At 41.7% G+C, this 72,089-nt stretch overlaps 1 protein-coding gene across 1 annotated transcript; it reads right to left on the bottom strand.

The window, feature by feature from the left end:
* Positions 1–13,304: 13,304 nt before the first annotated feature.
* On the bottom strand, positions 13,305–66,997 carry ADGRE2 (adhesion G protein-coupled receptor E2). The gene is given in 21 exon segments (XM_065917564.1): positions 13,305–14,601; positions 21,370–21,477; positions 21,573–21,741; positions 22,629–22,720; positions 22,994–23,060; positions 43,677–43,912; positions 44,187–44,384; positions 45,993–46,172; positions 46,728–46,936; positions 47,119–47,226; positions 56,691–56,868; positions 57,273–57,350; positions 57,464–57,507; positions 57,594–57,740; positions 58,224–58,263; positions 58,265–58,368; positions 59,242–59,373; positions 62,517–62,672; positions 63,213–63,332; positions 63,642–63,695; positions 66,864–66,997. Coding segments are annotated over 21 exon segments (2,487 nt in total). The 5' UTR covers positions 66,895–66,997; the 3' UTR covers positions 13,305–14,565.
* Positions 66,998–72,089: the final 5,092 nt, after the last annotated feature.

The raw sequence follows: 72,089 nt of genomic DNA, 5'->3' as shown, positions 1-72,089 counted from the left end.
GGAAGGACTGATGTTGAAGCTGAAACTCCAATATTTTGGCCACCTCATGTGAAGAGTTGACTCGTTGAAAAAACCCTAATGCTGGGAGGGATTGGAGGCAGGAGGAGAAGGGGAGGACAGAGAATGAGATGGTTGGATGGCATCACTGACACTATGGACATGGGTTTGGGTAGACTTCGGGAGTTGGTGATGGACAGGGAGGCCTGGCGTGCTGTGGTTCATGGGGTCACAAAGAGGCGGACATGACTGATCGACTGAACTGATTATAATAATCAAATAATATTATATATTAATATAATACAATAATAATGATTCCAAGTATTTTGAGGAAGAGGTGGAGATTTCCAGGAATTGGGCCACTGTCCCGTTTTTGATCTTTTGACAGTGCCTTGAAACTGTCGTGGTGTCCCTGGGTGTGTCATTTAGCTTGCTGGTTGAGGATCAAGGTGTAGTTGAAGTTGACTTGTCTGCCAACTAGGACTCATTTGATTCTAATTGGTTTATGTTGTGTCCTTGGGCTATGTCATTCTTTCAAATGTTGTGCCCTGCCCCTTCCCTCCTGTTTCATGAGAAGTCAGAATAGTGCCTACTTTGGGGAGTTTTCAACTGGGAAGATGTTGAGAGGACTTTCTATGGGACTGGAAATGTTTTACATCTTGATTATATGGGTTTACACACATATAAAAATTTATTGAGCTGTGAGCTTAGGTGCATTTCATGCACATGAGTTTTATACCCCCCACCCCCATATGATGTGGGACCTATTTGCCCAGTTTGGGATTTTTTTTTTCTTGCTTTTTTCCCCTTGACTTGTTTTTGCAATATCTGGAGAAATGAAAGAATAAATGGGAAAATAGGATTTTACTTTAATTAATTTCTCAGAGAGAAGACAATGACACTTTGGTTAAAGGGAGGACTTGGAAGTTCTAGGTGATTTTTAATTTTTCCACCCATGGGATTATTGCTTTGGGTTAAATTCCATGAATCTATTACCTTTCCCTCCCCACATGTGTTAAGAAGAATGAGAAAGAAAGATAAGTAGTAAATCTATTGACTTTTTGTGTGCGATTGGATAATTTGAGGTACAATAGTGTAGAATGGAGGAGGACTTCCTTGAGATGTCAACTTCAATTTCCTTTTTTTTTTTTTAATCTCAGGTGCCCAGTGAGTGTGTAGGTGTTCAGTACATGCTGTTTAAGTTTTTTCCTGATTGTGAGGAAATATTTGTCACTCATGTATACACCATTCTTATTAGTTTGCTGTGGGAAATGCATTATCTGACCAGTAGCCACTTTTCTTGGTCAACTTCTGCATATAAAACATTGGCCTATGAGAAATTGTGTATTTCTTGCCATGTAAGTAAACATGGGTTCTCAGGTGGCTCAGTGGTAAAGAATCCTCCTGCAATGCAGGAGCTGCAGGAGCCATAGTTTCAATCCCTGGGTCAGGAAGATATCCTGGAGGAGGGCATGGAAACCCACTCCAGTATTTGCGCCTGGAAAATCCCATGGATGGAGTAGCCTAGAGGGCTATAGTCCATGGGGTCGCAAAGAGTCAGACACGACTGAGCGACCTCATTAATGTGAGCCCTAAGGGAACATAGGAAGGAGAAGGATACTTCCAATCTATCAGCCACCAGACTATAGCCACTCCCTATGGTGAGCTCTGAGAAAAGGAAGCTCAGGATGTGAAAATACAGGATACTGGCCCCGGATAGTAGAGATGCATAGGGAAGAAATGATTTCAGTGAGCTCAGACTCTTGCATCTTCCCAAAGAAAAGCACTAAATTCCTTAATTTGGGATATCTGGTTTTACTTAATTAACAATAATCTTTTGATGTTCAGACTACCTGTCCATTGTTGTAAAACTTAAATATAACTTGGCTCTTCCCTTCACCTTTTTGGAGCAGTTATCTTAGGGCTACTTGAAATGCTGCTTCCTGGTCTTGAAGTCCTAAAAACTCCCACTGAATAAAACATAACTCTCAATTTTTAGCTTTTGAATATTTTTAAAACCAACACCTACCTGCTATGGAGACTGTAAAAGAAGTAGAAAGCTTTTAGATGTTCATATATAATACAGTAAAAAAAATCCATGATGTGAACTAATATGTAAAATCACATATATGATAGCAGAACTCATTTCATACTCTGGGAGTCACATTTTAGGAAAGGGCATAATGAGAAAATGAAAAGGGAATTGCTTGAGAAGCTTATAATTTCAATATTGAAAGGGAAAATTTGGAATAGATTGTTGGATCCAAGGGCTTCCTTGGTGGCTCAGCAGTAAAGAATCTACCTGCCCATGCAGGAGACATGAGTTCCATCCTTGGGTTGGGAAGATCTCCTGGAGAAGGAAATGACAACCCACTCCAGTATTCTTGTCTGGGAAATCCCATGGACAGAGGAGCTTGGTGGGCTACAGTCCATAGGATGTCAAAACGTCAGACATGACTTAGCAACAAAACAACAACAAATTGGAATACAAATCCGCTCATGATTGATTTCACTTGTAGTGGAAAAGCTGATTTCAAACCATTATACATAATACATAGTAATAGTATAATGAGTATATTAATGCTGCTGCTGCTGCTGCTAAGTCGCTTCAGTCGTGTCCAACTCTGTGCAACCCCATAGACAGCAGCCCACCAGGCTCCCCCGTCCCTTGGATTCTCCAGGCAAGAACACTGGAGTGGGTTGCCATTTCCTTCTCCAATGCATGAAAGTGAAAAGTGAAAGTGAAGTCTCTCAGTCGTGTCCAACTCTTTGCGACCCCATGGACTGCAGCCTACCAGGCTCCTCTGTCCATGGGATTTTCCAGGCAAGAGTACTGGAGTGGGTTGCCATGCTGCTAACACTTATTGAGCACATACTATTGTGATAGTTACTTTAGTAAGTAGTTTATGAGTCTCACTCGTTTAATCCACACACCAGTCTTGTGGGGCAAGTGCTGTTGTTATTCCAATTTTATGGATGAGAAAACTGAGGCAAAGGAAAGCTCTGTAACTTGCCTAAGGACACATACTAAGTGCTGGAGCCATATTAAAACCCAAGCAGGTTGGTTTGACAGGGAAGCTTGGCGTGCTGCAGTCCATGGGGTCGCAAAGTGTAGGACACGACTTAGCGACTGAAAACAGGTTGACTCCAGAGCCTGTATCCTAGATTCAGATCCAGCTTGTAGTTTCCTGCTGCTTGTATAACATTATCACAAACTTGATGGCTTTGAAAAACAGAAATTTATCTTCACATTTCCATACCAGAATCAAGATATTGGCAGGGTTATACTGCCTCTGAAAGCTCTAGGGGAGAATCCTTTATCACCTCTTCCAGCTTCTGGTGGCCCCAGATGTTACTTGGCTTATGGCACTCCTCTCTCTGCCTCTGTCTTCACATGGCCTGTCTCCTCTTTCTGGGTCTCAGTGTGTTCTCTCCTCTTCCTATAAGGACACTAGTCATTGGATTCAGGGCCCACCTCGTTCATCCAGGATGACTGCTTCTCAAGATCCTTAAGTAATCACACATGCAAAGGCCCTATTTTCAAATAAGATCTCATTCTGATATGAATTTTCAGAGGAAACTACTGTTATCCACTGAGTTGCATCCCCTTTAAATGCTTATGTTGAACACTTGTGTGCTTGTGTTCTAAGTTGCTGTAGTCGTGTCCAACTCTTTGTGACCTTATGGACTTAGCCCACCAGGCTCTTCTGTCCATGGGATTATGCAAAGAATACTGAAGTGGGTTGCCATGCCCTCCTCCAGGGGAGCTTCCCAAGTTAGGGACTGAATCCTTGTCTCTTACGTCTCCTGCATTGGCAGTCAGGTTCTTTACCACTAGCGCCACCTAGGAAGCCCATGTTGAAGTCTGGTGTGCTAAGTTGCTTTAGATGATCTGATTCTTTGCGACCCAATGGCCTGTAGACTGCCAAGCTTCTCTGTCCATGAGGATTCTCTAGGCAATGATACTGGAGTGGGTTGCAAGACTATAGTGCCTTTAAAGAAGTAATTAAGGTCAAGTGGGGCTTCCCTGGTGGCTCAGTGGTAAAGAAACGGCCTGCCAATGCAGGAGACACAGGTTTGATGCCTGGATTGGGAAGATACCTTGGAGAAGGAAATGGTAACCCACTCCAGTATTCTTGCCTGGGAAATCCCATGGTTAGAGGAGGCTGGAAGGCTATAGTCCACGGAGTCACAAAAGAGTTGGATATGACTTTCAGCACTAAACAACAACAAAAGGTAAAAGGAGATCATATGGGTGGGACGCCTAATAGTACTAGTGTCCGTATAAGAAGAGAAAGAGATACCAGGAGTGTACGTGTGTGTGCCTGGAGGAAGGGAAGAATGAAAGCATGACAAGAAGGTGGCCATTCGCAAGCCAAAGCGAGAGCACTCAATCAGAAAACATCCCTGCCCCTGCTTGCACCTTAATCCTGAACTTCCAGACTATGAGAAAATAAATTTCTGTTTTGACCACACGCTTGTCTCTGCTGTTTTGTTATAGCAGTCTTATCTGACTAATACACTATTCAGCTCACTTCACAGGTGATCTTCAGTTAGGGGGACTCACAGACTGAGTTAGTCACATGGTCACTCCACTCATTCTCTTCTTGTCACTGTATCCCACCGGGAACTCACCCCATCAGGGCAACCTCAGGGCCTTTGCACAGGCAGCTGAATTTGAGGAGGACTTTTAGATCTGGCAAGATTTTTCCTTACTCAAGAGCTACATTTAGGCTTTGGTTAGAAAGGAAACTTTCTTGTTGTTATTGTTCAATGCAAAGTATATTTTTATCATGGATGTGCAGACAGATACCTCACTGCACATGGGGTCCTGGGCACCGCTATGGTCATCAGTTAAAAAAATAATAAAAGTCAGATTCACTTTGCTGTATACTGAAACTAACATAACACTGTAAGTCAACTATTGTTGTTTATCCACTTAGTCATGCCTGACTATTTCATGATCCCTTGCACTGTAGCCCACCTGGCTCTTTCTAGTCATGGGATTTCCTAGGCAAGAATACTGGCTGCTGCTAAGTCGCTTCAGTCGTGTCCGATTCTATGTGACCCCATAGATGGCAGCCCACCAGGCTTCTCTGTCCCTGGGATTCTCCAGGCAAGAATACTGGAGTGAGTCGCTATTTCCTTCTCAAGAGTATCTTCCTGACACAGGGATCAAACCCACATCTCCTAAACTGGCAAGTGGGTTTTTTTTTTTTAACCTCTGAGCCACCAGGGAAACACAATCAACTATACCCCAATAAAAATTATAAAAGATAAAAACCAAACTTGCCAAATATACCCAAGGGGAAATGTGGGGAGAAGTAATAAATTAGGAGATTTAGATTGACATACACACTACTGTATTTAAAATAGATAGCTAATAAGGACATACACAGGATAGCACAGGAATTCCACTCAATATTCTGTAATAACCTATATGGGAAAAGAATCTGAAAAAGAATGGAGATATATCTTTATCTATATATACACACAACAGAATAACTGATTCACTTTGCTTTACACCTGAAACTAACACAGCATTATAAATCTATTCAATCTATAAGTCTATATAATTTTTACTTCATAAAAATGCAAAACATTTAATACACTTTTAAAGGTTACAGTCCATTTACAGTTATTACAAAATATTAGCTATATTACCCATTTGTACAATACATAGAAAGGATCATTTCTTAGATGGAGTTGGAGGCTCCTTGAGGCAGGAGCAGTGTAAGATAAGCCCTGGCCTTCCAACATTCAGGTGTCAGAGGAGCTCTGTCTGGTGTGGAAGGGAAGATAAGGCTGAGAAGATAATGTCAAGCCTCATCAAGGAGAATTCTCTCATGGGGTGTATTAGTTTTCAATGACTTTATCACAAATTATCCCCCAAACTTACCAGCTTAAGCCAACACAAATTTATTATATGACTTTCTCTGTGTCGGGGATCTGGTAAGCTGGCTTAGCTGGGTTGGAAAAAAAGGTGAAAACAGTGACAGATTTTATTTTCTTGGGCTCCAAAGTCACTGTAGATGGTGACTGCAACCATGAAATTAAAAGACGTTTGCTCCTTGGAGGAAAAGCTATGACAAAACTAGACATGTCAATGTATGACAAAAACCACTACAATATTGTAAAGTAAGTAGCCTCCAACTAATAAAAATAAATGGAAAAAAATACCTAAAAAAACCACAACAAACTAGACAGTGAATTAAAAGGCAGAGACATCAATTTGCCAACAAAGGTCTGTATAGTTAAAGCTATAGTTTTTCCACGAGTCATGTCCAGATGTAAGAGTTTGACCATAAAGAAGGTTGAATGCCAGAGAATTGATGTTTTTGAATTGTGGTGCTGGAGAGACTCTTGAGTCCTTTGGACTGCAAGGAGAGCAAGCCAGCCAATCCTAAAGGAGATCAGTCCTGAATAATCATTGGAAGGACTGAAGCTGAAGCTGAAGCTCCAATACTTCGGCCATCTGATGCGAAGAGCTGACTCACTGGACAAGACCCTGATGATGGGAAAGACTGAAGGCAGGAGAAGAAGGGGGCGAGAGAGAATAAGATGGTTAGATAATACCACCGACTCAATGGACATGAGTTTGAGCAGACTCTGGAGATAGTGAGGGAAGGGAAGCCAGGCGTGCTGCAGTCCATGGGGTCATAAAGAGCAGAATGCGACTTAGTGACTGAACAACAAATATATGTGTGTGTGTGTATATATATATATATGTATGTATATATATATATAATATATATAAATAAACATCTATATTATATATATAATATCTATATTTTAGAAAACCTATAAATTTTTGCTTAGTTAAAAAATATGACATTTTGGCTTCATACTTTGACTAAATATGAATAGAACGCTAGTTTTCTAACTTATATTAACCCAAAACTTTGCATAGCTCCATTTGTTCTGGCATCTAGTATTACTGCTAAAAATCTAGGAAGCTTATTATTTTAGTGATTTTTTAAAAAGAAATTTGATGAAGCTTGCAATTTCTGATCCACTTCTGAGAATATAAAGAGATGCTATGCTGTTAAAAAAAAACCCAGGAAATTAACATGGGAAACAGTGTTATTGACAGATTTTGAACAAATTTCACAGTATTTTTTGCTAGTGTTGCATCCATTATTTGTTTTCATACCTTATTCAAGATTTTCATATTGTATTGTGATGCGCTGAGTAACCTCAGCTAATTGCAACAAATTCTGATATATTCTCTTTTCATTTTTATTCTGTTATAAATATTTTCTAATTTTCCTTGTTATGGCTTCTTAGATACACCTATCATTTAAAAGTGGACATTTAATATCCAAATGCATGTGGTTTTTTAAGTACCTGTGATATTATTTTCTCATTTACTTTCTTCTCTGCAATCATCCTCTGTGCTTTTTCAGTCTTTTAACTTTATTGAGGGTTTCAATGGCTAAATCAAATCTCTTGGTAAATGTCACATAGCACTTGAAAATATGTGCATCATTTTCAAATATCTTTTGATATTGATTTCTAACATTATTCCAGTGATAAAAGAAGAGACTCTGTATGATTTTAATACCTTTGGACCATGAAACTTTTACCCTTGTTTTATGTTCCTGGAAATGTTTCATTGTCTACTGGCTTATAGTCTATAGGAACTTGAATAGAATTTGTATCTTGCTGTTGTGTGAAAACTGTATAAATCTTAATTATGTTGAACTGGCTCATACTGCTAAAAATTTTAATTTATCTACTTAAAAAATAATTGTAATATATAGTGGAATTATATGTAAGTTTGTTCTGTATTTTCCAAATCTCCTGTAAATGTGTTATCATCATTTCATAATTTCAAAAATTGAAGAAATGAAAAAGAGTGGCAAAAAGGGCATTTTCTCTTTTTAGGTCTCTCATTAATTGCTTAATATATTTTGGTGCCCATATAATAAGTTTGTAAATATTAATATTAATAACTATCATGTCTTCTTGATGAATTGCCCTCTTTATCATTATATACTGTCTGCATTTATGTCTTGTTACTTTTTTGGCTTGAAGCATATTTTGTGTGATATAAGTATGGCTACACACACATTTTTTTGGCTATCATTTGCTTGAAGTATCATCTCCTATACCTTGACTTTGAGCCTATGTTGTCCTTTAGGACTGAGGTGAGTCTCCTGCAGGCAGCATATAGTTGGGTCTTGTTTTTAATCCATCTAGCCACTCTCTGTTTTTGGATGAATTCAGTCCATTTACATTTAGGATGATTATTGGTAGAGAAAAGTAGTGCCATTTTATCTTTTGCTTTCTGGTTGTTCTATATATTCACTGTTCCTTTTTCCAAGTATTTCTGTCTGCCAATTTTGGTTTGGTGATTTTCTTAGATGTTTTTCTCAGTTTCCTCTTTTTTAATGTTTTGCTTCTCTGACTTAGATGTATGTTTTGTGCTTGCCATGAGGTTTGTATACAGTGTCTCAGATTAAATAGTCCTTTTTTCTGTTGATAACATCTTATCTACACTTACCTACATGGATTCCATCTTTTTTATTTTGTGTTCTTGTTGTCCCAAGTCATCTGAATTTATATTGTGAATTTGTTACCAAGTTGAGATAACCATAGTTATTTTCTGCTTTATTTCCCCCTTTAGTCTTTTTGCTCTATTAAATTGTTATAAACCTATTCTGATAAAGAGTTGCAATTTCCTGACTCTGTGCTTATCACCTTGCTCAATTTCCAGTGCTGTCTAGTGCATACTTCACCTTGTTTATTGAGTTACTAAGCTCCAAAATTTCTGTTTGGTTCTTTTTAGAGGTTCAATCTCTTTTGAAGTATTCCTTTTTTTCATTAATTTTATTTCCGAGCTCATTAAACTACCTTTCTGAATTTTCTCAAAGCTGGTTGAGTTTCTTCATGGCAGCTGTTTGAATTCTCTGTCAGTTCAGTCTCTATACTCTGTGACGTTAAGCTTGGTTTCTAGAGGATTATCATTTTCTTTCTGTGATAGCTTTCTTCTGGTTCTTCATAGTGTTTGATGAGTTGTACTTCTGCACACCTTCAAATATCTCCATCAAATATTGAAGAAGTATGGAACACCTTTCTGCTTGTTTCTAATGATTCAATGCATCAGACATTAAAGACCTCTCTTTTGTTTCCAGTAGGTGGCGATATAACATTTTGTTTGTTTATTTCTTCTATCTGAGCTGCTGCTGCTGCTGCTGCTAAGTGACTTCTGTCGTGTCTGACTCTGTGCGACCCCATAGATGGCAGCCCACCAGGCTCCCCCGTTCCTGGGGTTCTCCAGGCAAGAACATTGAAGTGGGTTGCCATTTCCTTTTCCAATGCATGAGAGTGAGAAATGAAAGTGAAGTCGCTCAGTCGTGTCTGACTCTTCGTGACCCCCTGGACTGCAGCCTACCAGGCTCCTCCGTCCATGGGATTTTCCAGGCAAGAGTACTGGAGTGGGGTACCATTGCCTTCTCTGAGTTACTTCTACTAGTCTGTTTTTAATTTTATTTTTTAATTGGAGGATAAGTGCTTTACAATATTGTGTTAGTTTCTGCCATACATCAACATGAATCAGCCATAGGTATACACACAGCTCCTCCGTCTTGAACTTGCTCCCACCTCGCACGCCATGCAGTATCTCTAGGTTGTCACAGAGCACTGGGTTTGAGCTTCCAGCATCATAGAGCAGATTCCCACTGGCCATCCATTTTACATATGGTAAAGTATATGTTTTGGGGCTTCCCAGGTGGCACTAGTGGTAAAGAACCTGCCTGCCAACACAGGGGACACAAGAGACGTGGTTTTGATTCCTGGATTGGGAAAGTCCCCTGGAGGAGGGCATCATAACCCACTCCAGTATGTTTGCCTGGAGAATCCCCATAAACAGAGGAGCCTTGGGGGGGGGGGGGTCTACAGTCCACAGGGTCACACATAGTTAAACATAATTGAATCGATTTAGTATGAACACATGCAAAGTCTTTGTTTCAATGCTACCCTCCCAACTTGTCCCACCCTCTCCTTCTCCAACTGTGTCCACACAGTTGGGTGTTTTCTTTTTTTATATTGAGTTCTATGAGCTGTTTGTTATTTTGCAAATTAACTCCTTGTTTGTTGCATCATTTGCAAATATCTTCTCCCACTCTGTAGGTTGTCTTTTCGTTTCGTTTATAGTTTCCTTTTGGAGAAGGCAATGGCAACCCACTCCAGTACTCTTGCCTGGAAAATCCCATGGACAGAGCAGCCTGGTTGGCTGCAGTCCCTGGGGTCGCTAAGAGTCGGACACGACTGAAGCGACTTAGCAGCAGCAGCATAGTTTCCTTTGCTGTGCAAAACTTTTTGATTTTAATTAGGTCTCATTTGTTTGTTTTTATTTCCATTACTCTAGGAGATGAACCCCAAAAGATACCGCTGTGATTTCTGTCAAAGGGTGCTGTGCCTTTGTTTTCCTCTAAGAGTTTTATAGTACCCAGTCTTACATTTAGGTCTTTAATCTATTTTGATTTTCTTTTTTTGAATGGTGTTTAAAACTGTTCTAATGTCAATCTTTTATATGTAGCTGTCCAGTTCTCCTAGCACCACTATTGAAGACACTGTCGTTTCCCCATTGTACATTTTCCCTTCCTTTGTCATAGATTAGGTGGCCATAGGTGCATGAATTTATCTCTGGGATTTCTATCCTATTCCATTGATCTGTGTTTCTGTTTTTTGTGTCAGTACAATGCAGTTTTGATAATTATAGCTAGTAGTGTAGTATGAAATTAGAGAGCTTGATTCCTTTGGCTCTGTTTTTCTTTCTCAAGGTTGCTTTTGCAATTCCATACACATTAAAAATTTTTTGTTCTAGTTTTGTGGAAAAGGCCATACAAGAAAAACTCACAATTAACATCATACTGAACAGTGAAAAGCTGAAAGCATTTTCTCTGATGAAAAATTTAAATGAATTCCTCCTGATCATCTGTGACAGCTAGATCATTGCTTTCTGTGCTTTGCGTATGTGTATCAGTGTTCCTTCCTGATGGTCTCTCTGTGGATGATACTGTCTTTTCTTAGAGTTTAGGTTACTTTGTTGTATATTAGCTCTCTCTGAGTCTAAGAAAATGAATGACTTTGTAGTTTATTAGGATATTTCTTATGAGTTTTCTGTTACTGGTTGCCATTTTCTATTTCCTAAGCAGAACGGACACCACTGAGCGACTAAACTGAACTGAACTGAAGCAGAAGTGGAAATGCCCTTTATTCCTTGTATTATAATAATGTTATTTTTAATTTTTAGATTTTATATCATCACCATGTAGAAATAAAATTCCATATATTTATAAGATATCTATATACAAAGTTAGCTTTGTAAACCTAAAAATTCATTAGTATATATATTTTAGGAATCAATATTTAATTATGCATTTATTTTTTATGATTTTATTTATAAGTTTAAACAGAGAGAATTTTGTGTAATGACACACTAAAGTCTTATATATACTCTACCTTGAGACCACAGTTATTCACATAATGCCATATGAAAAATCTTTCACAATGTATTTACACATACATATATTTTCCTGCTAATACATGATTTTCAGGGAACATACTGTAACACTTTTTTCTTTACTATATCTCCATCAAATATTGCAGAATTTATAGAATATGCTCTACATAATTATAATACTATTATATACAAAAAATAATTTCATAATAACTTTAAATATCTCATGCATATACAATTTATCCCAATTGTTTCCAAAATATTTTTATAGCATATATCCAAATCGGAGTCCTACTGAAAGGCTGTTGCTGAGCCGTGAAAGACACCAGGATTCTTGGCTTCCGGAGGAGAGGAATTCAATCCGAGGCCAGTGACAAGGCTTGATCGCTCAGAGCTTTTGTGTAATAAAGTTTTATTAAAGTATAAAAGAGATAGAGAAAGCTTCTGACATAGACATCAGAAGGGGGCAGAAAGAGTGCCCCCTGCTAGCCTTTAGCAGCATGCTATATACCTATCAGCAATCTGTTAATTAGAGAAAGGAGATGTCTCAAAACTCAGAGTGGCACCAAGCCCCTCACCCACAATGTGCATTTTGAGATAACATTAGCACCAGGTGAGTCGTCCTGGGCCATAAAACGATTGACATGAATCGTGAAGAAAGGTTTTCAAGTAAATATATGGATTCATTAATATAGATTAGGAGAACAATATATGAGTAAAACATACAGGTTTGTTGAGCCCTCATTTGTTCTGAGTCTTAAGTGAACCGAGTTGAAGAAAGACAGAGTCTATGGTAAATATATAGTTCACTAACATAGCTTAAGACAAACATTTCTATAAGAAAAACGCTTTGGTTAGCTCAAGGTTTGAGAAAAGTTAAGCTCAGGTGGAGACAGGTGTCATCATGGTAACACAGAATTTAAGAAAAAAGTCTTTTTAAATTTGTATAGAGAAGGGGAAAATATCTAGCCCTTGTTTGTTTCCTCCTGCCACTTAAGAAAGAGATAAAAAATGTCTGACACTTGCAGTCTATTTCCTCCCTTTGGAGACCCCTGGCCTTCTTGCCTGTTACCCTCTCACTACTAAAGTTGACGGTGAATTTGATGGCCATGTCACTTTTGTCACTTATCTAGATGGCCTTATGCACCTTTTACAATGATACTGACACTAGAAAACTTTCCTATGTTCTGTATTTGCCTGTACGGTTATTTAACGTCTGTGCCTTTCCCCTGTGTTTTATGTGTACTGAAAGTCTGGTCTCAAAGAACAGGTACCAGAAAGATTTTTCTAGAAAGGGCCAGATGGTAAAAATGTTTGGCTTTGTGATCTTGCAGACTGTTTTACAAGCACTCCACTTCACACTGTAGCCCGAAAGCAACTATGGACAAGAAACCAGTGAATAATGTGGTTATGAACCAGTAAGAGTTTATTTGCAAAGACAGGCAGCTTCCTGGATTTGCCTGCAGGTTATACTTTGCTAAGCCTTGGTCTAAAGGTTAGATTAGATATAGGTTAAATTGATTGGGCTTCCCTGATGGCTTAGTGGGTAAAGAATCTGCCAGCAATGCAGGAGACACAGGTAGATGAGGGTTCGATCTCTCAATCAGAAAGATCCCCTGGAAGAGATCAATACTAGAGGCAACCCACTCTTGTATTCTTGCCTGGAGAATGCCATGGACAGAGGAGCCTGGCGGGCTGGAAACGACTGAAGCGACAGTACACACACACACGCACACACTTAAGATATGGACACAATCCTTTATTTAGCATGAATGGGATGCTTTCAGTTCATGTCTCATCAGGAAATATGTAACATCAGACTGATATTATTGATGCTAAGATTGCTCATTAAGTTCATTTGGTGCCTATTTGATCTAACATTATAAAAATACACTTTGGTCCTTGTAATAAACCAATAATCACTTAAGAGAATTCTTTAGCATTGTGAGATTGGCCATTCTTTCAACAAGATTTCCCCCAGTGCTTTTAGTGGCGATTTACTGGATACTGAAAAATTGTCATTATCTACTTCTGTCATATCTTCTACACTTATTTTCAAATAGGTTAAGTATCACTATGTGCTCATGGATATTTTAAATTTAACACGTTATGATCATTTAAAGTCATTTTCCATTTGGTTTAAATTGATACAAATCTGGTCAGTGGATGTCCATGGGACATTTCTATGTCCCTCTGGACTTGGATCTTTCCAAGATCACATTCTGAGAATGAAATAGTTTGTTATACATGTAAGTAAAACTTAAAAAATGTGCAGTAGCAATATACTCTTTCTAACCCAGCATATCTTACAATTGTAAGGATGTAGAGATTCTATTTATTCACAGGGTTCTGATTTTACTCTTAACAAGCCTTTTCTTTAACATGTAAGCTCTGTGAAATTAGAAACTAGATCTCTTAATTTAGTGCAGTCCATGCTGTGTACCAAGCTTCTATGGTGGCTCAGATGGTAAAGAATCTGCCTGCAGTGCAGGAGACCAGACTTCAGTCCATGGTTCAGGAAGATTCCCTGAAGAAAGGAATGGCTATCCACTCCAGTATTCTTGCCTGGAGAATTCCATGGACAGAAGAGCCTGGTGGGCTATGGACTATGGGGTTACAGGAGTTGGACACTACTGAGTGACTTACAGACACTCACACATATGATGAGTAGTAAAATATATTTTTCTAATGCCTAAGTTAGTAATCTTTAGATGGAGGGTGAAGAAGTTGAAGCATGTATGTATTGAAACCAACTGTCCCGTTGCTTGTAATTCAAGTGTTTTAAGGACAAAATCCAGGAAAAATTTGGAACATCATAGCAATTGTTTACCCTCCATGTAGGTGTTTGAACCTTACTTTCCTGGCTTACGGTATTTTAAGACAGTTTTCTGAAGCTCGTTTTCCTTATCATATACCTTCAAATATCTTCATATACCTACAAACTTGAGGAACTTTGTAGAAAAAGGTTGAAGCAGGAGATTTAATCTAAGGCAACTGAGGAATTGCATCAGAGCCCTTTGACTATGCAGAGAGTGAGGTGAGCATACCACATGGAGTAGAAAAGCAAAGTTCTCCAGCAATCTAAATATCAAGAATTCCCATCATACTTCCTTACACAATGGTTCTGTGAAGAGTTCCTGTAACAAACATGAAAACATATTTTAAAAGCTTTCCCAAAGATGACGGCTCAGAATTTTCCTTGCCGACCAGGATACAAGATCATCAGATTTAGCCGTGAATTTAAGTCTCCTGAGAAGGAATATGTAAAAATGACACTTTGTTAGAAAATGCAAAACTTTTACACTGAAAACTAAAGAAGATTCTTAAAAGAAGTCAAAGAATACCCAAAGAAATGGATAAACATGCCACATTCATGGATCAGAAGACAACATTGTTAATATGGTAGCATTCCACCAAATTGACCTATAGACTCAATTCAATCCTTATCAACATCTCAGTAACCTTATGATGTTGAATAAATATCCCCAGTTTCAATCAACTGATATTACTTTGGATGTTTTTTGCACATGGCTTTGTGCTGACCCTGTGCATTAAAAATAACATGGGCAAGATTTCTGATTTCACAAAGCTTACCATCTAGTGGGAAGATAAATACAAATGGTCAATTATATTTGTGAAATGAGAGGTCCCTCTGCCCTGGTCCCTCCAATGATGTCCCTATCTTTTTCCTGTCCATGAAATGACCTAGAGCATTCTCTGTCCAGATGATTCTCTCTGTGTAAATGAAAAGAAAGCAATGGACCTCCCTGGCCTCTTAGAAAATGTGATAAGTAGATAATGAACCAGATTTCACCAGGTACAGTAGTGTGGATGAGGGTAGCGGGAAGCGCATGAATAAAGATATGGGCATGAATTGGCATGCTGGGTCCTGGGTCAGGTATGACATTTATCAGTAAAATGTCGAATAAATAACAAGCCCTCCAGATGATTTTTATGCACTGTAAAACGTGAGAGTCTTAGTTTCACCAGTAGAATAAAGAGTGTGCCCCAATCCATAAAGAAAGATGTTCCCTTCCACTAATAATAAAAAGGAAATAAAGATACAAATCTTTCCCTAGATATACTATTTACCTCTCAGATGGGTAAAAGTACAAAACTTGATAGGAACCTTGTGGTGAGACTGTAGGGAAACATGTGGCCTGGTCTTTCTCAGAAGTCCCATCTCCCTACATATACCAACCGTGAAGTTATAGAATATAATAACAGTTAAATGTCCTAGAAAACAAAAAACACAAAAAACAACAACAACTCTCTGTTTCTAAACGTATGTCTCAATTCCTCTGCTCAGAATTTGGGAAATATTTTCTTCATGGAGTCATAAAATAGGGCAGTTTGAAAATGGATAAAAGTCTAGAAATGTTATCTGCTGTTAATCACCTGAGATGTAAAGGAAAAAACACTGAAGTCCTTTTGGACAATCCTTGCCACCCCCAATATGAGTTATTTATTCCTCGGTCTATAGAAAGCTCAGGGAAAATTCTGGTGTTTGGGATGGGCAACTTCACATGATTATCTCTACTCAAGAAGGTTTCAAATATTGTGCTCCAGGAAATTATACACAATGGAACACAGATAAATTATTTTGTTTTTCTTGAACAAGATGACAGGAAGCCATAAAAGAGATTCCAGGATGAAAGAAAGACATTCTTAACTTTTAAGTACAAGAGACAGTAAATTTTAGGAGACAGTAGAAGATGAAATTACATGAAGCCATGGATTTATTTGGTCCTTTGCCCATAGATAGTAGAAATAGCTGATCAGATTACTTGAAGTTTAGAATCCTTCAATGGCTATCTGATGCCATTATTGTGTTTCTGTATAGAGAAAGTATATTTTGTTTCTTCACCATGTCTATCATCTCTGCAGGAAGTAGGGGACAGTGGCAAATATTTATTCAAATATATATAATATGAAGAAGATTTCAGTGTTTCTACTAAAAATCATGAAATTAAAAGATGCTTACTCCTTGGAAGGAAAGTTATGACCAACCTAGACAGCATATTAAAAAGCAGAGACATTACTTTGTCAACAAAGGTCCATCTAGTCAAGGCTATGACTTTTCCAGTAGTCATGTATGGATGTGAGAGTTGGACTATAAAGAAAGCTGAGCACCAAAGAATTGATGCTTCTGAGCTGTGGTTTGGAGAAGACTCTTGAGAGTCTCTTGGACTGCAAGGAGTTCCAGCCAGTCCATCCTAAAGATCAGTCCTGAGTGTTCATTGGAGGGACTGATGTTGAAGGTGGAACTCCAATACTTTGGCCGCCTGATGCAAAGAGCTGACTCATTTGAAAAGACCCGGATGCTGGAAAAGAATGAAGGCAGGAGGAGAAGGGGAGGACAAAGGATGAGATGGTTGGATGGCATCACTGACTCAATGGAGATGAGTTTGAGTAATCTCCAAGAGTTGGTATGGACAGGGAGGCTTGGCGTGCTGCAGTCCATGGGGTTGCAAAGAGTTGGACACGACTGTGTGACTGAACTGAACTATAAATGAAACCTGTGTGCAATAGATGTGCTAGCAGAAAAATGATCCCACAAAGTTGTCAACATCTTAATTCTGGAAGCTGCAAATATATTAGCTTACATGGGAAAATGAATTTTTATGATCTTGAGATGGAAAATTTATCCTGGATTACCCTGATGTCGTGATCAGGGACTTCATAAAGGAGAGAGAGAAGTAAGAGACTAAAAGGCGGGGAAAGACATAACGATGGAGGTGAGGAAGAGAGAGAGAGAGAGATGAAGGAGGAGGAGAAGAAGAAGAGGAAGAAGGAGGAGGATAGAGGTGAGCTGATTGATCTGAAAAGCTACACTAAACAGACTTTGAAGATTGAGTGAATTACGAGGCCACTAGCCATGGAATGCAGGCGGCACCAAGAAGTTAAAAAAAGGTGAAGAAATGCGTATTTCCCTAAAGTCTCCAGAGGGAGGCAGACATTTTGATTTTAGTCCTATAAGATCCATTTTGAACTTTTGACTTCTAGATCTGTAAGATAAATTTGTTTGTTTTTAGCAGCAAGTGTGTGGTAAACTTTTACAGCAACGGTAGGAAACTACACTATGGAAGTGCAAGTTTTCTTGGATTCTGAAATGAGGGAAGCTCAGATCCTCTTCTGGGTCTCCCAGGGACAGGGTTATGCCCTTGGTGAGGGTGAGTTGACTCAAGAACATGGAGAGTTAGCATTCCCTGAAGCAGACACTCATGGGTTATTTGTTCTGTTCTGTCTGAATGAGTGTAATCCATGAGTGGGACAGGGCTGTGGTAGAGCATGGCATTGAACCTCTCAGGTCTGTGGGGTCCTCCCTATGTGGACAGCATCAGTTGTATGAGGGAAGCCACATTAACTCCTGCTAGGTTATACTCTGCAACCTTGGCTGAATCAGAATTTAGTGTAAGGAGGATGCTCAGCCCCTCCCACCAAGACTTGACCCACTTAGAGTCTGCAAAGTTCCCTTTGCACATGGTTAGTCCTGATTGAGTTAATCTAAGGAAATGGTCTTAATTTGGAGGGAGGAGACAAATGAAGCAACTGAAGGTTTAAATTATTTCACAGCTTGAAAAGCAATTTGACCAAGCTTACACAGCAAATACTTGGTTGAGCTAATATTTCATTCCAGATTTGTTTCAGCCTGGGAACTAAGATCTACACAATGCTCTGGGATCATAAGGAAATACTTGGGTGTTAACTGGTAGACAGGATGGTTAATAATTAAAAAAATATGGTAGGGCAGAGAATTATCTTGATATTTCCAAAGGAAAGAGGCACCATAAAATAATCAATAATTTTTTTTGATATTTTATCCCCTTAATGATCAGGGAGTTCATTCATTCATTCATCTTTGTTTAGTAAATAATTGCTGATCATTTGGAAAATGTTAAACACTGGAGAGAGAGAGATTGATGAATAAGACAGTTTCTGCCCCTTCTTGCAGTTGCAGATTAATCACTGATTAACTTAACCAATCATGTAGCAATTATGTATTGAGTATTTCTACATGTCTGGCACTGTGTGAAGTGTTGAAGATATAACAGACAGGAAAAGCAAAACGGTGCCTGCAGACGCTAAATCTAGAAGGAAACAGATATTAATCAAATAGAGAAAACCAAGAGTAAAATGACTCTGACAAAACTCTCTAGGGGACATTGGAGAGAAACATGGAAGAATCTGATCTAATCTGAGCAGGTACAGGCTTCATGGAGGAATCGACATATAGAGATATGTCTGAAGGCATATATAGTTTTGAGTCAAGGAATAAAAAAGAGTGTTTTAAAGAGAAGGACTATGTGCAAAGCCTTTGTCCCAAAGAGGCACACTGAATTTTCAAAACTGAAAGAAATTTGATGTGGCTGGAATAATGGTGAGTACATGATATATGAAGATGGAGAGGAAAGCAGGAGATGAATCAAACAAATTCTCACTGATGTATGGCTCTTGGTTTTGACTCTACATGTAATGGGTTTACCAAAGAATGCAATGATTTTATTTGTGCTTTGAAAAGATCTTTCTGATTTCTGGGTAAAATATGTTTTAGGAGGACAAGGATGGAAAGAATAGTCAGTTAGGTGAGCATAGCAGGTGTTTAGGCAAGCTGGCAGCCTGGCTAAGGAGGAGGTGATGGAAGCTGAGATAGAAGGAGAGATTGTGGACATATTGAAAAGATAAGAACAAAAAGATCAAGGGTGGTATGTTGTGATGATAATAATATAACTGTTGGGCGTAGCTTTCAGGATCCAAACTTGTGCCACAGGATGCATGTGGTATCTTGAAGATTGAGAAGGACACCATGGGAAAGAACTGGATTAGGGTAAAGATTGTAAGTATTAAATTGGAAAGTTGAGTTGAAGATGACTTTGAGATACCAAAAATGTCAAATACTTCATACTCCTTTAGATTTTAGAGAAGAAGTCAGAGATAAAGAAACTAATGGCCATCATTTGCAGCTGTTGTGACTGAATCTAAGAAATAAACGTTGTTATCTAGGAGAAAAGAATAAAACAGGAATTAAAGTTGTTCTGGAACCAATCCCTTGTAGGGAACTACAAAGGAGACAAAGAGAGAACAGAAGAAAGACAAAGAGGAATGTATAAGTAGAATCTAGTGAGGATAAGGATGGAGTGTTTTATGAGCAAACTGGAGAATGACTAGAAATTCTGAGACTTTCTGGGAGATGGACATCATTGTAAATCTAAGAGATATTTGTTTTGGTGAAATACAGGGGAAAGAAACTATAATTTTCATGGGCTGAAGGCATGAGTTTAAGGCAGGGAAATAAAGACAGAAATGTCAACTCTTGGTTGGTAGCTAGAAGATGGCCAAGTAGTACATGTTTGCAAGACAGGAGAGAACCAAACATGTATCCATGGCTATGGGGAAAATACTGTTGAAAATGAGAGGAAAGAGTGAGGGAAGAAGGGTAAGGGGAAGAGAGAATGAGAGAATATGTGTGAAAAAGAATGTAAGGAAAATTGATAAGCATTGATAATGGGATTCAAAGCATAGGTGGAATAATTGTCTTCAGAGAGGAGAAGGATCATTGTCTCAATGATACAAGAGGATGCATGCTGATATTTGTTATGGTGTAGAGTTCACAAAGTATCATCATGACAATGTTGATTTTCTTTGTGAAATAAGTGCTGCGAACATTTGTTGAGAAAGGGAGAAGTGGTAGAAGATTCAGTGGTGGAATCAGTCCTTATGTAGGTGGGGGGACAGGTAATGTGAGAAATGCAGAAGGGCTTCCAGGCATATAGTAGTTTCCTTTCAGTGAGATGGAAGATTGAAGGCATTAAATAGAAGATGGAAGAGGTCAGAAAATATAAGGAAAATAAATTTGTAAGTCTAAACCAGTAAGTGTTGTTTCTTGGTCATCACTGCCATCATTGTCACTACTGCTTATCTTTTTCGGTTTTGTGATGGGTAGAGGGTACCAAGGGGCTTCCCCAGTGTCTCAGGGGTAAAGAGTCCGCCTGCAGTGCAGGAGACATGCATTTGATCCCTGGGTCGGGAAGATCCCTTGGAGGAGTGCATGGCAACCCACTCCAGTATTCTTGCTGGAGAATCCCAGGGACAGAGGATCCTGGCGTGCTACAGTGCAAGGATAGCACGGAGTCAGACACGACTGAAGCAGCTGAGCGCAGCACAGCACAGCGCAGAGAGTGCCCAAAATATCAGGCGGTCCGGTTAAGACAGTCTAAAACTCCAGCTAACACCTTTCTCCTTGGTGCACAGATAAGTACACACTCTCCCTTCATTTCCTGCATTTTTGAGGGTGCTGCTGAGTGTTTTGTAGAGATGGGTGTACAGCAAAATGGTAGGATCATGTGACTCTGAATAGAATGTGCCTCACCATTTCAGATCATCGATAGTTGTTTATTTAGTTAACCATGCATGGCACATAGTAAGTGTTCAATAAGAATACTGATATGAGTCAAGATGGACTCAGTTCCCTAAGGAATACATGTGAAATACATTTTGTAAACAAACTGAGACCACTGCTAATGGTTAGTGTGAGTGTGTGTGTGTGTGTGTGTGTGTGTGTATGCACACATGCTCAGTGGTGTCTGATTGTGTGCAACCCAATGGTCTGTACCTGCCAGGCTCCTTTGTCCATGGAATTTTCCAGGCAAGGATATTGGAGTTCATTGCCATTTTCTACCTAGAGGATCTTCCTGACCCAGTGTTCAAATCCAGGTATCTGGCATCTCCTGCATTGACAGGCGGATTCTTCACCACCAATGCCACTTGAGAATGAGTCAAACAGTAAACAAAGGGTAAGCCATCCTAAGACATCAACAGCTCATACGTAGTTGTCCAGTGTGCTAGGCATGTGCTGATCAATGAATTGGTTAGTGAAGTGCTCTGGGGGCAGTTCATGATCTTACCTCACTGTGTTTGCAATCAGACATGGTCCTGCTGGAGAGCGTGTACTTCTCAGATTCGGCTTTGGTTTTCTTGATCCTTTTCAACCACTTCGTGTATTGCTCACGGACCTGCAAAGCATGCTCTGAGTCAGCCCACCTGAGAGGAGTGAGGATGGGGCGAGTCCTGAGAGGGAGTCAAGACAGTGGCGGCTGAGGAGGCAGACCTGCTGGCTGAGGAGGCAGTGCACCAGGAAGATGAAGACACCCTGCAGGCTGTTGATGATGGTGAAGAGATAGGACATGACGTGGGCAGCTGGTCCCACCTGCAGGATTCCCAGACACCATGTGCATCCCAAGATGAAGAGCTGAGCTGTGGCTTTAAATGTCAGCATCCTGGTAGGAGGAGAAAGTAAGTTCCTGATACAACCAGAGCTGTTCTCAACTTCACCCTTGAATGCTCCTTCCTTTCCCTGTTGCTAATGACTTCTCAGACTGGGTTGTGATTAGTTTTATTCTTTGCTGTCAATGATGCTCCACAATAGAAATGCCACTGAGGTCTAGAATGCCATTTTGATTTGGATGGAAAAGGAAGCAACACTTCATAAGTTGCAAAAGCTTTATGATCCTCCTTGGAGATACCTAATTTCATTCAACCAATGTTCCTGACGAAGTACCATACATCACGCTCTGTGTTGGGTCCTGGGCATTAAATATCACAAAGGTGAGATTTCTAGTTTCATAAAGCTCATGATCTACTCAAATGACTAATACAACAAAACAGTAAGATGCATAATTTGGAAAAGGTAATGGTAGAAATGCAAAAGAAAGAGCATCAGATATGCACAAGATTTCCTGGAACAAAGGACTGCCTAAACCTCCTAGAAGATTTAATGTTCACTGGGAATTTTACCAGGAAGAGGAGTGGGAGACAGGTAAGAATAAGCTTGAAATGTGGGGTGTGAAAGTGTACTAGACTGTGGAAGTGGTCACAGATTCCTCTAAGTGCTTCATAGGAACATAATTGTTCTCTGCACATTTATCATAAGACTATTGGAAAAGTCCAGAGAATGTTGCTGAGGGAGTCACAAGTTCAAAAACTGGAATTAGAGATGAACAGAAAACACCACTGGGTCTGAACTTGCTGCCTTAGGACACCTCCATCCATTTTACTCTGGGTTTCCTTAGAAAACCTGAGGATGGACACAAGGAACTGTTCAGGCACATGCCTTCATTCTTGTGACCACACATCTGCAGAGTTGTCAGTCTCTTCTCCATCTTACCTCGTGTTCTGGAGGGTGGACATCTCACTGTTGAGGGAACTGAGTTTGCTTTTCAAAATCCAAAGGGTCATCAGAAAGAAAGCTAAATTGACCTTCAGGAAACCAGAAAAATTTTATTGAATAAAACTTCAGTCCATTGTCCAGCCTGTTCAACATCATTTCTGCACTTAGGTAGTTTCTATTTTTAACTGTATTAGTGTGTTAAGTTTTAAGAATGGTCTTAGAAAATGCAGCCAAACCCATGATAACCCAGGAACACACCTGTTCTTATCATCTCTATCACCAACCCATGCCCCTCACTTTTAGTTCTCCTCTTTAAATGACGCTTAGCTGAGTATTAACGATGCTTTGATGTCATCACTCACAGAGAAGATGGCACAGACTGGTCCAAGGAAACCCCATTTAAATCCCTTTTCTGAGTGGAGCCAGCAGCTGAGAAGGAAGAGAATAAAAAATGCATTTGTGATCAAGAAGATGTGGTACATATTTACAATGGAACATTAGTCAGAAAGAACAAAATAATGCCATCTGCAGTGACAGGGATGGACCTAGAGATTGTCGTACTGAGTGAAGTAAGTCAGACAGAGAAAGACAAATATCATATGATACTGCTTATATGCAGTATCTTAAAAAAAAGTGTATAAATGAGCCTGTTTACAAGACAGAAATAAAGTCACGGATGTAGAAAACAAGCTTATAGTTACCAAGGGGGAAAGGGGGGATAAATTGGGTGACTGGGGTTGACATATGCACGCTACTATATTTGAAACAAGTAACTAATAAAGACTTACTATAGAGCTCAGGGAACTGTACTCAATATTTTGTAATGACCTATATGCGAAAAGAATCTGAAAAAGGACTGAATATATGTATATGGATAATTGATTTACTTTGCTGTAAAGCAAAAACTAACACAACATTGTAAATCAACTATATTCCAATTAGAATTAGTTTAAAAAGGAATTTTTATTGCATATTAGTGCATATATATGGAATCTATAAAAATGGTACTGGTGAATTTATCTGTTGATCGGAAAAAGAGACACAGACATAGAGAACAGACTTGTGGACACAATGAGGGGAGAATGTGGGTTGAATCGAGAGAGCAGCATTGAAACATATACATTACCAAGTGTAAAATAGTTAGTGGGAAGTTGTTGCATAACACAGGGAGCTCAACCTTGTGTCAGACCTGTGACAACCTAGAGGCATGGGATGGGGGTGGGTGGGAGGGAGTATCAAGAGGGGGAAATATATGCATATTTATGGATGATTCACATTGTTGTACGGCAGAAACAAACAGGACACTGCAAAGCAATTATCCTCCAACTAAAATCAGATATTTAAATAATGACTCCCTTAAAAAATTAAAAAAATACATTTATCCTTAGGGATCTATAGTAATTATATAATTCACTCATTACTCAAAAAGCATTGAGTGTCTCTATTTTGACAGGTTCTGCGATTGTCTCTGACAATACAGTGGTGAAGAGACTATACATGTTCTTAAATCCCATACTGGCAGGAGATACACAATTTAGTGATAAAAAAGGGAGGTTATGACAATGCATCTTTGAATGTAATGCTCAGTTTTGGGTCTAAGTAAGTAGAAAGGTTAAGGAAAATTCCCAAAGAAACCATGTTTTACTAGAAACAAGACCAATGAGTAGATGTTCCTGAGATAAACAGGGTTGAAGTAGGGACGTCTGTAAATGTGTTAGTTTTTGAGAGTCCTCTGAACCTGACATAGTTTTAAGAGCCTTTCTTGCATTATTCAATTTAATTTTTTTTCTGCTGTAATATTCATCCACTGCTTTTTTAAAAAAAAATACAGTTTTATTGAGATATGATTTCACATCCAATGAAATGTATCCATTAAAACTGTACAGTTCAGTGATCTCTGGATAGCCACAGAGTTGTGCAGCCATCACCACAGTCTGACTTCAGAACACTTTCAACTCCTCAAAAAGAAACTGCATTCACATTAGATTGAGGAAATCCTCATTCCCACTTCCATGCATCCCAACCTTGATCCTAGCCCCAGGGTACCATTAACCAAATTTCTGTCACTATGGATCTGCCTGTTCAGGATACTCACATAAATGGAATCATATAGTGTGTGGTTTTCTGTGACTAGATTCTTTCACTTAATGTTTTCAATGTTCATTCATGTTGCAACATGGTTTTATGGCTGAAATTTCATTTTTAGTCTTTCGTCATAGCTGAATAATATTCTATTATGTGGCTATGCTACATTTAATATACCTTCATCAGTTGATGGACATTTATGTCATTCTCAGGTTTTGGGTATTCTGAATAATGCTGCAATGAACATTGATGTAATTTTTTGTGTGGATATGTCTTTTTATACGTTTGGGATATATACCTAAGAGTGGAATTGCTGGGTCACGTGATACCTACATATCAAAACTTTTGAGAAACTGTTTTCTACAAGTGGTTACACTAATTTCATTTCAACAAGCAACGTATGAGGGTTCTAATTTTTCCACAACTTTTCACTTTTTAATTGTCAGTCTTTATTTCCTTTAATCATTTAAGTGGATGAGTATGAAGTGACATGTCCTTTTGTGGGTTTTGATTTGTATTTCCTAATGACTAATGATGTTGAACACCTTTTCATGCACTTATTGTCATTTACTTATCTTTGGAGAAATCTTTATTCAAAACTAGTTTCTGTTTTGGGGGGATGGTGGCGAGTGGTAAAGAATCTGGTTTCCAATGCAGGAGATGCAAGCAAGTCAGGTTTGACCGAGGGTCAGGAAGATTCCCTGGGTATGGCAACCCATTCCAGTATTTTTGCCTGGGAGATCCGTGGACAGAGGAGCCTGGCAAGCTACAGTCCATGGGATTGCAAAGAACTGGATACATCTTAGTGACTAAGCAAGCAGGTAAGGAATCACTGTTGAACCTGATATTAGAGACAGAAATTCTGTTTTCAGAAGAACAATACTTGACATAAATACTTAACCAGATTGAGGAGAGGGTCATAACTAGCAAACAGGCAGAAAAATTGAAGAGACAGGCCTGGAATCAAACCCAAAGAGGACTTGGTCTTTGTGAGTCACAACAAAAAAGAGACCTACAAGTGAAAGGGAGCGTGCCCAGGGCTTCTGATTCAAGATGGAGGAGTATAAGATTCTGCTCATCTCCTCCTGCAAAAGCACCAAAATCACAACTAACTGTTAAACAACCACAGACAGGAGGACTCTGAAATCTACCAAAGAAAGATACTCCACGCCCAAAGACAAAAAAGAAACTGCAGGAGATGGTAGGAGGGGCACAATCATAATAAAATCTAATCCCATACCCACCGGCAGGGTAACCCATAAACTGGAGAACGGTAATACAAAAGAAGTTCTCCCACCGTTGTGAAGGTTTGGAACTGCACGTCAGGCTTCTAGCTTGGGGGCCCAACAAAGGAACTGGGAATCCTCAGGGACTCTTACCGGGGAAATTTAGTGGGATTTGATTATAAGACTTCCACAGAACTGGGGGAAACAGGGACTCTACTCTTGGTGGGCACAAACAAAACCTTGCATACACCAAGACTCAAAGGAAAAGAGCAGGGACTCCACAGGAAACTGAACCACAACTACCTGCTAGTGTTGGAAGATACCTTGTAGAGGTGTGGGTCAGCAGGGGCTCATCACAGGGGCAGAGGGGACTGTCATCGGCTGTCTGGAAATGTCTCCTTTGGTGTAAACCCTCTTGGAGATTAACCTGACCATATAGCCCATAGACCTGAGGGTTGGGTCACCTTGGCCAAGAAACTACCAAAGAGGAAGTGCAACCCTGTCCATCAGCAGATAATTAGATTAAAGCTTGATTGAGTAAGGCCCTGCCCACCAGAGCATGACCCAGGTTTCCCCACCACCAGTCCCTCCCACCAGGAAGCTTACACAATCCTCTTATCCTCCTCCATCAGAGGACAGACAGAAGAAGCAAGAAGAAACAAAATCCCACAGCAACTAAAGCAAAACCACACTACAGAAAGCTAATCAGCATGAAAAAACAGAAAGTTACATCCCAGATGAAGGGACAAGATAAACCCTCAGAAAAAACAGCTTAATGATGTGGGTGTAGGCAACATTCCCCAAAAAGTGTTCAGAATAATGATAGTGAATATGAGTCAGGATCTCAGGAAAAGAATGGAGGCAGAGATTGAGAAGATACAAGAAATGTTTACCAAAGATCTACAAGAACTAAAGAACAAAGAAGCAGAGATGAATAATACCTTAGAAGGAATCCATAACAGAATAACTGAGGCAGAAGCACAGATAAATGACCTGGAGGACAGAACGGTAGAAATCACCGCCATAGAACAGAATATAGAAGAAAGAATGAAAAGAAATGTAAGCAGCCTAAGAGACCTCTGGGACATTAAACGCATGGACATTTGCATTATAGGGGTCCCAGAAGGAGAAGAGAGAGATAAACGACCTGAGAAAATATTTGAAAAGATAATAGCTGAAAACTTCCCTAATAAGGGAAAGGAAACAGTCAACCAAGTCTAAGAAGTACATTGAGTTCCAGGCAGGATAAACCCAAGGAGGAACACACTGAGACACATGGGAATCAAATTGGCAAAAATTCAAGACCGAGATAAAATATGAAAAGCAACAAGGGAAAAACAGCAAATAACGTACAAGGGAACTCCCATCAGGCTATCAGCTGATTTCTCAACAGAAACTCACCTAGCCATAAGGAAGTGGCATGACGTATTTAGAGTGATGAAAGAGAAGAAACTATAACCATGAATACTCTACCCAGCAAGACTCTCCTTCAGATATGATGAAGTCAAATGCTTTCCAGACAACCAAAGTTAAGAGAATTCAGCACCACCAAACCAGCTATACAACAAATGGTAAAGGAACTTCTTTAGGCAGGAAAAAGAGAAGGAGAAGCCCTACCTAGAGAAAATGCACCCAAAACAAATACAAAATTGGTAATAGGATCATACATATCAATAATTATCTTAAATGTCAATGGATTAAATGCACCAACCAAAAGACATAGACTGGCTGAGCAGATGAAAACATGTCCAGGTATACACTTCCACTTACCACATCACTCTGTTTGACCCCCCAAAATTGTATGTAATTATTTTATATTGTTAGATTAAGCATGTTTCCATTATGGTTTGCAGTTCTGGTCATCTTTTATTTTTTGTCTGGCTATTGATTGTGAAAACTGATGATCATCTATTACTTCTGTGATTCTGTAACTATTAAATTGCCAACACCTGTTGAATCATAGAAAAAGCAAAAGAATTCCAGAAAAACATCTACTTCTGTTTCATTAACTATGATAAAGTCTTTGACTGTGTGGATCAACACAAACTGTGGAAAATTCTTAAAGAGAGGGGAATATCAGACCACCTTACCTGCTTCCTGAGAAATCTGTATACAGGTCAAGAAGCAACAGTTAGAACCAGACATGGTACAACTGACTGGTTCCAAATTGGGAAAGGAGTATTTCAAGGCTGTATATTGTCACCTTGCTTATTTAACTTATATGCGGAGTACATCTAGTGAAATGCGAGACTGGATGAAGCACAAGCTGGATTCAAGACTGCAGGGAAAATTATCAATAACCTCAGATATGCTGGTGACACCACCCTTATGACAGAAAGCAAAGGGGAACTAAAGAGCCTCTTGATGAAAGGGAAAGTGGAGAGAGAAAAGCTGACTTAAAACTCAACATTTAAAAACTAAGATCATGGCATCTGGTCCCAGCACTTCACCGCAAATAGGTGGGAAAAAAATGGATACAGTGACAGACTTTATTTTCTAGGGTTCCAAAGTCACTGCAGAATGTGGCTGCACCCATGAAAGTAAAAGACACTTGCTCCTTGGAAGAAAAGCTATGACCAACCTAGACTGCATATTAAAAAGCAGAGACATTACTAGTCCAACAAAAGTCCCTCTAGTCAAAGCTATGCTTTTTCCAGTAGCCATGTATAGATGTGAGAGTTGGGCCATAAAGATAGTTGAGCACCAAAGAACTGATGCTTTTGTACTGTGGTGTTGGAGAAGACTCTTGAGAGTCCCTTGGACTGCAAGGAGATCTAACCAGTCCATCCTAAAGGAAATCAGTCCTGAATATTCATTGGAAGGACTGATGCTGAAGCTGAAACTCCAATACTTTGGCTACCTGATGCGAAGAACAGATTCATTGGAAAAGACCCTGATGCTGGGAAAGATTGAAGGCAGGAAGAGAAGGGGAAGACAGAGGATGAGACAGTTGAATGGCATCACTGACTCAATGGACATGAATTTGAGGAAGCTCCAGGAGTTGATGTTGGACAGGAGGCCTGACGTTGTGCAATCCATGGGTCACAAAGTCAGTCATGACTGAGTGACTGAACTGAACTGAACTATTAGTCACTTAATATTATTGTATCATGATTGGTCAACAGAAAAATTATAAAATTCTATATCACCAAAACTAGCATTTATTAGAAAAATCTGTAATCATTTTTTAAAGTCCATATGTATATCAGAATTATCTTGGAATATTTGGAAAATACAAATGCCCAGGTATTGCATTATTTTCTTTTTTGCCAGAGATCCATATCTGTTTCTAATGAGCAGCTATATTTAAAAACAACTGGACTATATCAGGATCTTTTACTTTTATCTAGTTTGTTTCACTTTTTCTATTTCATATTCACGGCTTCCATTTCATTTAGTTTATGTTTTCCAATTTCTTCATCTCTTCTTTTTTTTTTTTGACATTCTTTCTCAAGCCCTTATCAAGTGTAGTACAAAAGCTTTTGCACACACACACACATATATGATATGTATAACATATATTTTCAAAAACATTAATTTTTGCCCAACTAAAATATTTATGATATTTTGATTCCACTTGCGTGACTTAGTATGAATAGAAAGCTAGATTTCTAATTTAAAAAAATGGATAGGCAACAAGCAACAAAGGTTTACTGTATAGCACAGGGAACTGTAGTCAATATCTTGTATAATGACCTATAGTGGAAAATAATTTCAAAAATATTATATGTGTACATGTGTAACTGAATCACACACACAAAAAAGACTTTTACTTTTTGAAATTTAGTAATGTTTATCTTTTTGCCAGTTTTTCTATGTCTTATGGACATCTAAGAACAGCGTATAAGATTCAAACTTTTAAATATATGTGTGTAGCATATGATTAATATAAATGAATTAAATATGAATCTATTTTATTTAAATTATTAAGACATCATTCAAGATGCTCCTATATTATTTTTCTGCAGTTGATAAAATCTTCTCACAGAAATATTAGTATGTCTCACTATAATTATATATATTTTTCTTTTTCCTTATATTTCTTCTGATTTATGCTTTATATGTCTTTGTTTCTTTGTTGATAAGGTGTGTAATGGTTTATGATGTCTCCTGTCTTTGTGAATTGTACCTTTTATCATTAAAAATATTAATCTTTGTTTCATTTAAAATAGATTAATTTTTAAAACTGAGCATGTCCATAGAGACTGCTGGGTTAGTTTATCTCAGGTTCCAGCACTGTCAAGTCTGGAGAGAGAGGCTGTTCCCACTATGAGCCTGGAGAGTGAACCCGTCCTGGGATAGTTTGTCTGGCAAATGTGGGTGGAGAGTCACGACTTGGCAGGGGAGGTTCTTATGAGGTCCTAGGGCTTTCTCCTCTCCCAACTCCCAAAGGTTGTGTCCATTGTTAAATTAGGTTATTTGTTTTTTCTTATTGAATTAGTCAATTTAATTTTAACAACAGTGAAAAGCAGAAGTTCTCTTATTGAGTAACTGATTAGAAAGTGACACATAGAGAACTTAAGTCTATTGCTCAAGGTTTTACAGACAGACAGTGATAGAAATCACTCTTGGTCTTACACGCTTTCTCTTTCTCTCTCTCTCCTCCTCCCCCGCGTGCCTGCGCTCTTTCTCTTGCTCTTGCACGCTCTCCCCACCCACCCCCCGCATCCTCTTGCTCTCTCATATGATCTCACTCTCTCTCGGTCTCTCTCCCCCATGTGCATGCACTCTTTCTCTTGCTCTCGTGCTCGCTCTCTCCACCCCCACCCCCTCCGCCTGTGTGCGCGTTTTCTCTTTCTCTCTCTCCCCCGTGTGCATACACTCTTTCTCTCTCTCTCGCTCTCTCTCTCCGGCGTGCTGGTGCACTCCTCCACTCTCTTCTCTCCACATCTTTGGGTTGGCATGCCCTCACGCTTTGAGGATGGATTCTCCTGCTATCTTCTAAATAAAAAAGAGTTGTAAGACTGATTTGTCTAACAGCTATAACATGGTCTGTTCAAGACCCAACACTGTGACGCGCCAAGGGCTTTAATGTCCGTCACTCCAAATCTTGCTGTGATGAGACAGAACCGAGGAGCATACACTCACCTGACATCTATGGTGCCATGATTCAGATTTAACCTGGCTGAAACAACCTCAGTGTGGTCCCTGCAAGGAGGAGGTCACAAACAGCAGGAGCCCAACTCAGCGAAAGCTCCCCTGGTTGAAGCGGAACGCGAAGAAAACCCAGAGCAAGGGAACTGACAAGACGCCCATCGTGCTGAAACTGGGACAGCGGAAAACAAACTCAGCAGAAAGTTCATGAGGCTCAGTCTCAGATTCCAGAAGACCTCCGGTTGAGTTAGGAGGTCCTCTCTCCTATGGTTGGAGGGACATTTGCCTAACGAAATCTTAATTCCTTTACAATCTCTCGTTTCTTGTTTCCTTGAGCCCCTGGGAACAGGTGGGCGGCAGTGGGCGCAATTGAGGGACTCTGGAGAGGCTACTCTTTGGTATGTCCCAAAGGCACTATCTGCTGGGCCCCAATAGCTGTTACCCAAGTCGATGGGGGTTCTTCTGTCCTTACTCTTCTCTGTGCCAAAAATCAGACCAATGAAACTGAGCACAGGTCAGGAATTTAGCAGGTTTTCCGGCAGGCCATGAAGGGGATTCCTTGGCACACTTTTCCCACTGCTTTTCCCTCCTGTCCTCAGTTCTCTCTCCCAGGACTGGAGCCTGGCCAAAACCCAGGTTGCCTGGCTTCAGGACCTAATGAAGCTCAGGCTCTGATGTCTCATTACAAAAATTCATTGAGAGACAAAGTGATAAGTAAGAGGTGGATTTGTTAGGATTCAGAAAGAAGCTCACTCTTCAGGGTGATTGCCATTGTTGAGGGAAAAGGCTCAGGCCATGGAATGTGGCCTGGCTAGGTTTTGCTAACAGGGTGAATTCATATGCTAATGAGTGGGAGGATCATCCAACCCATTGGGGAACCACCCACTCCTCCCTCTTTTGACAGTGCCTTAGAGCTGTTCTGCCACCTCTGGGTGTGTCTGTTGGTTTATAGATTGGGGATTACTTGAATTTTGACTTGTCATCTTGGACCCAATTGATTTTAATTGGTTTACGTTATGCCCTTGTGCTGTGTCATTCTTTCAAAAGTTGTGCTTTTCCTTCTTCCCTCCTGTTTCATGCTCCTTTCCTCAGCCCCATCTGGGCCCACAATGTTGCCTCTACAATATTCCAGAGGGACAACCAGAAAATAGCTGGCCTTGGGAGGGAAAACTGTATAATATCCAACTCCTTAATCCTACACAGCACTGGTCATGCTGGAGACCTTGGGGATGCCCAAACTCCAGTCTGGGGGCCCCAGGACGTCAATCTGCCTTGGGATCTGGTCCTCGAAATGTTGTCACGCCTCAACCTACTCAGGAATCCGCCGGCCCCAGGGGTCCCAGGAGGTCGTCATGCCTCGACCTGCCTGGGGATTCAACCTCTAGGAGGCTGTCATGCCTCAGCCCGCCTGGCGATCTTCACCCTGACCCGGGGACGCCTGGCTCTCAGGTTGCAACAGTTCTGGGTAGGATAATCTTCAGAAAGACTCACCACTAAGGAAGTCCACCCATGGAAACAGAAGGAAGCCTATTATTTGTGGGACAGTGCCCAGTCTCAGCAATAACTCAGGAGTCCAACAAGAACCCCACTGCCTTTCTGGAAAGGCTAAAAGAGACCCTCCAAAAATTTACCAATCTGGACTTAGACTCTTTTGAGGGACAGGTTATTTTAAAGGACAAATTCCTGTCCCAATGTGCATCAGATGTCAGAATTAAGTTACAACAACGACAGCAGCAGGACCCCGCTGCCTCTCTAGATGAGATGATCCAGACAGCCACCAATACCTTTTATAACAGAGAACAGGAGAAGGAGGCCAAGGCCCAGGAGAGGGAGAGAAGGAAAGCGACAAGGCATGCCCAGATGCTGGCCGCCCTCCAGGGAAGCCCTATGGCACACCTCGAGTCCTTGAATGACAAGGCACGAGGTAAATGCCTAACCTGTAGACAGGCGGGGCATTGGGCCAAAGAGTGCCCAAACCGTGACAAGTCTCCTAAAATGGCTTGCTACAAATGCCATCAACTGGGACATTGGGCAGCACTCTGCCCTGGGGACCCAAGAGCCTCAAGGTCAAGCGCCAAGCCTTCCCTCAAGATGGTTCAACAGGACTGAAATGTCCCTCTCCAGGCAACTCGCCTGTCACAGATAACTATCACCAGGCTGGAGCCAAGGGTGCAACTGGATGTGGCAGGTAGGTCTGAGAATTTCTTGATTGACACAGGGACTACCTACTCTGTCTTGATCTCCTACTCCAGAGCCTTCTCCTCCCAAACCTGTGCCATTTTGGGTGCTACAGGAAAGTTCAGTTCAGTTCAGTTCAGTCGCTCAGTCGTGTCCGACTCTCTACGATCCCATGAATCCCAGCATGACAGGCCTCCCTGTCCATCACCAACTCCCGGAGTTTACTCAAACTCATGCCCATCGAGTCGGTGATGCCATCCAGCCATCTCATCCTCTGTCGTCCACTTCTCTTCCTGCCCCCAATCCCTCCCAGAATCAGGGTCTTTTCCAATGAGTCAGCTCTTTGCATGAGGTGGCCAAAGTATTGGAGTTTCAGCTTCAGCATCAGTCCATCCAATGAACACCCAGCTGATCTCCTTTAGGATGGACTCGTTGAATCTCCTTGCAGTCCAAGGGACTCTCAAGAGTCTTCTCCAGCACCTTAGTTCAAAAGCATCAATTTTTTTGGCGCTCAGCTTCTTCACAGTCCAACTCTCACATCCATACATGACCACTGGATAAAACCATAGCCTTGACCAGATGGAGCAAAGTAATGTCTCTGCTTTTTAATATGCTATCTAGGTTGGTCATAATTTTCCTTCCAAGGAATAAGCATCTTTTAATTTCATGGCTGCAGTCACCATCTGCAGTGATTTTGGAGCCCCCCAAAATAAAGTTTTACACTGTTTCCACTGTCTCCCCATCTATTTACCATGAGGTGATGGGACCAGATGCCATGATCTTAGTTTTCTGAATGTTGGGCTTTAAGCCAACTTTTTCACTCTCCTCTTTCACTTTCATCAAGAGGCTTTTTAGTTCCTCTTCAGTTTCTGCCATAAGGGTGGTGTCATCTGCATATCTGAGGTTATTGATATTTCTCCCCACAATCTTGATTCCAGCTTGTGCTTCTTCCAGCCCAGCGTTTCTCATGATGTACTCTGCATATAAGTTAAATAAGCAGGGTGGCAATATACAGCCTTGACGTACTCCTTTTCCTATTTGGAACCAGTCTGTTGTTCCATGTCCAGTTCTAACTGTTGCTTCCTGATCTGCATATAGGTTTCTCAAGAGGCAGGTCAGGTGGTCTGGTATTCCCATCTCTTTCAGAATATTCCACAGTTTGTTGTGATCCACACAGTCGAAGGCTTTGGTGTAGTCAATAAAGCAGAAATAGATGTTTTTCTGGAACTCTCTTGCTTTTTTGATGATCCAGCAGATATTGGCAATTTGATCTCTAGTTCCTCTGCCTTTTCTAAAACCAGCCTGAACATCTGGAAGTTCTTGGTTCATGTATTGCTGAAGCCTGGCTTGGAGAATTTTGAGCGTTACTTTATTAGCGTGTGAGATGAGTGCAATTGTGCGGTAGTTTGAGCATTTTTGGGGATTTTCTTTCTTAGGGATTGGAATGAAAAGCAACTAGTAAAAGATTCACCCAAGCACTTCTTTGTTGCTGGGATGGGCAAACATTTTTCCATCAGATTCTGGTGGTCCCTGAGTGTCCTACTCCCTTATTGGGAAGAGATATATACTCACTAAACTGGGGACTAGCTTGTGATGGGAGGCTTTTCAGCCCCTAGGGCCATACAACTTCTGGTTACTATCGAAGAACCCATTACACCTTCTCCAATAGAGAGGGACCAAAAACTATGGGAGGACAAAATTAACCCCTAGGTGTGGGACCAGGGAATTCCTGGACGAGCCCACCAAGCTGAACCGGTCATCATTGTCTTCCAACATTCCACCTGGATTCCTAACCGGAAACAATATCCCCTTAAAGGAGAGGCTCAGGAGAGACTACAGTCTTTAATAAATAAATTCCTTGCTTGTGGGCTATCGTCCCCACCAGTTCACCACGTAACACCCCAGTCCTCTCAGTAAAGAAAAAGGATGGAGCCTGGTGAATGGTTCAAGATGTCCAGATCACAAACGAAGCTGTAGTCCCCTTCCATCCCACAATACCCAATCCCTATGTAATCTTGGGAGAAATCCCACCCAGTGCCAGGTGTTTTATAGTCTTGGATCTTAACGATGCATTTTTTTTTTTTTTTTTTTTTTGCATATCACTGACTAAAGAATCCCAATATCTTTTTGCCTTTGAATGGGAGGCCCCAGGAGTAAAACACCAACAGATGACTTGGACAGTATTACCTCAGGGGTTCAGAGATAGCCCCCACTTGTTTGGACAGGCCCTTAGTTGGGATCTCCTAGATCTGAACCTGGGACCTAATGGGAAAATATTACTATATGTAGATGACCTACTAATCTGCTCTCCAAATGAGGAAAATGCCCCCAAACATGCAATTCAGGTTCTAAACTTTTTGGCAGAGAGGGGATATAAAGTCTCCCATGCTAAAGTACAAATGGTCGAGACAAAAGTCACTTATCTGGGAGTTCAGTTTACACACGAGTCTAGGAGGTTATCCTCTGATCGGGTACAAGGAATCCTCCACTTGCCCTCCCCCACGATTCAAAAACAATTGCGAGTTTTCCTGAGGCCAACTAACTGGGTATTGTAGAGTCTGGATACCCAACTATGGTCTAATTGCTCAGCCTTTATATGAAAGCTTAAAGGGACAGGATGATTCAATCCCACTGCTGTGGGGGAGCTCCTCAAAAGAAGGCAGAGTCTACACTAAAACAGGCCTTAACTCAGGCACCTGCCTTGAGGTTGCCAGACCCAGAAAAAACATTTCAACTTTATGTCCATGAAAGAGAGGGAATAGCCTTGAGGGTGTTAACTCAAAGGTTAGGATCTGAGCCCCAGCCTGTAGCTTACTTATTTATCCAAGAGACTCGATCTAACCACCCAAGGCTAGCCCCTCTACCTTCGAAATCTTGCAGCTATTGCAATCATAATAGAATATGCTTTAAAACTCTCCTTTGGGGGAGAACTAACTATTTTTACCAGCCACCGAGTAAAACAACTAAGTGGGAAAGGCCATTTATGGATGTCTGATTAAAGAATCAAGTAATACCAAGTAACACTGATGGAAAATCCAGGCCTCACTATATCCCCTTGTGAGGTTCTTAACCCAGCCACCCTCCTGCCTACTCCTGAGGGCTCTCTCCCCTTTCACTCTTGTCTAGAAACCTTGGCCCACTGGACAAAACTCTGAGAGGGATCGTCAGAAGATCCTCTGACCAATCCTGAGGAAATCTGGAACACTGATGGAAGCAGCTTTGTCTTAGATGGAAAAAGAAGAGTCGGCAGTCAAGGTATCAGGACATGACTCCTGGATTCAGTACTCACGAGTCAAGCCACGGAAGAAAACAGAAGAGGACACTGAATACACTTGTGAGCCCCTGGGAGATCTCAGATACCTTTTCAGAACTACAAATGAGTGCCATTCTAAAGAACACCCCCCAAAATCTGGTTTCTGGGTACAAGATTTCTCAGGATATCTCTAAGGAGCCAACACAGCTTGGTAGAGATTGTATTCCAAAACAGGCAGGAGATAAATCTTCTGATCCCTGAAGAAGGAGGGACTTGAGCCATCCTGGCGATGGGAATTTAGAATTGGCTAATGCCCCTACTAGTCCCTGTTACATCATACTGATGCTGCTTACAATTGTTCCATGCATTATCAATTGTCTAACCTGTTTTGTCTCTGCTCAGGTCAACAAGCTACAACATGCAGTGCCAGTTCAACAAAGATATAAAACTACAGCTGACCATCAAAAATATCACTCACTCTTAGATGGACACTGCTGTGAGGACTCCGAGGCCTGAGGCTAGCAAGAGGGGGAGGCCCAATACCCTTTGCCATCCCAGTTCAGCAGGAAGTAGCCAGAAAGACCTCGATGCCCCTATTCCCAAAGAATTGGGCCTCCCATCTCATGTGGGGGGATGTTAGGTAGTTAGAATAGGGAAAAGGTCAAAATGGCGGTGGCTAAAGGACAAGGAAGGGAAAAGCCCATGAGAATAGAACAAAGGAAGGTCAAAAGAAGGTCTGAGGAATGGAGTGAGGACCTCAGGTAAAACAAACAGCACTCCTATCTAAGCCCAATTAACATAGGGTAGGCCCAGGTGGAGTAAAAAACATATAAAAGGAGATGCCAAAGCGCTTTCTCTCCCTCTCCCTCCCCCGCATGTGTGTGCTCTTTCTCTTGCTCTCCCCCCACCCCTGTGTCCTCTCGCTCTCTTGGGTGCAAGCTCCCCCCCCCATGTGCGTGTGCTCTTTCTCTCTCTCTCCAACCCACGTGTATGTGCTCTCTCTCTCTCTCTCTGCCCCGCCCCGCGTGCGTTTACTCTTTCTCTCTCTCTCTCTCCCCGCCCCGAGTGTGTGTGCTCTTTCTCTTCCTCTTGCGTGCTCTCTCTCTCTGCCCCCCTAAGTGCGTGTACCCTTTCTCTCTCTCTCTCTTCCCAGCGCACTGGCGCACTCCTCCACTCTCTTCTCTTAGCCTCTTTGGGTTGGCATGCCCTCACGCTGCGAGGAGGGATTCTCCTGCTATCTTCTAAATAAAACAGAGCTGTAACACTGATTTGTCTAAGAGCTATAACATGGTCTGTCCAAGACCCAGCAGCTGTGACACGCCGAAGGCTTTAATGTCCGTCACTCCAAATCTTTGTTGTGACGAGACAGAAGCGAAGAGCATACACTCGCCTGGCATGGTGATGTATAGGTTTCCATGTTGCACTCTCCATACATTCCACCCTTGCCTTCTTTCCCCCAACACCATCCAGAAGTCTGTTCTCTATATCTGTGTCTCCACTGCTGTTTAGTCACTCAATCATGCCTGGCTCTTTGTGATCCCCTGAACTGTATCCCACCAGGCTCCTCTGTCCATGGGATTTAGAAGGCAAGAATACTGGAGGTGGTTGCAGTTTCCTTCTCCAGGGGATCTTTCTGACTCAGGGATAGAACCTGTGTCTCCTTCACTGGTAGGCGGACTCTGGGGAGCCATTGCTGCCCTGGAAATAGGTTCATCAGTATCATCTTTCTAGATTCCATGTATATGTGTTATTATATGATTTTTGTTTTCTTTTTCTGACTTACTTCAGTCTGTATACTAAGTTCTAGGTTCATCCACCTCACTAGCACTGACTCAAATACATTCCTTATCATGACTGAGTAATATTCCACTGTGCATTTGTACCACAGCTTCTTTATCCATTCATCTGTCGATGGACATCTAGATTGCTTCCATGTTCTAGCTATTGTAAATATTGCTGTAATGAACACTGGAATACATTTTTTTTTTTTTTTTTCAATTTTGGCTCCTTGGGAACTCTTTAGTCTCCAAATTTGGTGGTTTTTTGATTTGGGTGACAGCTCATCTTAGTGAGGGACATAACAAAAGCCCACCTTTAGGACATTACCAAAACAATGCAAATTACTGTCACATCTCCAGTTTCTCAAAGATATGATCTCAGGTGGAGTCAACTAGTTGTGAATTTAGAAAGACGTACTGGAGAAAATCAGGGACATGGGGAATTTTAAAAGGCTCTGAAATAGTCCCAGAAATCCATGGATGCACAAGTGTATGCCCATTCTCATTGAAGACCTGAGAAAGAAGACAACAGTCTCTCATCTCTGGTTGACCTTGAGGCTTGTGCAGTCAGGTAGTGAAAGCCCAGACTGTTAAGTAATATTCCTGAAGTCTGAAGGTGTGACTTTCCCCTCAGATGCCTTTGTGGAAGAGTGCAAAACATATAGGCAAGGCATTTAAGGAAATCTTATGATCAAACACTGGGTGGCCACTAGATTATACTGAACCAGATATGAGCTCCTAGGCACCTAGAACTAAAAATAAAAACAAGAACCTAAACTAGAACTGAAAGGCCACACACTGCAGGGAATAATCAATACATAGAATTAGTCTAGGAATGTCATTAAACTATTAAATAAACAGCAGCAAATTAAAAACAGGAAACCTTGGAAGGCAGAGGGATCTGATAACTGGAGTGTTATAATGTATTATTAAAACAGCTAGTTTTAAACAATAATTATAATATCCTTGGTGGCTCAGCTGGTAAAGAGTCTGCCTCCAAAGCGGGAGACCTGGGTTCAGTACCTGGGTTGGGGAGATACCCTGGCGAATTGAACTGCTACCCTCCCCAGTATTCTGGCCTGGAGAATTCTATGGATTCTATAGTCCATGGGGTTGCAAAGAGATGGACACGACTGAGACTTTCACTACTTCTAAGCAGCATACAAAGAAACAGGAAAGTATGCTGCATACAGAGGAAAAAAAAAGGGGGAAGTGTCTCTGAGAGGCACAGATAAAGAGGAAGTGGTACATATACACAATGGAATACTATTCTGCCACAAATATAATGAAACTGTGCCATTGGCAGCAGCATGGCTGCAACTAGCAATTATCACACTAGAGAAGTCAGTCAGACAGAGAAAGATAAATGCCATATGATATCACTTATCTATGGAATCTACAATATGACACAAATGAACCTATCTATGAAATGGATACAGACTTGTGGAAGTAATGGCCAGACTTGTGGTTGCCAAGGGGGAGGGGGTTGGGGGAGGGATGCAGTGGGAGGTCCAGGTTAGCAGATGTAAGTGAGAATGGATACATGTGGAATGTGGATAAACAACAAGGCCCTGTTGCATAGCACAGAGAACTCTATTCAGTATCCTGTGATAAAGCAGGTGGCTGATAAACACATGAAAAGATGCTCAACATCACTCATTATTAGAGAAATGCAAATCAATACTACAATGAGGTATCAACTCACTCTGGTCAGAATAGCCATCATCAAAAAAATCTACAAACAATAAATGCTGGAGAGGGTGTAGGGAAAAGGGAACCTTCTTGCACTGTTGGTGGGAATGTAAATTGATACAGATACTATGGAGAACAGTATAGAGATTCCTTAAAAATCTAGGATTAAAACAAACATATGACCCAGCAATCTCACTACTGTGCACTTACCCTGAGAAAACCATAATTTAAAAAGACACATGTACCCCAGTGTTCACTGCAGTGCTATTTACAATAGCCAGGACATTGAAGCAACCTAGATATCCACTGATAGATTAATAGATAAAGAAGTTGGGATATATATATATATATATATATATGTATATATATATATATGTATATATATATATATACACATATATACATACACACACACACACACACACACACACACAATGGAATCTTACTCAGCTGTAAAAAATAATGAATTTGAATTAGTTGTAATGAGGTGGATGAACCTAGAGGCTGTTACCCAGAGTGAAGTAAGTCAAAAAGAGAAAACCAATACCATATACTAAAGCTGTTATATGAAATCTAGAAAAATAGTACTGATGGAACTGTTTGCAGGGAAGGAATGGAGATGCAGTCATGGAAAATGGAATTGTGGATACAATGAGGGAAGAATAAGGTGGGATACTGAGAAAATAACTTTGACATATATACATCATCATGTGTACAACAAATAGCTGATAAGAAGTTGTTGTAATAACACAGAGAGCCCAGCCTGGTGCTCTGTGATGACCTGGAGGGTTGGGATGGGGGGAAGGGAGGGAGACTCAAGGCAGGGGGCGGGATATATGTATGTAATTATGGCTGATTCACACTGTTGTATGGCATTAACCAACACAACATTGCAAAGCAATTATTCTCCAATTAAAAAAATGCATAATTGAAAAGAATATTAAAAAGAATATATCTGCATATGTTCATATGTAACTGAATCAGTCTGTTGTATAGAAGGAATTAACATGACATTGTAAATCAACTATATTTCAGTTTAAAAATAAACCAAAGAAATTATGAAATACTTGATATAGGCCAGTAATTAATATAATACCCTTTGGGAGGATGTGACTTTTAATTCTGAGAAGAGTGAAAATCATTTTCACTTAAGATGGATGACTGAATCCCATAAGGTAGAAACAAAAAGTATATCGCTGTTGTTGATTGATATATGGATATCTTTAAATATGTGTAGAAATATGTACATAGTTCTAAGGAGCCCAAGGAGTGGATTCTAGAAGTTACTAACTTTTTACCTGTTGACTGCAGTAACATCCTGCTTTGTTCTGCTTTGTAGCATCATCTTGACCCTATAGCCATTTCTTCCTTGAGAGTTGGATTCATGTTACGACTTTATGATAATCCAACGCCATTTTTTTCTGAAAAGGCATTACCTGGTATTTTCAATCCCAATATTAACAGAATCAAAAGTTTCAGAAAAAGATAAAATATTTGAATATGTGTTTCTCTAAAAAAAATATGCAAATGGTCAATAAGCAGGTGAAAAGATGCTCAACATCAATAGTCATTGGAGAAATCACAAATTGAAACCACACTGAAATTTGACTCCATTCTCATTAGGATAGCTAAATTTTAAGCAGAATATAACTATTGATAATGACATGGAGGAAGTGAAACCCTCATATATTGCTAGTTGGGATGTAAAATGGTCCAGAAGCTTTGGAAAACAAGTGATGGTTTGTCAGAAGGCTAACCAGATCTTCCATTTGACCCCAGGATTCTACTTGTAGCGTAGATATATAACCAGGAAAAATGAAACTTGTGCCTATATGTTTGTAGTGATCTCATTCATAATAGCTTTACACAAAGGTAAATAGTCTAAATGTCTATCAGCTGAGGGATGGATAAACAAAATGTGGCACATCCATATGATGGAATATTATTTGCAAAATGATAGCAGCAAAAACAACAACAAAAATTGAGGTCGTGATACACACTATGGTATGAATGAACCTTGAAATCTTCAGGCTAAGTAAAAACATCCACAAAAGACCACATACATAATTGCATTTACGTGAAACATCCAATAGAGACAGAAAGTAGATAAACATTTGTCAGGGGTTGGGGCAGAGTAGTCGGTAGAAGGAATGAGAAGTGAATTTTATTGTGTATGAGGTTTCTTTGGGGAGTTGAAAATGTTGTAATGTTAAACTGTGATGATAGCTGCACTACTCTGTGACTATTCTAAAAACCACTGATTTGTACACTTTCAAAGAGTGAATTTTGCAGTGAGTGAGTGAAAGTTGCTCAGTCATGTCTGACTCTTTGTGACCCCCTGGACTATTCAGTCCATGGAATTCTCCTGGCCAGAATACTGGAGTGGTAGCCTTTCCCTTCTCCAGGGTTTCTTCCCAACCCAGGGATCGAACCCAGGTCTCCCACATCTCAGGCAGATTTTTTGCCAGCTGAGCCACAAGGGAAGCCCTACAGTATATGTAGTATATGTCAGTAAAAACGCAAAAACATTGTCTAGTATTAAAAGCTGAAAATAAAAGTGTAAACTAAGAAGCTTGACTCTGAATTTGAATTAAGCTCGGCTACCTACTAAACTAAACTAAATTGTGCACATTTCTGCATTTAAATGTACCTCAGGCTTCTTATCTGCAAAGTGGGGTGAATTACAGAGTCTACCTCATAGTATTGGTATGAGGATTAATTGAATTATCATACATTTAAAAATGGTTAGAAAAATGCATGGCACAAAGGAAGCACCTTGTAAATGCTAAACTATGATACAGTCTATTATTTTAATTATTTATATCAGTTCTACTATTACAAATGAAAGAATGAAACATCCAATAGAATTAGGACAGAAAAACAGGTTATATTTTTCTAAATGATACCCTAAGCACTTCCTTTGATTTCCTCTTTTTATTTCATGAACAGAGGTTGAAGGCATTCTCCTTAATTATTATCCTCCACCAAAGATGACCTAGGGATTATTACTTAGTTTCTGTATATTATGATCTGTCATAATCAAATACTACATTTGTTCTACAACACATGATTGTGCTGGAGAGATAAGAACAGATGAAATTTGCCAGGAAGCATTTAACAAAAGGCTTCCTGTGTGCTGTTTTGGATCTGTCAGGAACCCTCTGGCCCTTATTGATTCCTGAATATTCAGGAATGAAGAGGAGAGGCACGCCTTTCCCGGGGCTGAGGAATCCAGGCATTTCTCATTACAGTGATAAGTACCCTCTTCCTTTTTATGAGCCATATGGTGAAAGGTGATTGTTTGCAACTCTCTCTTTGATAGGGATCATCTTATGTTTTGTAAGTCTGGAATTTCAATCTTTGTCTTTGCTGAGAATAACTGCAGTATATATATATGCCCACTTCATGTTGATTAAAACACCTTTGCTCCATCAGAGCTTTGGTCCCCGTGTCTTTCTTTCTATTCCTTCTCTCTCTCTCTTTCTGGCTAATTGCTTGGAAGGCAGAGGCCCGCTGAGCTCACTTTCTTGCCCAGGCTTCTAAGACCCTCTCTAGAAGGCGCACTGTGCCTTCACCCACTCGAGAGGGAGCCTGGTGCCTACGTGCAGCAGCGCGAGCCCTAAGAACAGGACTCTTTTGGCTTTCCACATAAATCAGGGGATATCAGCCTCTTTCTCTCTCTTACTCTCCGGAACACCAGGTTCCGGTCCATTAAAGGACCAACAGGAATTTAATTTACCTGGTGGGTGTCCCATAAAGATGAGGCCTGGATGCTGCAGAAATGGCCACAATCACAGCCGGGACTCCGTAGCCCACAGGGAACATGGCCTTCTTCATGAACCTGTTGACATTGGAGTAGTTGACCACCATCAGGTTGCGTGCAGAGAGGAAGAGGTGCAGGCCCACCAGCAGCATCCAGGTGAAGGAGGCCAGGTAGAGATAGTGTAAGGCACCTGCGATGAGGGCGCACAGCACCTGGGGGAGGAGGAAGGTGTCACCAGGAGGGACTGCCTGGGTGGAGCACGGCCCCAGCACTTCTATAACTTGCCACTAGAGAGAATTTTGATGTATATGAAGGGGTTGTCAACAGAGTGTTTGTCTTCTAGTTGTGGCAGTCAATGTGAAACTGGTTACTTACCAACTTAACCTTACCTGGAATCCAAGTCATTTTATTAAAGTGTCCAAAGCAGTGTGGCTCCATGAACTCAGAATCCCCTGGGGCAGGAGTATTTTGGAAACATATACGAACCTTGTTCTCAGTCCTGTCGGTGGCTGTCAGGAAGAGCAGGTGGGCCAGGAAGAGGCAGAGCGAGAGCTGCAGGTGGAGCGAGGTGCTGGTGTTCTGGATGGCTTTGCACAACAGGAAGGTGAGGGCCACCAGGAGGAGGCACAGCAGAGAGAGGCTCAGCCCCACGTAGGTGATCACAGTCAGTGCGGGATCCTCATTCTGGGATCCAGCAGAGAGGAGACCGCAGTCACGCTTTCCTGCTCTGAGTAATGACCCTTCCACCATTTTTGTTTTTAGACATAGAAAAATCAGGAAGAGAAGACCCAGATAGACTTGGTATATTTGTGGATAGTTTTCTCCAGGTTCTGAATGTTAGAATTTTATGGGATCTGAATGGTTAATTCAGTCCCTGGAAGGACAGAGGGACAGGAGACCCTTTAGTCAAGAACAAACTCTGGAACTCACAAGGGTTTATTTTCCTGTAGGCTTCTGAGCATGACTAGCCTCCCAGTTACCACAATAGGTACACAGAGGCATGAAACTTCATGCTGAGCACCACCCTCCATCCCCATCATGTGGTGGTGTGTGACAGAGTCTGTACCTGAGGCTCTCTGTCCAGGTATTAATCACCAGCCTTGGATGCCACTCACCCATCCCTGAAATATCCTTTCTTGGAAAGGAACTAATGATTATAGATTAGAACTGAATCCTTCATGGAGGAAATCTACTGTATTTTGGCAATGGTGGTAGCATAAAATTCATATTTTCTGCAGTCCTTGAGCACCCTGTTGTGAAGGCCCCTGGGGTACACAGAACTTTAATTTGGCAACCACACCCTCATCCCCATCTTCTGCCTGATGTTCAGTCCAAAGCCAACCCAGGTGGTGCTGTGAAGACAGTGTTGCAGGTGAAATTCAAGTCCTCCATCAACTGACTTAGACAGTTTACCCTGGTTGGATCTGTTGTAACCAGAAAAGCCCTCAGAAGAGGTAGGCTCTTCTTGGAGAAAATGATTCAGAGTTTGAGAGAGTTCTGTCATGAGGGAATTTCTCCTGCTGATCTCCAGACAGATTCACTGGAGCACTGTGAGAGGTCCCAGAGGAGAATTAGGACCAGAAAGAAGGCTGAGCACTGAGGAATTGATGCTTTTGAATTGTGGTGCTATAGAAGACCTCTGAGAGTCCCTTGGACAGCAGAGATGAAACCAGTCAGTCCTAAAGGAAATCAACCCTGAATATTCATTGGATGGACTGATGCTGAAGCTCCAATACTTTGGCCCCTGATGTGCAGAGTCCACTCATTGGGGAAGACCGTGTTGCTGGGAAAGAATGAAGGCAAAAGGAGAACAGGAGAGCAGAGGATGAGATGGTTGGGTGGAATCACTGCCTCAGTGGATATGAATCTGAGCAAAATCTGGGAGATAGTGAAGGACAGGGGAGCCTGTTGTGCTATAGTATATGGATCCCAAGGTGTGGGAACATGACTTAGCAACTGAACAACAGCAACAGATGAGACGGCATGCAGGTAACCACGGAACTGAGCCTGGTTCTCTGCTGCCAGAGATAAAGAAAACACTCTTTCAGTCCTACTAACACCAGGAACTGAAATCTGCCAGAAATTAGGGAGTTAGGGGACAGCTCCAATTTTCTGAGGAAAGGTTTGTAAGACTTGTAGAAAACTGAGCAGAAAGCTCATGTGAACCACGACTATTTGCTAGCTTGAAGAAACAGTGAGATGATAATAAACTTATGTTTCTAAAGCTGCTGTGTGTGTGGGAATTTGTTACACAGCAGTAGCCCTTGAATGCTGCTTTTCTGAGGTTCTCACCTGGACACTGTAGTGGGCCATGAGGACGGCAAAGATGCTGAGGTGGGTGCACTGGCAGGTGGTGCTGTTGTCTCTGGTTCTGGTCACCCAGCAGCCTCTGGTGTCCCAGTAACCACTTCCATTCTGGCCACGCTGCCAATAAACACAGTGCACCTTCTCTCTTGGCCCAGGGGTCACTGACTGTGTTAACAGGAAGAGGAAGAAGGTGTCAGTTCGGGGTTGTGTTGCTCAGAAATGCTGAGCCAAAGCTGGCTTGTGACGGGCTTTCCTTTTTTTTTTTTTTTTCTCATTTATTTTTATTAGTTGGAGGCTAATTACTCTACAATATTGTAGTGGTTTTTGCCATGCATTCACATGAATCAGCCATGGATTTATATGTGTTCCCCATCCCGATCCCCCCTCCCGCCTCCCAAAGTCTGTTCTGTACATCTGTGTCTCTTTTTCTGTTTTGCATATAGGGTTATCATTATCATCTTTTAAAATTCCCTATATATGCATTAGTATACTGTATTGGTCTTTATCTTTCTGGCTTACTTCACTCTGTATAATGGGCTGCAGTTTCATCCATCTCATTAGAACTGATTCAAATGAATTCCTTTTAATGGCTGAGTAATATTCCACTGAAAGGCTTTCCTAAACAGTTTATGCACCCATGGTGGAGCCTGCTAAAGCCCAAGGCTGGGCCCAGGACTCAGGCCTGTTCCACACCCACCACTCCATCCCACCTGGACTCACATGTTGGAAGACAAAGGTGACTGGGGATCTGAAGTCCTTGGTGATAAAGGCAGATATGACATCTGACAGCAGGATGTGGGAGGTTTCCTGCAGCAAACCCCTGTGTGTCTCATGTAGAGTTGTCTGTTCCTCAGCATCCAGGACCAGAGGGGCTTCAGCCAGGAATCTGTGCATCCCAGGAGTGGACAGGAGGCCCACCACAGCAAGACCTGCAGGACAAGGCTAAGGCTGACATGTTGCAGCACCCGAAAGGACCTCTTCTTCTACAGATGAACTGTTTCCTTTTGATCCATGATAGCCCACACTTCCCTTTAAACTTCAATATTCCATTTGTCATATCCTTGGGCATCTTGACACACAGTGAAGACTTACCCACTGTCTCAGCCATTACCTGAGTCACCAGAATCATGCACTGTACCCCAGGTCAGCATCATCTCTGTCCGATTCTGAGTCAAGGTGATATTCCTGTAGCTTGGCGCCTGCACCTCCAGTGACACTTCTATGAATTGTGGGAGTTAGATTAGTAATTGTGATTGTTTTGATGGCTATAACACCATGTTGTTCAGTTGCTAAGTCATGTCCAACTCTTTGCAACCCCATGGACTGTTTCATGTCAGGCTTCCCAGTGCTTCACTAACCCGTGGAGTTTGATCAAATTCATGACCATTGAGTCAGTGATTTCTATCTAACCATCTCATAATCTGTTGCCTCTTTATCCATTTGCTTTCAATCTGTCCAAGCATCCAGGTCTTTTTCAAGGACACACATATATACTATATATTTTTATATAGTATATATGTTTAATTATTTTGGATGAAAAATGTTGTCCACCATATCAGCAAACAAAGGATGCTAGGGTAATCAATCCATCAACCACTACCAACACCCCTGACTGTGAGACTGAGGGAACTCAGGAGGGAGCTAATAAGCCATTCACAGCCAAGCCCTCACCTGGCAGCCACACACAAAAGTCCACCTGAGGGGACTCAGGATGGGAAAGAGAAGGATACTGGCCCTGGAGAGCTAAGGTGCATGTAAAAGGAGTGATTTCAATATATCCCAACTCTTGCACCTTGCCATCTGTAGAAAAAGTGTTAAATTAACCAAATTGAGACATTTGCTTTTCTTTGATTAATAGTAATTCTTTGATGGTCCAACTATCTGGTTTTTGTTGTGAAACTTCTATAGATCCTGGCCCATCCTCTATCTCAGAGGCTTTGGGTTTTCAGAAACCCCACTGAATAAAGCATAATACTCAACTTTCAGGCTGTGCATTTTTTCAGACATTATATTGTGACTGTTATTGGACATGAGTTTGGGCAGACTCCCAGAGATAGTGGAGGACAAGTTAGCCTGGCGCACTGCAGTCCATGGGGTCGCAAAGAGTTGGACATGACCAAGTGGCTGAACAACAGTTATTGCGATAGCTACCTCAATAATTTCATTCAGTTAATTTCAAATGATGGCATAGCAACAGCTAAAGATGGTACAATCTCAGTTTTACAAACTTATTTAGTAAGAGTGAAAATAGAAGACTATGAAAAGTGGCTATAAAGACAGGTGGTTCATCATGTTTAATGTTTCTGTAACTGTTGGTAAGGCTTACATAAGAAAGCTATATTATGTTTTATTATATGCACTGTATACCATATTATATATATTGTATATCAGATATACATTATGAGAAATCTTATCATGTGTACCAAATAATGGTATAATTATGATATAATTTTATATCATAATGGTATAATTTTATATGACATAACATAACATAACATAACATACACAACATATATAACATAACATTACATAACATAACAGACAAGAAATTAAAAGATGCTTGGTCCTTGGAAGAAAAGCTATGACAAACCTAGACAGCATATTATAAAGCAGAGCCATTACTTTGCCTACAAAAGTCCCTCTAGTCAAAACTATGGTTTTTCCAGTAGTCATGTATAAATGCGAGATTTGAACTATAAAGAAAGCTGAGCACTGAAGAATCGATGCTCTTGGAGAGGATTCTTGAGTACCTTGGACAACAAGAAGATCAACCCAGTCAATCCTAAAGGAAATCAGTCCTGGATATTCATTGGAAGGACTGATGCTGAAGCTGAAACTCCAATACTTTGGTCACCTGATGCGAAGAACTTATTCATTGGAAAAGAACCTGATGCTGGGAAAGATTGAAGACAGGAAGAGAAGGAGATGACAAGGGATAAGATGATTGGATGACATCACCAACTCAATGGACATGAGTTTGAGTAAGCTCCGGAAGTTGGTGATGGATGGGGAAGCCTGGTGTGCTGCAGTCCACGGGGTTGCAAAGAGTCAGACACAACTGAGCAACTGAACTGAAGTATAACATGACACATAATATTTGCTATACATTATAATGGAGCTTCCCTGGCGGCTCAGTGGTAAAAAATTGGCCTGCAATGTAGGAGGTGCAGGAGATGTGAGTTCGATCCTTGGGTCAGGAAGATCCCCTGGAGGAAGCCATGGGAACCCACTCCAATATTTTTGCCTGGAGAGTCCCATTGACAGAGGAGTCTGGAGGGCTACAGTCCATGGGGTTGCACGGTTGGACAGGACTAAAATGACTTTCCACGCACACACATGCATGATAATGGTACTATAGGTATGAAAGCAAGAAGAACCCCAAACCCTGCCCCTCAAGAACAGTGATTCTTCCATGTTCCCTGCCTCTTGTAGGAAAGCTGAAGTTTCCCAAGCCTCCCTGAGATACAGATGATCAGGCTGAAGCAGTTAGTGATTAGAACAATAGAGTCACAGAATCTGTCTGTGTCTGACGCACCTTCCTGAGCTGTTTTGCTAATACTATAACTGCCAACAGAGGGAAAATGCTAACTGCATGATGACCAGACTGTAGCTATGACATAAGCTGTCCCATTGATGGCTAGTAAAATTCCAAGAACTGACCTCAACAGAATAAGATTAACAGTATTGCTCTTCATAGTCTACATTTTTGTGGGCCTCAAAATAATTGTAGCTTTCTCTGCCCATGTATGTAAGTGAGCAACTAGAATTATCTGCAAAGTGATGCTACAGACCCCCGCTGACATATTCTGGTCAAACATGTCCCTATGTCAGCATGAAACAATTGCAGAGGATGAACCTTCACCTCTTATCCCATAGAACTGGAATGATGTTTACTGATAGAAATTAGTTAGCAGCTCTTTAGCCTTTTCCTGACTGCCAGTTTCTGTTCCCTTTAAAACTTACCTTATGAGATTACATAAAGTAATCCTTAAGAAATTACAAAATGAGATTCATTATGTAACATTGAACTAACTCCTGACTTGTGCTTTAGTGAATACACATAATACCTTGCCTAACCTGTTCTGATTCTTTCCTCAGATTAAAAGAAATAGGAATGAAGAATTAAGTTAAAGTATGATTATCTCTCTACCCCCAGGAATGCCCTAAGCAATTCTCCAAGCAGACCACACGGATGAGATATTTAATATCATCTGATGAAAGATCACAAGGAGTCAGCCAGCCTGCAGGAAATGGAAAATGATGCAGAGCTTAACTTCCTGCCTTGATGATTCACTGAGATTCTTTTCCTTTTTGCCCTTTAAAAATTACCATTGGTTTAAGTTGCTAAGCTGTGTCCGACTCTTGTGACCCCATGGACTGTAGTGTGCTAGGCGCCTCTGTCCATAGGATTTTCCAGGCAAGAATACTGGAGTGCGTTGCCATTTCCTTCTCCAGGGGATCTTCCTGACCCAGGGATTGAACCTGGGTCTCCTGCATTGCAGCTAGATTCTTTACCAACTGAGCAACAGACCCCCATAAAGAACCACAATGGCTGAATTTAAAAAAGAATGATACAATGCCATTTGCAGCACCAAGGATGGATCTGAAGATTGTCATACTGAGTGAAGTAAGTCTAAAAGAGAAAGAGAAATATGACATCTCTTATATGTGGAATCTAAAAAGAAATGATACAAATGATGTTATTTACAAATCAGATACAGGCTCATAGCCTTAGAGAATGAATTTATGATTGCCAGAGGGGAAGGATGAGGGGAAAGGATAGTCAGGGAATTTGGGAAGGACATGTGTACGCTGCTATATTTTAAATGGGTAACCAAGGACCCACTGTATAGCACAGTGGTCTCTTCCCAATGTTATGTGGCAGCCTGGATGGGAGGGGAGTCAGGGAGAATGGACATGTATATATATGGCTGTATATATGGCTGTATATATATGTATATATATTTCTTTGTTGTTCACTGAAACTTTTACACGATTGTTAACTGGCTATGTCTGTGTGTGTTAGTCACTCAGTCATGTCCGATTCTTTGCGACTCTATGGACTGTAGCCTGCCATCCTCCTCTTTCCATGGAATTCTGTACACAAGAATACTAGAGTGCATTGCCATTTCCTTCTCCAGGATATCTTCCTGATCCCGGGATTGAACCAAGGTCTCCTACATTACAGGCATATTCTTTACCATCTGAGCCATCAGGGAAGTCTGTTAAGTGGCTATAGTCCAATATAAAATAAAAAGTTAATTTAAATAATCCGGGGAGGGAGGTGGGAGGGGGGTTCAGAACGGGGAACACATGTAAATTCATGGCTGATTCATGTCAACGTATGGCAAAAACCACTACAATATTGTAAAGCAATTAGCCTCCAACTAATAAAAATAAATGAAAAAAAAAAAACAAAAAACAAACAAACCAAAAAAAAAAAAAAAAGAAAATGGATAAAATATAAAACACCTTTAAATATTGATATAATAACTGATTTGAGAATCTGAATTTATGGGAAAATGTATATCTGAGAAAATAAAAGAGTATAACCATCAAAAAAAAATGAAAACAAAAGTTAATATATATATAAAAAAATAACACCAAACTGTCATGGATGAACAGAATCTTGGAAGCAGGTTGTGGGGATGCCAGGAAACACTTTCTCCCAAGATTGCCAGTCTTCTGATTAAAGCACCATTTCCTTTCTATACGCAGCTGCCTCTGGAGTATTAGTTTTTGAGCAGTGAACACAGAACTTGAGTTTTGTAACATGTACACCACCTGCATTTAGAGGATTATTAGAAACTATGAGGAAATTATTTAACTATAGTATAATCCCTGACAGTTTATATATATATATATAATGTTAGTGCCTGACTTGGGCTTCCCTTGTGACTCAGCTGGTAAAGAATCGGCCTTCAATGTGGGAGACCTGGGTTCGATCCCTGGGTTGGGAAGATCCCCTGGAGAAGGGAAAGGCTACCCACTCCAGTATTCTTGCCTAGAGAATTCCATGGACTGAATAGTCCAGGGGAAGCAAAGAGTCTGACATGACTGAACCACTTTCACTTTCAGTGCCTGACTTAAGCTTTAGTTGTCCAAGCATTCATTTCAAAAAGGCACCCACTTCAAATACAGTTAACACATTGCTGGTCAGGGGAGGAGGGGACTAGATAAAGAGGCCACCTCCCGCTCCCGAGGCTCCTTTATTTTAGCAATCTTCAATGATTTCAATAACTGACCACTTATGCTGCTTGTTCTTATCTCTTCCCATCCTCTAAATTCTGGCTCTTATGTTTTCAATTCACCAAAAAGGAGTGATCATGCCCAAATCCTAGGCCCCCACCGTCCACCCTCCATGGCAATAAAAGCAGAACTCCAGGCCCCCCTCTGTCTCCCCTTTGTAATTTCACTGTGTGACTTCAAGGGTGCTGTGTCATTTAGGTGCTTTGAGGATTAGCTGTCCTGGACTCCTTGTATGGTACCTTAAAATAAACACTGCATAGAAACCAATGAAAATGAAAACACAACAACCCCAAACCTATGGGGCACTGTAAAAGCAGTGCTAAGGGGAAGGTTCATAGCAATACAGGCTTATGTCAAGAAACAAGAAAAAACTCAAATAAATATCCTAACTCTACACCTAAAACAACTAGAAAAGGAAGAAATGAAGAACCACAGGGTTAGTAGAAGGAAAGAAACCTTAAAAATTAGGGCAGAAATAAATGCAAAAGAAACAAAAGAAACCATACAGAAATCAACAAAACTAAAAGCTGGTTCTTTGAAAAAATAAATAAAATTGACAAGCCATTAGTCAGACTCATCAAGAAACAAAGGAATAAGAATCAAATCAATAAAATTAGGAATGAAAATGGAGAAATCACAGCAGACAGCACAGAAATACAGAGGATCATAAGACACTATTATCAGCAACAATGCCAATAAAATGAACAATCTGAAAGAAATGGACAAATTCTTAGAAAAGTATAACTTTCCAAAACTGAACCAGTTAGAAATAGAAGATGTTAACAGACCCATCACAAGCATGGAAACTGAAAATGCAATCAGAAATCTTCCAGTAGACAAAAATCCAGGACCAAACAGCTTCACAGCTGAATTCTAACAAAAATTTAGAGAAGAGCTAACACCTATCCTACTCAAACTCTTCCAGAAAATTGCAAAGGAAGGTCAACTTCCAAACTCATTTTATGAGGCCACCATCACCCTAATACCAAAGCCAGGCAAAGATGCCACAAAAAAAAAAAAAAAAAAAAAAAAAGAAAGAAAGAAAGAAAAGAAAACTACAGGCCAATATCACTGATGAACATTGATGCAAAAATCCTTAAAAAAATTCTAGCAAACAGAATCCAACAACATATGAAAAAGATCATACATCATAAATAAGTCTGCTTTATCCCAGGGATTCAAGGATTCGTCAATATCAACAAATCAATCAATGTGATACACCACATTAACAAGTTGAAAGATAAAAACCATATGATTATCTCAATAGATGCAGAGAAAGCCTTTGACAAAATTTAACATTCAGTTATGATAAAAACTCTCCAGAAAGCAGGAATAGAAGGAACATAACCTCAACATAATAAAAGCTATATATGACAAACCCATAGCAAACATTACCCTCAATGGTGAAAAAAATGAAAGGATTTCCCCCAAAGTCAGGAACAAGGCAAGGGTGCCCCTCTCACCAATACGCTTCAACATAGTTTTGGAAATTTTGGCCAGAGCAATCAGAGCAGAAAAAGAAATAAAAGGAATCAAGATTGGGAAAGAAGAAGTAAAACTCACTGTTTGCAGATGACATGATCCTCTACATAGAAAACCTTAAAGGCTCTACCAGAAAATTACTAGAGCTAATCAATGAATATAGTAAAGTTGCAGGATATAAAATTAACACACAGAAATCCCTTGCTTTCCTATACACTAACAATGAAAAAACAAAAAGAGAAATTAAAGAAACAATACCATTCACCATTGCAGTGAAAAGAATAAAATACTTAGGAGTACAACTACCTAAAGAAACAAAAGACCTATATATAGAAAACTATAAAACACTGATGAAAGAATTCAAAGAGGACACAAATAGATGGAGAAATAGACCGTGCTCAGGAATCAGAAGAATCAATATAGTGAAAGTGAGTATACTACCCAAAGCAATCTATAGAATGCAATCCCTATCAAGCTACCGATGGTATTCTTCACAGAACTAGAACAAATAATTTCACAATTTGTATGGAAATACAAAAAACCTCAAATAGCCAAAGCAATCTTCAGAAAGAAGAATGGAACTGGAGAAATCAACCGGCCTGACTTCAGGCCCTACTACAAAGCCACAGTCATCAAGACAGTATGGTACTGGCACAAAGACAGAAATATAGATCAATGGAACAGAATAGAAAGCCCAGAGATAAATCCATGAACCTAGGACACCTTATCTTTGACAAAGGAGGCAAGGATATACAATGGAAAAAAGACAATCTCTTTAACAAGTGGTGCTGGGAAAACTGGTCAACCACTTGTAAAAGAATGAAACTAGAACACTTTCTAACATCATACAGAAAAATAAACTCAAAATGGATTAAAGATCTAAATGTAAGACCAGAAACTATAAAACTTCTAGAGGAGAACATAGGCAAAACACTCTCCAATATAAGTCACAGCAAGATCCTCTATGACCCACCTCCCAGAGTAATGGAAATAAAAGCAAAAATAAACAAATGGGAACTAATGAAACTTAAAAGTTTTTGCACAACAATGGAAACTATAAGCAAGGTGAAAAGACAATCTTCAGAATGGGAGAAAATAATAGCAAATGAAGCAACTGACAAAGAATTAATTTCAAAAATATACAAGCAATCCTGCAGCTCAATTCCAGAAAAGCAAATGACCCAATCAAAAAATGGGCCAAAGAGCTAAACAGACAGTTCACCAAAGAAGACACACAGATAGCTAAGAAACACATGAAAAGATACTCAACATCACTCATTATCAGAGAAATGCAAATCAAAACCTCAATGAGGTAGCATGTTTCGCTGGTCAGAATGGCTGCTTTCCAAAAATCTACAAAAATAAATTCTGGAGCAGGTGTGGAGAAACGGGAACCCTCTTACACTGTTGGTGGGAATGCAAACTAGTAAAACCACTTTGGACAACAGTGTGGAGATTCCTTGAAAAACTGGAAATAGAACTGCCATAGTCCCAGCAATCCGACTGCTGGGCATACACACTGAGGAAACCAGAATTGAAAGATGCATGTGTACTCCAATGTTCATTGCAGCACTGTTTATAATAGTCAGGACATGGAAGCAACGTAGATGCCCATCAGCAGACGAATGGATAAGAAAGCTGTGTTACACAATGGCATGTTACTCAGCCATTAAAAAGAATACATTTGAATCAGTTCTAATGAGGTGGATGTCACTGGAGCCTATTACACAGAATGAAGTAAGCCAGAAAGAATAATACCAATGCAGCATACTAACACATATATATGGAATTTAGAAAGATGATAATGACAACCCTATATGCAAGACAGCAAAAGAGACACAGATGTATAGAACAGTCTTTTGGTCTCTGTGGGAGAAGGCAAGGGTGGGATGATGTAAGAGAATAGCATTGAAACCTGTATATCATCATATATGAAACAGATCGCCAGTCCAGGTTCGATGCATGAGACAGGGTGCTCAGGGCTGGTGCACTGGGATGACCCAGAGAGATGGGATGGGGAGGGAGGTAGGAGGGGGTTTCAGGATGGGGAACACATGTACACCCATGGCATATTCATATCAATGTATGGCAAAACTAGTACAATATTGTAGAGTAATTAGCCTCCAACTTAAAAAAAAAAAACCCAAAAACTAAAGTAATATTCTTTCCAGGGGGCTCCATGGGTAAAGAACCCGCCTGCCAATGCAGAGGACACAGGTTCAATCCCTGGGTGGGGAAGATCTCCTGGAGCAGGAAGTGGCAACCCACTCAAGTATTCTTGCCTGGGACATCCCATGGACTGAGGAGCCAGGTGAAGCCATTTATATTTTATTGTAAATTCTTCAGTATAATTATTTCTTTTGCTGATACTTCATTTTACAATGAAAGTTTAGTTTTTCATCTCTTTTTAACCTTTTTTTCTCTCTGTTGTTCACTGAAGTAAAATTGAACTAGAATATTATAATAGTTTCAGGTGTACAATACAATGATTTGATATTATCATACATTACAAAATGATGTTACAAAATGACATTACAAAACCACACTAACTCTAGTTACCATTCATTTCCATATATTATTGACTACATTCCCTATGCTGAACATTGTTGGTGGTGGTTTAGTCACTACCTCATGTCTGACTTTTGCGACCCCCTGAACTGTAGCCCTCCAGGCTACTCTGTCCATGGAATTTTCCATGCAAGAATACTGGGGTGGGTTGCCATTTCCTTCTGCAGATTCTGTACCTTACATCCCTTTATTTATTTTACAACTACAAGTTTGTCCCTATTAATCCGTCTCAACTATTTTGCCCTTAACCTTTTATTTTAATTTGTGTATGAGATTAACTGGGAGATATAAGCATGGTCACTTTGCTCTAGTGACATTGGAAGAGCAAGGAGGCAGGGAACAAGCAAAGCAGGACCTTGTGGTCAGACTCAGGTACTGGCTTACCTATGCCTGCAGATGAACTGAAGTTCCATGACCCTTCAGGCAATGCCTTGCTCAGCCCTCTCAGGACATTTTCTAGGCCAAAGAGCAGGTTAGTGACCGCAAAGCGCTGCTCTGATAAGGGCTGGGTTTCCAGGTCCCCGGGAGTCTCCAGCAGATGACCCATCTCCTGTACGAGGTCCTGGGGGGATGGGGACACAAAGCCCATGCATCCGAGAGGCCGTATGAATGTATGACCCAGTCACAGAGAACAGACTAAAGAGACTGGGTGATACAGGTGGCACGGGATGGGATTCCCTGGGTGATTTTTGCCCCTACAATCCAGCCACTCAGAGGCCAAGCTTTTTCATTAGTGTAAAGGATGATGTAAACCCAATATCCAGAAATAGGGAAAGGAAAGGGCATTAGTAGGTGTGCCGTGGTGTTCAATAGTCACTACACATGTCCACTCTTCCCACCCACCCTGTGGGAGGGGCAGAGCCTCGGAGAGAGCACCTTTGTTGTTGGGGTGTCCCCTTCCAGACCAAAGTTTCCCAAGGCTTCTATGGGATGCTTCCACCTGCCTCCCTTGGGTCCTGCCCTTACCCGAACAGTGTTCAGGACAGAGGCCGAACTGAAGTTTCTGCCCAGATCCTGGATTCTTTTAAAGAAGTGAGAGAGTGCCTGGGGGAGAAAAGAAGGTGGTCAGAGAGCCTCATGTGAGTGTGGGAGCTTGGGGGAAATGAACGGGCTTTGTGGAGAGATTTCCTGCTGCCTGTCCCTTTGGAGCCACTCACCTGGCTCTTGATTCCAGGGGGAGCAGTCCAGGTGGGGAAGATCTCTGCAGGGGACAGGGGAGCAGTTCATTAGGTGTGGCAGCGTCTGTGTTTGCTGTGGGAGGGTCTTAGATCAGGGCAGGATAAGTACCTTCGCAGATGGTGGTCATTTGCTTATCCTGGAATCCAGGTTTGGGCACCCAGCCTTGCCGGCAGTGACACGTGTATGAACCCACAGTGTTGACGCAGACGGTGGAGCTGTGACACCGATGCTTCCCGGAGCTGCACTCGTCCACATCTGGGGACACGAAGAAGGGAGTCAGGCTCTGCCCCAGTCTGATGAGGTTCCTCTCCTCGCTGTGCCCCCTTACTTTCCAATTAGTGCTTCCTTCTTCCCAGGAGGTGATGCCACCTCCTGGAATCAAGGACAGCACATCCTTGAGTAGTGGATACTGTGAATGTATATAGGAAGTGTGTAGAGTTCTGACAGACAGCAGATGAGACAAGTACAGCTTGTGAAAATACTGAAATATCCTCTTTACAGCTGGTAATTAGCTGTTGCCTGGGATCCCTGGGAGCCTTCTTCTTGGTACCCCAGTTCCTTCTCTAGGACCCCCCGAGCCCTCCAAGATTTTTTCACATTTAACCTCAAAATGCTTAACACCTTACACTGCAGGGGACCCCCAGTGATCTTTCTGTTTGGTTTGTGTGGGTACGAATGAGTATGTGATTAGATGTTTTGACTGTGGGTCTCCAAGAGCGTAGCATCGGAGCTCCAGACCTTTACAGACTGTGTTGTTTGGGCCATTGGAGGGGCCCAGGGATAGGCTTCCAGCCGGGGCGGCAGTGGCACTCAAAGCTGCCCACGAAGTTGAGGCAGTGGGCGGAGCTGTGGCATGGGTTTCTCCCAGAGGTGCATTCATTCTCTGAGGAAAAAACCAGATCAGAGCTACCCCTCTTCACTCACTGCACCCATTCTTCATACCCCTTCTCAGATTTCTTAGTGCTGCTTTCTGGGGACACCCTCTCTCTGTAAGTTACCTAGCCTGCTGGGATACAAATGTGTGATGGCATTTTCTAATGTAAAAGTTCCATAAGCTCAGATTTTCCCCACAGGGTGGACAGGGCACAACTTCATGGGTGCAGGTGTGATCTCAGACCAAGCTGAGTCCCTTCACGTCTGGTGCAGGAGGCTCCGTGGGGACACCTGTGATGGGCTTCTAACCAGGGAGGCTGTAGCACTGATCACGACGCATGTGTGATGTGGTGGGTGAGGGGGAGGCACCACTGCCATCCGCAGCTGCATCCCTGCCTTCAATAGAACAGAACTCAGAGGACCAGTCCTGTCCAGCCCAGGTCCCTTAGGATGACTCCAGCTGGGACATTGTCCATATTTTTAAGAAGAAAAATGAGGCAAAGGTAGAAACTGAGTCATGGTCGCTCGTCTCCTCCATCAAAGCTCTTACTCACATTCTCTTTAGCCCTGGACTGAGGTTCCCCCTCTGAAAGCCAGAGATGACACCTCCCTCTGATCCTATGTGTCAGATGAGGAAGGGAGAAGGTCTGGGATGTTCATGGGGGTGGGGAACTCCACAAAGAAACCCCAGGCCCAGAAGGCTCTGCTGTCTCCTTGGTCTATGGTAGGACCATTCGAGGAGGCGATCCTTGGGCGGGGCCCCGGCAGACCCTTGTGTCACAGGAACCTGAGTCTTGTCTCCCTCCTGCTTGGGGTCCCTGAGCCACCTCAGCTCCTTCCCCAGCTCCAGACCCGCCTCACCCTTTCTTCCTGGGGTTTCTACCTGTGCAATCTCTCGGGTCCTCTGGGTTGAACTCCAAGCCGGGTGGGCACTGGCAGGTGTAGCTGCCGTTGGTATTTATGCAGATGCTGCGGCCTTTACAGACTCTAGGTCTGTGCTGACATTCATCCACGTGTGCAAGAGGAAGGAGAAACTTACGGATGCCTGTGGCTGTGGACAACCTTCCGGCCTGGGTGTCGTCCACGTTTCTTGGCATAGAAGCATCCAGAAGGGCCTGCCCTCTCTTCCTTGGTGAGTGGGGGCCTCTCCTCATTCATATGGAGGTATCCTATGGATGAGCACGGTGACCTGGAATTTCTGTTGTCTAGAAGTGGCCAGAAGTGGCCCAAGTTACCCAGTCTGCCATCTCTGACTCCGTGAGCCTCCCTGGGAAGCTCCCAGCTGGGATGGCGGCATCACAGCTGCCTGTGTCCCAGGCTAAAGATTTGGACAAAGACCTGGGTGGGTCTTCTTGGGAACTGAGTACAGTTGTGTTTCCTGAGCAGGGCCCATCTTGGCTCCCAGTGATGCATTTTGTCCTGACTTCCCCAGGGCGAATGCTGCCAGCTGAGTTCTCTTTGAATCCTGCTAACCCCGGCAGGACAGTGCTCTTCCATCCATGCTAACTCTGAGACCCCAGCTCTGTGTACATGTACAAAGACCCACCCCTGAGTCATGCAGCTCAAGGATGAGGCTTGTAGGCAGTTCCACAGAAAATGCAGATGATGATAAAAAGGCCAAGGCCACCTGAGCAGTGGGCACCAAGCTGTGCTGGACAGTGGGTTTGATGTCTGGCTAGTCAGCTTTAGGGCTGTGAGGGTGCCTTTATCTGATTCCCATGAAGGCATCCCCCAGAGTGGCAGGAAGTGATGAGAATCTGCAGCTGAGCAAGGTTCATGATGGGCAAAGGCTGGGTGGCTCGAGCAGTGAGCAGGTGCTCATGGGTGAAGGGTGGCAGGTGTTTCCGTCATCTTGACGCTTGGCCTCCCACTAGAGATGTGGACATGTCACACTGCTGGGTGGGGCTCAGCCCCCACCTTCTGTCCTCACATGGTCTGGGTCATTGTGCAGTCTGGGTTGACCTCCTTAGTAGAATGTCGACCAGAGGAAATGGTCCCTGGTGACAACCTATTGAGACCAGATGGAAACCTCTTCATTTACCTGATTCTTTCAGTGGATTGGGGATTGATGTCACCCTGCCACACCTCTGACACAACATCCTCCCAGACCCTAGTCATCAGAGCTACCTTAGGTTCATGAGCTGAAATTATGGGAGAGGGTCAGGTGGAGCCTTGGGTGGGGAATTAAATGGAAGCTGAGTAGTTGAGATGTTGCGTCAGGGTGCCAGGAGGCATCTTCTCCAGGCAGTTTGCTGGGAGGGTCAGTGATGGCTGGGGACAGTGGAACATTCCTTGAGTCTTCCTCCTCTCACATTTCTGGATGGGACCCCAGAGTCCACCGTGACCCAGGGTCTCAGAGGCCCCAGTGGGGGCAGGTCTTCTCCCAGACAGCACTAACAATGGCAATGAGGACAGATAGTGTTCTGGAACACATGGTGCTGTGATCACACTGAGTATCTTATATGTCACTTCCTCTTTTGTTTTAAGAAGATAAGATTCCATGTGACAGTGAGCTGTTCTGAACATCCAGAAGAGACCCTCTGCAGAGTTTCTGAGTCTTGGGGTTCAGAGAGGGTTGGGAGACTAGTTCGCACAGAGGAGAGACGTCTGATGCCTGGAAAAGTTGAACAAGGAGCCCAGGGACCCAGCCCAGGTCGTCTTCTCATAGCAGACCTCACGGCCTGGACATGGATGGACATGTACTTGGGTGCAGCGAGGGCTGGAATGCTGAGGTGGGGAGTGCAAGACAATTCAGCTGAACCTGTCTCAGATCTAGGTCTTCAGGCAGAAAGTTTTGATGCAAACCAGCAGGTGGCTCTCTCCCTGTCATCCACCTTGAGGTCTGTTGAGGTCCCCTCCCACTTCAGTCTTCTACATCTATGTCTCTGGAGGGTCTCACAACAATGGGTGAGCAGCCCGCTTAGTGCAGACCCACTGAGTGGGATCAATGATCACCACGTGCAGTTGTGCAGGTTGCTCACTGCCCAAGAGTATCTGGCCAATGAGGCCAATTGGGGGAGGAAGGTCAACTCAATCTCCATTCCACAAACACATAGTCGGCCTGGAGATGAGGGACCTTTATTAATTTACTGAAAGCTCTGTCTTCTGACCAGGTCACGAGTTCAAGCACAACAGCCACCCACTGAGGCTGTTATGGGTTAGCAGAGACTCCACACAGATGCAGGTCCCCTCTTCCCTCCCCCCAGGGAGGCTTTGCTGCCCTCTGTCTGCAGGGCAGGAGGGAAGGGACTGGGCCCAAGGTTGCTGGCTCTTCTCCCTACAGCGGGGTGGGTCAAAGAACCCTCTTCAGAGTCCTCTGAACCCTGAGTTCAGCATCCTTTTCACCTCCCACCTTCACTCTCCTCCCCTCCCCATCCGCAGTATTCAGGTCTACCCCTGTTCATGGACTCCTCTCTGGAGTCCTGTCTGACCCACTTCTGACCCCCTGCCCATTTCTCTACCTGCCTGCTCCCCCTGGAAGTGGGGCAAAGCCTGGTGATGTGTGGAGGCCATGCTCCTCCTGGTCCTGGTGAAGGAGGGGATGGACCAGGACAGCTGCCCTGGGCACAGCCCCCAGTGATGCCCATCCTGGAGAGGGTGTGTTAGATCATGATGACCATAATTTAAAAGCCCAGTGTTTTGTGCTTTGTGACCTCATATACCTTTCCAACAGTTCTATGAGGTGAACACCATAATCCACCCCCCCAACTTTTTATAGTTAGGTAAATTGGGGCACAGAGATTATAGTTAGGAAAGCTGGGGCACAGAGAGAGGTGAAGTAACTTGTCCAAGATCACGTAGTGATCTTGGCAAAGCTGCTTTTGTTTTTATTTGTGCAAGATAGGGGTACTTAAAAAAGAAAACAGAAAATCACAATACTATTATCACATCTCCCATGCTAACAGTGATTTCTGAGTAAGTATCCTGGCCAGTGTCATACATGCAGCTCTCAGGTGGCAAAGCCAGGACCTGGGTCCCTGGCTCGTATCATCTGTCTCTCTGTGCAGGTGGGACAGGTACCTGTAGACGGTCCCAACTCACACCTGGGTGCTACACCTGTAACCAAGGTCCTGTCTCCTGGATGCTTCAGAAATGACTCAGCATTTTGACCCTAAAACCTCAAGAATGAGAGGCAGAAAATGCAGCATCATTCTTAACCTTGACATGTGTTCTCACTCTCATTCCGGAGTATTGTTACCCCAGAAGTAGGCTCATATCCTGGGCTACATGTGCAGTGGTAGCCCCCTTCTGTGTTCTGGCAGTCTGCTGAACTTCCACAGTACACTGGTGAGGGTGGCCCACACTCATTGATGTCTGGAACACAACAGGACAAAGGGTCACCTCCCAGAGATATGTGTCTCCACAGGAGAGAGGTCCCCATCCCCCTACCTGACTCTGCAGCACTGGGCCTGACATGTAATCCATGTCTTTTTGGAACGATTTAGACTCTTGGTCAATACTGCTGAGTCTAGGATGTACCTGGAACAAGCCATCCCTGAAGCCTGTGCAGTCAGCTCTGATTTTCCTAGCCCTCTGACTGGCACCCCAGACTGGGACACAATGGGCAGTACTGAAGTGGGGAGTGGGTAGAAGCTCTGCATCTCCATCCTCAGTCCTGAAAGGACAAAGCCAGGCTCAAACTTCAGACTCCTGGAGATCTAGCTCCTCTCTAAGAAGCCAGGATTATTCATGTCTCATCTCTCCACCTTTGTATCTTTTTGTTTTTATTTTTTCTGTGCTTGACAGTTCTGAGGACAAAGCCTGAGGCACCCATTGAATACCCGTGTCTCCCATGGGTACCGGGCTGTACCACACATTCTCTGCATGTCCTGCCACCACCCCAAGTCTCCGTACCATCACACTTCTCCAAGGGGTCCATGAAGATCTCCCCAGAAGAAGAAATGAATCCTGGATAACAGCGGCAGGCGTTGCCATTGACACATGAGGATTTTGGAGGGCACCACAGAGCACAGGCTGCGGGGGGCAGAGATGGGGATGGAGACCATCATCAGAAGTTCCGTAGAATGAAAGAAAGCTATCATCTGGGGGTCCATGGGCAGAAGACGGAAGCATGAATGGGGGCAAGGGAGGGAGGAAGGGGGAGAGATGATGCTATCCAAAGGGGAAGATCTCAGAGCACTCTGGGCACTTGGGTAGAAGAAACACCTCTTATTCCCAGAGAACCACTTCTGAACCTCACTTGAAAAATAAGTCTCCTTCTCTCCTTTGTTGGTGAGAGAACCCAGACCCTGGCATGCATTCTCCACCTTCCCCCAGACTCACCTTTACTGTTCTGGGCTGTAGGTCCCATTGGAAACAGCAGCAGTACCAAGAGTCCTGGGGCAGAAAGACAGAGATGACAAAGATAGGGAAATGGAGCTTCAATTTCACCCCTTTCCATATGGTCATTGCCTCCTGGGGAGATGGTGGTGTCCCTGCTGCCCACCACTTTCCAGCAACCTCCCCAATGTTCCTGTGCTTTGCACAGAACCGAGGACTCTGCCTTTCCCTTGCATCTCCTGGGACTCCCCAAGGAATCAGTTACTGACAGGCACAGCCCTCACGGAACCACAGGTGCTAGATGTAAAGGGACAGAGTATACACAGAGAGCTGATGACAAGGACACATCTTAGAAACTCCAACCTCTCCCAAATAAGGGGGCACATTTGAAGGGGGAAGAAAGTCCTCAGCATGGGGTGACTTTGCCCATAGTCAGGTTCTTTGTCCTCTGGCAGTGGCTGAAATCTCTCTGGATTTCTCTCCAGGATGGTTTCTCCTGTTGAAGTTACATGTTTCAGGACACATAGGAAGAGCGTGGATATTGCAGTTAGACAGTCCAAGTTTGGAGTTAGACAGTCCAAGCCCTCCCTCATGATGATGTCAGCAGGACATGGAACCTTGGAATCAGGAGAGGGTGAAGACAGGTAGATATGAGAACTAAGGTATCTGCTGGTAGATCCAGTCTCCCCTGGATAAGCGTCCTCTCTAGGTTCAGCAGTCGTGGCTGCTGTGGTTCCCTGCAGATGAGCTCCTGACCTTTCTATAGTGCACTGAGGTCACAGCTCCTCCCCTTAACCTCAGTCCAGCCCTGAAATGAATCTCTGACAGCAGTAGGCTTTGTGATGTGAAACCACCGTGGCTGTAAAATGTTGAAGTCTACTCTACAGTCAGTACCCAGTCTGTCATCCCATCCAAGTGAGCAGATGAACCCTAAGAAAATCTTTTCAGAGCTGTGTGCCTTACAGGATCTTTCTTCTTGGGGAAAGATAAAAAAGAATTCCTCTTCCAGGTGGTACTGCCATTTCAACACTGTTATGTGACAGAGGATCCTGGTGGAGAATGGATTTGAAGACCCAAGTCTGCACACAAACTTTCACTTGGTGGCCATGTGTCTTTGGAAATGCCACCTGTCCTTTGAAGCACAATTTCCCCAATGAAAAATGAGCTGTTGTTCTTCAGTTGCTAAGTCATGTCCAACTATTTGTGGCCCAGCAGACTGCAGCACATCAGGCTCCTCTGTCTTCCACTACCTCCCAGAGTTTGCTCAAACTCACATCCATTGAGTCGAAGATGCTACCTAACCATTTCCTCTTCTATTGCCCTCTTTTCCTCATGCCCTCAATTTTCCCCAGCATCAGGGTTTTTTCCAGAGTGTCAGCTCTTTGCATCAGGTAGCCTAAGTATTGGAGTTTCAGCTTCAGCGTCAGTCCTTTCAATGAATATTCAGAGTTGATTTCCTTTAGTATTGACTGGTTTGATGAAATGAGGGCAATGGTAGTAATAGCATAATAGAATGAGCTTTACTACAGTTTTAGATAACTGAAGACTAATAAGATTTAGTTGATATTATGGTTAATTTTATGTAGCAATATGGCGGGGCCACTGTACCCACATATTTGGTCCCACACTATTCTAGACATTGCTGTGAAGGTGTTACATGAACTAACATCGTTTGGTAGGAAAAATCATTTATTTCATCTTTATCTTATATTGGACCATAGTTGGTTAACAATGTTGTGTTACTTTCAGGTGTATAGCAAAGTGATTCAGTTATACATATACATGTATCTGTTCTTTTACAAATTCTTTTCCCACTTAGGCTATTACAGAATATTGAGCAGAGTTCCCTGTGCTATGCAGTAGGTTCTTGTTGATTATCTATTTTAAATACAGCAGTGGGTACATGTGAATCCCCAACCACAAATCTATCTCTCATCCCTCACATCCTCCTATAATCATAAGCTTATTTTCTAAGTCACTGAGTCTGTTTCTGAGTTAACATTTAAATCAGTAGACTCTGAATAAAGCACATTACCCTCCATAATCTGGGTGAACCTCATCCAATCAGTTGAAGGCCTAAGAGGAAAAAAAAAAAAAGATCTCTTTGAAGAAAAAAAACAAATCACTTCTGGAGGCCCTTGAACATGAGATGCAACATCAGGTCATCCTGGGTTTCCAGCTTGCTGCTGGTCCTTGGGATTTTTGGACTTTCCAACCTCCACAATCTCATGAATCAGTTTCTTAAATAAAATCCTTTTTCACCTCTATAGATTCATCCTATTTGTTCTCTTCCTCTTGAGAACCTGGGCTAATACAGGTGGTAAAATTAGAAATCTTTGTTCTTTCACTAGGAATACATTTCACCAACTTGGGACTTTCCTGGTAGTTCAATAGGCAAGAATCTGCCTCCCAATGCAGGGGATACAGGTTCGATTCCTGGTCCAGAAGGTCCCACGTGCTGTGGAACAACTTTACCCCATGGGCCACAGCTACTGAACCCCACACACCTAGAGCCCATACTCTGCAACAACAGGAGCCACCAGAGTTTGGAGGAGAGTGGGTTCATATAGATGTATGGCTGAGTCCCTTTGCTGTCCACCTGAAACTTTCATAACATTGTTAATCGGCTATGAAAAGAAAAAGTAAAAGTTGCTCAGTTGTGTCCAACTCTTTGGACCCCATGGACTATACAGTCCCTGACATTCTCCAGGCCAGAATAGTGGAGTTGGTAGCCTTTCCCTTCTCCCGGGAGTCTTCCCAACCCAGGAATCAAACCCAGGTCTCCCACATTGCTTGGGATTCTTTACCAGTTGAGCCACAATGGAAGCCCAAGAACACTGGAGTGGCTAGCCTATCCCTTAATCAGCTATATGCCAATATGAAATAAGAAGTTTTTGAAAAGAGAGAGTTGCCACAAAAATGAGAAGCCCGTGCACTGCACCCAAGAGGAACCCCCATGCACAGCAAACAGAGAAAGCCCATGTACAACAGTGAAGTACCAGCACAACCAAAAATATGTTAATTAACTAATTAAAAGTTTCACCAATTTTCTCCTTTGAGAACTTAACATAATTGAGCTAATACCCTTCTTAAATTCCTTGCCTGCTTTCCTTTGTAAAGATAGTGGGAAAACCAGAAACAAAGCAAAAGCCTCTAAAAGTAAAGAACAAAGAAAATTCTCAGACAGCTTTAGTTGTCTAACTCCATCGTTATAATTCTACTTACCTGAAAGCAGACTTAGATACCTGTTTCTCATGGTGCAGAGACCAGCAAGCCCAGCCACAGAAGATGTCTTATCTTCCTCTGTGTGTGGGGGAGGGACTTCTGGCTTTCAGTATGACTTCTGCTTTTCACGGGGCTCTTCCGGGTGGCACTAGTGGTAAAGAACCTACCTGCCCATGCAGGAGACTGAGGAGACATGGGTTCAATAGCTGTGATGGGAAGACTCCCTGGAGGAAGGCATGGCCTGCTGGGAAAATCCTGTGGACAGAGGAGCCTGGCAGGCTACAGCCCATAGGGTCACAAAGAGTCGGACATGACTGAAGCGACTTGGCACACACGCATGCTGCTTTTCATTATCTAACAGGAAATCACTGGTCTGGATGTTTCTTTCCCCTGTTTTGCCTGATGATTACTTCTCTGAAATTTCTAAGCATTTTTTTTTTTAAATTTCTAAGCATTTGAATAGCATTACTGGTATTTGCACCACAAGACTCTTCAAAAGTGGTTTTTATATTGTTTTGATATATGAAGACCTCCTGTATCAAACATGAAGACTCATTTTATTGGTCTTTTGGCATGTATAAAGACCTTGGTTCAGAGTGAATATAGAATTATTTATTTGCTATATACTAACAGATTAAAAAATTTCTTTTGTGTGCACATTTAGTTTTATTGTAACCAAGCAACTTGTACACTTTTAACATTTAAAACAGCATCATCTTTCCTGTCTAGTGAAACAAAAAGAAAATTTTAAAAATGAACAGGAGCAAAATTACAATAGAGAATTTCATTTGCAAATAAGATCCTACAGGTTCTGCTGATTCTCCCATCAAGTGGCAGGGCTCAAGTCATCTTTAGGAGAGAATTGTATTTTGAAAGTGTCATCTTAAACTGCAAGAATTTCCATTAGACATCACAATTAAACATTCCAAAGGAAAAGCCATGTTGTCAAAATGCCCATTTAACCCACCCAAACATTCAAAACTCACCCTTTGCTAACCTTCTATAAATCCCATTTTAAAAGTATTTTTTTTTACCGGGACATGGAAGTAACCTAGATGCTCATCAGCAGACGAATGGATAAGGAATTGTGGTAAACATGTACCATGGAATATTACTCAGCCATTAGAAAGAATTCATTTGAATCAGTTATAATGAGCTGGATGAAACTGGAGCCCGTTATACAGAGTGAAGTAAGCCAGAAAGATAAAGACCAATACAGTATACTAACACATATATATGGAATTTAGAAAGATGGTAACGATAACCCTATATGCAAAACAGAAAAAGAGACACAGATATCAGAACAGAGTTTTGGACCTGTGGGAGAAGGCGAGGGTGGGATGTTTTGAGAGAACAGCATCGAAACATGTATATTATCTAGGGTGAAACAGATCACCAGTCCAGGCTGGATGCATGAGACAAGTTCTTGGTCCTGGTGCACTGGGAAGACCCAGAGGAATAGGGTGAAGAGGGAGGTGGGAGGGGGGATTGGGATGGGGAATACATGTAAATCCATGGCTCATTCATGTCAATATACGACAAAAACCACTACAATATTGTAAAGTAATTAGCCTCCAACTAATAAAAATAAATGAAAAAAAAAGTCATATGGTCATCTCCATAAGATGCTGAAAATAATTGATGAGTCTATGTCCATCTATGGAAGTAAAATCTCTGATAAGCAAACAAGCAATAGACTTTCTGAAACTAATAAATTATCTACAGAAAAAAAATAAAAGTATTCAAAAAAAATTAAAAGTATTTTTTCTCTTTTTAAACAAGAGAAAGTAGACAGATACATGTTGGTAAATGTTACCTGTCCATATTCATATAGAGACACAGGGTAGTCTCTGAGCAAAATATACAGAGAAGGGAGGAAAAAAGCTAGAATTCTATGCACTGCGACACAGGGGCCTAGCACCCTGCAGTTTCCAGCGGAACTAAGGGAGCAGAAGGTTTTTCTTTTTTTTCTCACAGAGAATGGTGGTATTGATTCCATAAAGGTTTTGTTGAGGCAGGAAGGGATAACTATGAATTTGGAACAGAAGTGGGTAGAAATTCTTTACCCACTGAATTCTACTCAAGGTATTTCCCCCCCAAATAAGTTGTGAACCATGGTATAAAGGAGAAAAAAGACTTCAAAAACGGCGACTGAGCACAAGAGGAGAAAAAAAAAAAAAGACTGGAGCTTGCTTCCAAGGACTGGAGAAAATCAAAAAAGGTTGGAATCCATCAGTGTTCCTTTCATTTGTCATCTATCTTCTTCTTCTTCATCTTCCTCTCCTTCCTCCCCCTCATCCTCTTCACCTTCATCCTCATCCCCTTCTTCATCAATATCTTCCAATCCTTCTTCCTCTTCATCATCATTGTCCTCTTCTCCTTCCTTTTCCTCATCATCCATGTCAGGAACCAAGTAGTATTGTAATGGATTTGGCAAATATCGTCTGTGGACGACCTCTCCTAACTCATCTGCACCTGCATCAGAATGATCAGTAAACCAGGTGAAGAAGCTTTCTGGTTCCTGATGCTGTCTCTCCCTGCCAGACTAAAATCTTGTATAAGCTATACCTTGAAACCACAGTTTTCAGCATAGTGCCACATTATAAACTATTTCACAATACATATACACATATGTATATTTTCCTGCTAATACTTGATTTTCAGTGGAGACATTGCAGCAATTTATTCTTTAATACATCTTCATGAAATACTGAATAATTTATAGAATATGCCCTATATAATTATAATAGTATTACTCCACCCAAGAAAACAAATAGTTTCATAAGTAACATTAAATATCTGATGCATACTCAAATTATCCCAACTGTCGCCTGAATATATATATCTATATATCTATATCTATATCTATATATATATATTTTTTTGGTTTTGTCATACATTGACATGAATCAGCCATGGAGTTACATGTATTCCCCATCCCAATACCCGCCCCCCCCTCCACCCGATTCCTCTGGGTCTTCCCAGTGCACCAGGACCAAGCACTTCTCTCATGCATCCCACCTGGGCTGGTGATCTGTTTCACTATAGATAATATACATGCTGTTCTCTCAAAGGATCTCACCCTCGCCTTCTCCCACAGGGTCCGAGAGTCTCTTCTGTACATCTGTGTCTCTTTTTCTGTTTTGCATATAGGGTTTTCATTACCATCTTTCTAAATTCCATATATATGTGCTAGTATGCTGTAATTCTTTATCTTTCTAGCTTACTTCACTCTGTATAGTGGGCTCCAGTTTCATCCATCTCATTAGAACTGATTCAAATGAATTCTTTTTAACGGCTGAGTAATATTCCATGGTGTATATGTACCACAGCTTCCTTATCCACTCATCTGCTGATAGGCATCTAGGTTGCTTCCATGTCCTGGCTATTATAAACAGTGCTGCGATGAACATTGGGGTGCTTGTGTCTCTTTCAGATCTGGTTTCCTCAGTGTGTATGCCCAGAAGTGGGATTGCTGGGTCATATGGCAGTTCTATTTCCAGTTTTTAAAGAAATCTCCACACTGTTCTCCATAGTGGCTTACTAGTTTGCATTCCCACCAACAGTGTAAGAGGGTTCCCTTTTCACCACACCCTCTTCAGCATTTATTGCTTGTAGACTTTTGGATAGCAGCCATCCTGACTCGCCAGAATATTTTTATAGCATATGTCCAAACCAGAGTCCTACTAAAATTGACATTGAATTTGATTGTCATGTCACTTTTGTCACTTTGATCTCGAATTGCCTTATGAATCTTTTACAAGGATACTGACATTAGAAGAGTTTCCCATGATCTGTAATTGCCTGATTGTTTCCTCATGATGTCATTTAGCTTGTGTGTCTTTCCCCTGTATTTCATGTGTACTGGTAACCTGGTCTCAAAGAACAGGTTCCTGTAAACTTTTTCTAGAATGGGCCAGAAGGTAAATATTTTTGGCTTTGTGGTCTTGCATTCTCTTTCACAAGCGCTCAACTTGATATTGTAACCTGAAAGCAGCTATGGGCAATGACCAGTGAATGGTGTGGTTAGGATCCAATAAGAGTTTATTTACCGAGACAGGCAGCTTTCCAGATTTTCCCTGAAAGTTGTAGTTTGTCAAACCTTGGAGTAAATGCTGGATTAGCTTTTGGATAGATGTATTTGTCACAATCTTTTATTTATCACAAATGAGATGCTTTAAATGCATGTCTTATCAGGAAATATTCAATGTCACACTGATACTTTTAATGTTGAGATTGATCATTAGTTCATTTGGTGGCTGTCTAATCTAACATTATAAAAAAACCCCACTTTGTTCCTTGTAATTAAGCAGTAATCTCTTGGGAAATTTTGTGGGATTGACCTAATTTTCAACAAAATTTCTCCGAGTGCATTTAGTGGAAAAGTTATCATGATCTATTTCTCTCATATCTTCTATATTTATTGGGTGGTATTTTACTAATATCTATCCTCCAAGCTAGGCTTCAGCATTACGTGAACCGAGAATTTCCAGATGTTCGGGTTGGATTTGGAAAAGGCAGAGTGACCAGAGATCAAATCACCAACATTTGCTGGATCATAGAGAAAGCAAGGAAATTCCCGAAAAACCTCGACCTCTATTTCATTGACTATGCCTCTGATTGTGTAGATCATAACAAACTGGAAAACTCTTCAATGAAGAGATGGGAATAACGAACCATCTTACTTGTGTCCTGAGAAACCTGAATGCGGGTCAAGAAGCAAATGTTAGAACCCTGTATGGAACAATTGACTGGTTCAAGATTGAGAAATGTTTGTGACAGTTTATAAGGCTGCTTATTGTCACTCTGTTTACTTAACTTATACACCAAACACATCATGCTATATGCCAGGCTGGATGAGTTACAAGCTGGGATTAAGTTTTGGGGGAGAAATATCAACAACCTCAGATATGTAGATGATACCCACTCTAATGACAGAAAGCGAAGAGGAAATAAACAGTCTCTTGATGAGGGTGAAGGAGGAGAGTGAAAAAGCTGGCTTAACATTCAATATTAAAAAACTAAGATCATGGTATCTTGTCCCAACACTTCATGGCAAATACAAGGGGGAATTGTGGAAGCAGTGACATATTTTCTCATTTTAGGCTCTAAAATCACTGTGAATAGTGACTGCAGCCATGAAATTATAAGCTGACTGCTACTTGTCAGGAAAGCTATGACAAACCTAGACAGTGTGTTGAAAGCGAAGACATCACTTTGCCATCA

Source organism: Muntiacus reevesi, chromosome 1, assembly GCF_963930625.1.
Source record: "Muntiacus reevesi chromosome 1, mMunRee1.1, whole genome shotgun sequence".
Taxonomy (NCBI): Eukaryota; Metazoa; Chordata; class Mammalia; order Artiodactyla; family Cervidae; genus Muntiacus; species Muntiacus reevesi.
The sequence above is the reverse complement of the archived record's forward strand: the minus strand, read 5'-3'. Positions and strand labels throughout refer to the sequence as shown.